Source organism: Oncorhynchus mykiss, chromosome 16, assembly GCF_013265735.2.
Source record: "Oncorhynchus mykiss isolate Arlee chromosome 16, USDA_OmykA_1.1, whole genome shotgun sequence".
NCBI classification, from domain to species: Eukaryota; Metazoa; Chordata; class Actinopteri; order Salmoniformes; family Salmonidae; genus Oncorhynchus; species Oncorhynchus mykiss.
In genome coordinates this window covers 23,047,583-23,109,065 of record NC_048580.1, presented here as the reverse complement: position 1 = coordinate 23,109,065, position 61,483 = coordinate 23,047,583, and the positions used below count along the sequence as shown (strand labels likewise).

Sequence of the window (61,483 nt, the reverse complement as noted above, 5' to 3'; positions counted from 1 at the left end):
TCATGCACACAGTAGATGTCCTAACCGACTTGCCAAAACTATAGTTTGTTAACAAGGAATGTGTGGAGTGGTTGAAAAACTAGTTTTAATGACTCCAACCTAAGTGTATGTAAACTTCCGACTTCAACTGTAAGTAGCCTTTGTCATTCTTCAGAGGTGGAACCTAAATGTGCATTTTATCTATAGGACAGGAAAATACATCGAAATAGTGGCGGCAACTTACTCTGGGGGCGTCCTTTAATTGATGAAGAATAACACAATTGATTTAATAGCGTCCACCTGTTTGCAAAAGTAGTGGGTCCCATGATTTAAGAATAACTTCCCCTGTTTAAGAATAACTTCCCCTTCCCCTGTAAGGTCCCTTAGTTGGACAGTGAGTTTCAAAGTTTCAAACAATGACTCAACCATAGAGCCACCAATGAGCTTTAAAAACATGTCAGGGATACATTTTTAGGCAGGCACATATCAGGGGAGGTTATAAAACAATTCTAAGACACGGAATATCCCTTTGAGTATGGTCAAGTATGGTAATTCATCCGTGGATGGTGCATCATATCAAACTGGCACTGTGAGTATCTGGCCTCCTTCCTATCTGAGCTGAAGGAAAGAACGGAAACTAATAAGGGATATCACTAGGAGGCCAAATATGAGTTTAAAACAGCCACAGCGTTAATTGGTTGAGCTGAGAGAGAGCAGTGCATGGATCCACAACATTGCATTCACTCCACATTACTAACCTAGTAATATTGGGGTAAGTTGAGCCAAAGGGGTAAGTTGAGCCAACCCTTGTTACTAGGAAACCGAACACACAATTAATAATTTGACCAAATATTTAGGATGAGGTCATCATTTCATGGAGCCTGTGAGAGGAAGAACCCACATGGAAGAAGTGTTAAGCAAGTTAGGTCCAAAACACAGATTTTCACCCAGTCAAATAGATGTTTGTGTTAGAGGTTTCATGATGTTTGTATCAACCAAAGTAGATCATTTAAAAAGTGTTCTATACATCAGTTGGGTTCGGTAAAAGCTTCAATATGAGGTCCTAAACCTATCATGAAAGTGCATCCTCCTAGCTGTGTGGAATAATATAGTCAAAACGTGAAGAGAATTCGGAGAAGGGGCCATAGGGCGGGCTGCCTTCTGAGAATTCGTAGGCAATCGAAGAAACCCCCACTTCCTTCCATTCTGCTAGTAAACCTGTAATCTCTGGGAAATAAAATTGATGACCTATGTGGAAGATTAAACTACCAACAGAACATTCAAAACTGTAATATCTTGTGCTTCACGGAGTCGTGGCTGAATGACGTCATTATCAACATACAGCTTGCTGGTTATACGCTGTATCGGCAGAATAGAACAGTCACGTCTGGTAAGACAAGGGGCGGCGGACTATGTATTTTTGTAAATAACAGCTGGTGCATGATATCTAAGGAAGTCTAGAAGGTTTTGCTCGCCTGAGGTAGGGTATCTCATGATAAGCTGTAGACCACACTATCTACCTAGAGAGTTTTCATCTGTATTTTTTGTAGCTGTCTACATACCACCACAGACTGATGCTGGCACTAAGACCGCACTGAATTAGCTGTATTCCGCCAGAAGCAAACAGGAAAACGTTCACCCAGAGGCGGTACTCCTAGTAGCCGAGGGGCTTTAATGCAGGGACACTTAAATCCGTCTTACCAAATTTCTATCAGCATGTTAATGTGCAACCAGAGGGAAAAACTCTGGACCACCTTTTCTCCATACACAGAAATGCATACAAAGCTCTCCCTCGCCCTCCATTTGGCAAATCTGATCATAATTCTATCCTCTTGATTCCTGCTTACAAGCTAAAATTTAAGCAGGAAGCACCAGTGATTCGATCAATAAAAAAGTGGTCAGATGAAGCAGGTGCTAAGCTACAGGACTGTTTTGCTAGCACAGACTGGAATATGTTCCGGGATTCCTCCGATAGCGTTGAGGAGTACACAACATCAGTCATTGGCGTCAGCAATAAGTGCATCGATGATGTCGTCCCCACAGTGACCGTACATACATACCACAACCAGAAGCCATGGATTACAGGCAACATCCGCACTGAGCTAAAGGCTAGCACTGCCATATTCAAGGAGTGGGACTCTAACCCTGAAGCTTATAAGAAATCCCGCTATGCCCTGCGACGAACCGTCAAACAGGCAAAGCATCAATACAGGACTAAGATCAAATCACACTACACCGGCTCTGACACTCGTCGGATGTGGCAGGGCTTGAAACCACTACAGACTACAAAGGGAAGCACAGCCGAGAGCTGCCCAGTGACGCGAGCCTACCAGACAAGCTAAACTACTTCTATGCTCGCTTCGAGGCAAATAACACTGAAATATGCATGAGAGCACCAGCTGTTCCAGAAGACTGTGTGATCACGCTCTCCGCAGCCGATGTGAGTAAGACCTTAAAACAGGTCAACATTCAAAAGGCTGTAGGGCCAGACGGATTACCAGGACATGTACTGCGTGCGAACATGCGCTGACCAACTGGCAAGTGTCTTCACTGACATTTTCAGCCTCTCCCTGTCCTAGTCTGTAATACCAACATGTTTTAAGCAGACCATCATAGTCCCTGTGCCCCAGAACACTAAAGTAATCTGCCTAAATGACTACCAACCCTTGGCAATCATGTCTGTAGCCATGAAGTGCTTTGAACGGCTGGTCATGGCTCACATCAACACCATTATCCCAGAAACCCTAGACCCCTAACAGGTCCACAGATGATGCAATCTCTATTGCACTCCACACTGCCCTTTCCCATCTGGACAAAAGGAACACCTATGTGAGAATGTTATTCATTGACTACAGCTCAGCGTTCAGCACAATAGTGCCCTCAAAGCTCATCAATAAGCTAAGGACCCTGGGACTAAACACCTCCCTCTGCACCTGGATCCTGGACATCCTGACGGGCCGCCCTCAGGGGGTAAGGGTAGGTAACAACACATCCGCCACGCTGATCCTCAACACAGGGGCCGCTCAAGGGTGCGTGCTCAGTCCCGTCCTGTATTCCCTGTTCAATCATGACTGCACGGCCAGGCACGACTCCAACACCATTATTAAGTTTGCCGATGACACCACAGCGGTAGGCCTGATCACCGACAATGACGAGACAGCCTAATGGGGGTGCCAGGACAACAACCTCTCCCTCAACGTCATCAAGACAAAAAAAGATGATTGTGGACTACAGGAAAAAGAGGACCGAGCACGCCCCCATTCTCATCGACGTGGCTGTAGTGGAACAGGTTGAGAGCTTCAAGTTCCTTGGTGTCCACATCACCAACAAACTAACATGGTCCAAACACACCAAGACAGTCGTGAAGAGGGCACGACAAAACCTATTCCCCCTCAGGAGACTGAAAAGATTCTCAAAAGGTTCTACAGCTGCACCATTGAGAGCATCACTGCCTGGTATGGCAGCTGCTCAGCAAAGCACTACAGAGGGTAGTGTAAGGCCCAGTACATCACTGGGGCCAAGCTTCCTGCCATCCAGGACCTCTATACCAGGCGGTGTCAAAGATTCCAGCCACCCTAGTCATAGACTGTTCTCTCTGCTACCGCACGGCAGCGGTACTGGAGCACCAAGTCTAGGTCCAAGAGACTTCTTAACAGCTACTACCCCCAAGCCGTTAGACTCCTGAACATCTAATCAAATGGCCACCCAGACAATTTGCATTGTGCCCCCCCACCTCCCTCTTTTACACCCCTGCTACTCTCTGTTGTTGTCATCTACCTACATGTACATATTACCTCAAATAACCGGTGCCCCCGCACATTGACTCTGTGCTGGTATCCCCCCTGTATATTAGTCTCGCTATTGTTATTTTACTGCTGCTCTTTAATTACTTGTTATTTTTATTTCTTATTCGTATTTTTTAAAACTGAATTGTTGGTTTGGGGCTCGTATGTAAGCATTTCACTGTAACGTTGTATTCGGCTCATGTGACTAATACAATTTGATTTGATACCAACGGTCAAGAATGGTGGCGGTAGTGTGATGGTTTGGGGATGCTTTGCTGCCTCAGGACCTGGAAAACTTGCCATCATTGAAGGAACTATGAATTCTGCTCTGTATCAGAGAATTCTAATGGAGAATGTCAGGCCAACTGTCCATGAGCTGAAGCTGAAGTGCAGCTGGGCCATGCAGCAAGACAGTGATCCAAAACACACAATCAAGTCTACATGTAAATGGTTAAAAAGCAACGCATTTGAAGTGGCGTAGTCAAAGTCCAGACATAATCCCAATTGATATGCTGTGGAAAGACATGTTCGAAAACCCACCAATGTCCCTGAGTTAAAGCAGTTCTGCATGGAAGACTGGGACAGAATTCCTCCATAGGGATGTGAGACTGATTAACAACCATGTGAAGTGTTGCAACCATGGTTGCAGTCATTGCAGCTAAAGGTGACACAACCAGTTGTTGAGTGTGAGGTGGCAATTACTTTTTCACACGGGGGCATTGGGTGTTGCATAAGTTTGTTAATTGAATACATGAAATAGTGTGAGTATTAACATTGTGTGTCATTTGTTCACTTAGGTTCCCTTCATATAATATTAGGTTTTGGTTGAAGATCTGAAAACATTCCGTGTCCGAAAAGAGCAGAAATAGAGAAAATCAGAAAGGGGGAAAATTCTTTTTCACAGCACTGCATGATAGAAGTGTAGTGTTACAAAAAGTACAAAGTGTTTGTTAAGTGTTAAGCCTGTGTTAAAATGATTCAAAAAGTAATTGTGATTATGTTGAACTGTGTTTGGGAAATAAAGATAGACGTGGTTTTAAAGGTGAGAGGGAATAGTTCACTCAGTACAGAAATGTGGAGGTGGCATTTTGCGTTTATTATTTTTGTTCAGTATATGTTAGAAATAAAACTATTTTTCCCTTGACAGAGTGATGCTGAATGTTAAACATTTCTTAATTTACCCCAATATCCCCTATGTCAGAGTAAGAAGAAGGAAGCCTGTTCAAAAAGAAGAAGAATCCAAATCAAACTTCCTGTTTGACTCAAGGACATTAAGTAATACTACAAGGCAGTGGGGCGGCAGGTTAAGAGCATTGGGCCAGTAACCGAAAGGTCGCTGGTTCAAATCCCTGAGCCGACTAGGTGAAAAATCTGTCGCTGTGTCCTTGAGCAAGGCACTTAACCCTAATTGCTCCTGTGAGTCGCTCTGGAAAACAGTGTCTGCAAATAAATAGCACGAATGTAACTTTTTGGCCTAAATTAAAAACGTAAGGTTTGGGAACCCATCTCGCAGGTCGCAATTGTAAATGAGAACTTGTTCTCAACTTGCCTACCTGGTTAAATAAAGGTGAAATAAAAATAATAAAAATAAAATAAAAAAATAAAAATCTCGGAGTGAAACCCATCACATGTATTGTGGTGGCAGCATCATGTTATGGTTATGCTTGTTGTCACTGCTAAGGACTGAGGAGTTTTCTCAGGACCAAAATAAATATGAAAGGGGCATTGACAAGGTACAAACTTAGAGGGAAACCTAACACTGGGATTGTTGTATTTTTCTGCAGGCTATTAAATTAATTTGAAGGTCAAAGACGCATCAAAATGGCTTTCGAAGAGGTGTTGCGTGTTCCTGCGTGGTTCAGTCTGAGTCCACTTGAGAGACAACACTTGAATATTGCTGTCCATCAATGTTCCCCAACCAAATTGAGCAATTTTGACAAAAACAATGGATTTATGTCGCCCCCAAAAGTTGAGCAAAGACGTTGGAATATTATTCAAAATTCTTCACAGCTGTAATTGCCACCAAAGGTGCTTCAGTATTCACCCTGGGGTGTGAAAACCATCGGAATCAAGACATCTTTGTTTTTTATTTACTTCAGAGTAGGTTCTGTAGAACAGTAAAAAAACATGTAATTGAATGTAGCAAAGGCATGTGAATACCTTCACTAGGCACTCTAACAGCAGGCATGCATGCACACACACACACACACACACACACACACACACACACACACACACACACACACAAAGACGGTTAAAGAAAATAAGACATGATATGATGCAATACCTAATCATCAACCTTAACCTGGGACTTAGTCTGGGTCAATACTGGACAATTTACATTTTACAGGTCTAGTTTAATTTAAATCTGAAATAGTGAGTAATTTAGAAAATACTCTATATTAGTGACTGAGCAAATATAAATATAAACTGGAGATAAGTCAGAGTTGTTGGATCCATATTGAATAGAATCTTTAAGATTAGAAACCTGTTTGAAAAGAACATCCTTAACGAAACGGTTACTGTACTCTTGGGTGATGTTGGTGTCATCCGCATTGATATCAAAATGATACTGTCCTAGAAATACCAAAATCATGAATTTAACGAATTCATGGAATTGACTCTCCCCATTGGTTCCATATATTCAATTAGAATTTAATGTAGGTAAACAATTTTAGGAAAGAATAACATGGTAGTAATGTCTGATGAAATTACAGCCATTGTTCAGCAATATATAAGAACCAAATGCACTTTACCTGTCAATGCAGATCAATAGTGATGCTCTCATGATGGACACACTTGACAGTGTCGAACTCTAACTCTGACTCAGTTTTCTTGTTTTCTCTATTTATTTTCCTCTCCCAAAATGCCCTGGAGAGTTATACAATGTGTTGTGCAAAGATATGGCCGCAACTGGGAAAATTCGACATCTTTTATGCAAAGTGTTGTGCAAAGCTATGGCCACAACTGGTCAAATTCGACATCTGTTTCCTTTTCACAAATTAAGGTATCGTGAGAAGAGTGTAGAGTGCAATGAAATGCTTAAACCTGAATTCCCACTTTGCATGTGGAAATATACGCTTTCCCCTCTTCTGGTGGATAATCTATTCGTTCAGCTGTACTTTCCTACTCAGTTTGACGTCGTCAAACATCCACTGACCTCTCAGTTTGGCTTTTATCTGAAAAGCAGAGACAGACATTTACTGAATATATTATATCGTAGGGTTCCATAATATACTCTTAGTACTAATTGTAATTTATCTCTATGACTGCATTATATAACTGAAATATGTTTATAAAGAAAAATAATGGAAGTGGACTTTAGGGTCCGTTGCTGCTGGGTCTCATTTGGATCCGGACCGGAGACCGCCAGTCGAGAAAGTCCAATATACAGACGGTGACATTCACCTGCTTCAAGATGGCCTCACTCACAGCAGGATCACTGAAGTTCATAGGCGAATCAGGGGTCAGCTCCAATCTCATCCATCTGTTTCTTCTCAATGGGAATCTTAGTGGTGGGGGGGAGGAGCTGTAACACTTTTTTGGTGCTGTGTCTACAGACAACACAGACGGGTACACCATCCTGCTATGGACTTGGAGAAAACAACAAACGTTTCAGGGGTTCCAAAGCTAATCTGCGTAATCTGTATCTTACCGTTGTTGCAATAAAAAAGGGATTTTATTATCAAATGGCCAATCATCCCACTGTCCTGTCCATTTGTCATAACCAGGACAGTTCTCATTCCCATTTTCCAACAACAAATGGATGTACCAAACACAGACCCCTCTTAACTGACTTTGCCTAGTTAAATAAAGGTTCAAATAAAAAATAAAAATGATGCTTCCCAATATCTGAAGGAGGAGTAACTCTGGTCTGACCACATCTAGATCTTACTGTCTTTATACAGTCCTATCCAACTCTCCACTGGGCTTGACCACAGTGTTCATTAGCCTTGGCATCTCCTCCATGCTATCTGTGGCCAGGTCAATGAAATTATTTTTACAGTAACTATGTGCTTTAGTCCAGTTCTTCTCCAGGTTCACCAGATAATACTGGCATTGAGCACAACCAGGGAGCATCGAGAAAGAACCCTGTAAAACACAGACATTTTGGAAAAGTATTTGGAACCATGTGGAAGTCTATGGACAAGGATTTTGGTGGAAATTAGCTTTGTGTTTGTGGTAAATTATCTTTATGGGAAAGCAATTGATGAATGTACTTAAGTTGTAATTGACAAGAACTTGAAATGAATCATTGATTGCCCTTCTCCTTGAACAATTATCCAACCTTTTTTTATCATATCCAAAATATATGACTAATCCTGTGAAAAAGCACCCTGATTCCATTAAACATTTAGTTGTAACAAGTGAAATAAACAACACAGTAATACAAATCAGTGCATGGTCATGTTTGATGGAAGTAAACATTACATGTAGCCAACTTGTTTTAAGAGGTAAAGTCCTCTGATAAATAACTTGGCATAAAAAGTCTAATTGGGACAGGGCCTTGTCACATACAGGAATGTTAAACTCGAACATAACCTACCTTTCGGTAGACCAACAAAAATATGATCTTGTGATGGACCCCTTTGTGTGATGTCAGCCTTTGTGTTGTGTATTATTTATCATCCTCTCATTGTTCTGTCACTCCATTTTTTTCTCTAGATGTATGCAAAACGTGCCAAGCTATGCCCACAAAACCAATTTGTTTATGAGTCATGCATTGTGTAGTGTTACATGCTGAGAGGAAGGACATTATGGGGTTTGTTTTGCATGCAAGGATGTTGCTCCTACCTAAACTCTTCTATGTTACATTTTAATTGTCTCCGGCAATGTTCCATCCCAAAAATGTAGGCACTGAGCAAAGTTCATGTCTGCTGAGTGTACATTTGAATGTTGTGAAAATTCTGTGCAACTTCCAGCGCTTCGTTTACTTTGAACACTGAGGCTTGTACCCACTTTATGTTACAGTTTTTACAGTGGCCAAGTATTTGATCATAATGTGGGCCTACCAGAGTGGCCTACCATAAAAAAACAATGCATCCCATAACATTTTAACATGGAAATAGCTGTTTTATCAGTCAGCCTACATTAGCAGCCAATGTGTGGTGTTCAATGTAGGCCTACATTCCATAAGACTTTTGAAAAAAACATGCAGGGCTTGACATTAACCTGTTTATCCACTTGTCCTTCAGACATGGTGACTGAACATTTTGTTGTGTTGTTCGATGCAAGAAACCATTTTACAAAACAAAATGCATTATTTCCATAGCATTATTACAGAGAATCAGACAAGTTATGCTACCCTCTGCCTATTGGCTACTTAGCTTATTCACGCCTGTCTCAAAATACAACACTGCCCCTTTAAGAAGAAAAAAAAGCTCTTTACCTGACTCACTTTTAAAAGATGTCTAGAAATGCACATATTATGCTTTCGTAGGCAGCAATCTCTTCCCTATTGCTGACTACAAACTATCTATAACTGGGTTAATAACTCACTACCTAGCAAAGGATCTGAAATAAATGTGCACACGTGGCTACATGCAGTTTTTACTTTGATCTGAAAACAAGCACATCTTCTCACGACCGCTCATGCTATAAACACAGTCCAGTTCCAAGTAAATGGCACAGATCCATATATGGCAATGGTCTATTTGCCGATTGGCCTACTGCAGCACTGATTGGTTATGCCACACCGGTCTGTGTAAAGTACGGGCTGAGTTGTACAGGCTGAGTCTTACATGTCAATTCAATAAAATCATACTCCGATGCGTTCTGCCTACAACAAAATCTCTTGCATAATTTGTTTTGTTTCGGTATGTTGCATTGAAAGTAACTAATATTACATTGATTCGTTCCGAATTGCCATAGTAAAGAGAAACGTTGAGAGTGTTAACATTTGAGGTTGGCTATATGATCACACCGGTAATAGGTCCATTGTTGTATTATTGAGAGAGCATACATTTCAATCATTTACTTCTTATTTTACTGGGCTGATGGTGCCTGCATCTGATGGTCAGTCTTAGCTGAGGGAGAGATCAGCAGACTGAGGGTCCGCCTCTCAACATCCCTCCTCTCGTCCTTTCCTCCACTGACACTGACCAAAAAGGGACACCGTCTTCCAGTTGATGGCGAAACTCGAGTCCCACCGCACTATTTCTGCCTCATGCACAAATTTGTGTTGTTACTTCTATGAACAGAGAAAGTGAAATATGCCTCGATATTAAAAAGGACCCAAGCTGCTAATAATAACAACAACGCAAGCCTATCGATACACTTTGCTACTCATTCATTACTGCTGCAGTGCGTGTTGTAGTGCTGAGCAGGGACGAACTGGGAGTAAAAAACGGCCCTGGACTTTAATCCGGACCGGCCCACCAGAACCGGCCCCTGAATAATCCACCACGGCCCCCTGCTAATGCACTGTTGAAGGAATGTAATTCCTCTGTTTTAATTCCCAATTAAAATTAAACACTCTGTCAATTCATAAGAATTTGTAAGACCCTTATTTTATAGGAATGGACAGAGCCCCGGTCTTAAAGTCAAGTAACAGCCTTTAATCAAGAGAGTACTCAGTACATACACATTTTACCACAGGTTATAAACTGAAAATGACGTCCTTAGTTCCAGCCCCAATCCGTGCCATATCCGTTCCAGTACAAAGGCTGTCTCTCCAGCCTTCCCACATCCGCCTCCCTACCAATTTAATATAATTTATGACTCAAGGCCTTTTCGAGTAGATAAGCATTCAAATAGCAGTCTGAAGATTTGCACCAAGGAACAGACAGTCATTGTTCTAACTTTTTCCCACGTTCACACACATTATTTTCTAGTACTGGGATCAAGAAAGGAAACTTATACATATACAGTAACATTTAGTATTCTGATTAGTACATGTACAGTAACATAATAGTATTCGGATTAGTCAGTCCTGATTGAAATGTATACATAATTAGTCATCATTGATAAAAATTCCCTTAACATGCACGCACGTACACACACGACCAGCCCCTAATACAACCAGCTAACTGCATCACAACCATTGATCACTATTGCAGTACTACTTTAACAAGGCTGCAGAACAAACACACAAACACTGCACATTATTATAAAACATATACAGAACACACACTGAATATGTCATGATTGAACTACCTCATATCACCTGAAGCCTAGAGTGGGGAAAAAAAAGATGATTAAATACCCACAATTCTCGCTGAGACACAGAACTGTCTAACTGCTGCTCAGGGTCAGCTGGCTGGCTTTGAGTCATGGGAGTACACCTTCTAAAAAAACAATGGTTGAACACCTCTCCGAAAATGTTGAGGCCTAGAGTAATAAAGAGATGCTACAATATCCACAATAATATCCACAGTACTGTGCGGCCGTCTTCATCAACCTGGCCAAGGCTTTCGACTCTTGTCAATCACCCTATTCTTATTGGCAGACTCAACGGCCTTGGTTTCTCTAATGACTGCCTCGCCTGGTTCACTAACTACTTCACAGATAGAGTTCAGTGTGTCAAATCGAAGGGCCTGTTGTCCGGACCTCTGGCAGTCTCTATGGGGGTGCTCTCTACAGGGTTTTCTCTGTATATATCAATGATGTCGCTCTTGCTGCTGGTGATTCTTTGATCCACCTCTACGCAGACGACACCATTCTGTATACATCTGGCCATTCTTTGGACACTGTGTTAACTAACCTCCAAACGAGCTTCAATGCCATACAAACTCCTTCCGTGGCCTCCAACTGCTCTTAATGCTAGTAAAACGAAATGCATGCTCTTAACCAATCACTCCCCGCACCCGCCTGCCCGACTAGCATCACTATTCTGGACGGCTTTGAATATGTGGACAACTACAAATACCTAGGTGTCTGGCTAGGCTGTAAACTCTCCTTCCAGACTAATCTCCAATCCAAAATTAAATCTAGAATCAGCTTCCTATTTCACAACAAAGCCTCCTTCACTCATGCTGCCAAACATACCCTCGTAAAACTGACTATCCTACCGATCCTTGACTTTGGCGATGTCATTTACAAAATAGCCTCCAACACTCTACTCAGCAAATTAGATGCTGTCTATCACAGTGCCATCTGTTTTGTCACCAAAGCCCCACCACTGCGACCTGTATGCTCTCGTTGGCTGGTCCTCGCTACATATTCGTCGCCAAACCCACTGGCTCCAGGTCATCTATAAGTCTTTGCTAGGTAAAGCTCACCATAGCAACACCCACACGTAGCACGCGCTCCAGCAGGTATATTTCACTGGTCATCCCCAAAGCCAACACCTAATTTTGGCCGCCTTTCCTTCCAGTTCTCTGCTGCCAATGACTGGAACGAATTGCAAAAATCACAGAAGTTGGAGACTTACTGTATATCTCCCTCACTAAGCATCAGCTATCAGAGCAGCTTACCGACCGCTGCAGCTGTAAATAGCCCATCCGACCAACTACCTACCTCATCCCCATATTTGCTTTTGTTTTCTGCTCTTTTGCACACTAGTATTTCTACTTGTACATCCTCATCTGCACATCTATCACTCCAGTGTTAATTGCTAAATTGTAACTACTTCGCAAATCTGGCCTATTTGTTGGATGTTATTTGTGTGGAAGGACCACCAGAGGGCAGGCTGGGCTCATGGATAGTAGCCCAACAAGGCATGGGAGACAAGGTAACCAGAGGCAATTAAGCACAGCTGACGGTACTAATGACATACTCTCCTTCCCCTATAAGAGAGAGAATGGAACCAGCAGAGATGGGGGAAAACTATCTCTGGAAGAGGGCCACCGAGTGAGAGGAGCTATCCAGGAAGAACCACTAAGACGGTGACAATCCCGTGACTTTTTGTGGTAGTTTAAAGATAATCCTATTATGTTCTTGTTTCATCTGGAGAAGAAGATGTATGTTTTTCCTTGGAAGATTTTCATTGATTATGTTGGAGTGTTTGTGTTGACCCAATGCCCTCAATAGAGAACTGTGTTCAATCAAGAAAACTTACTCCTGACTCGTTTATTCCACCTTCCCGCTTTAGAGTGACGCCCAAATACTTGGTCCGCTCACATTTGGTAGACGTTTCTAGGGTCCAGAAGGGCTAGGTCAGCATATAGAGTGCCATGAGACAGAAACCGCCTGTGGATACTATCTGTGACTGTAACCATAATGTGGACTTGAACTTTATAGGGCACTCTCTGTCAAAGCTTCATCTTGAGCCATCTCTCCAGACATTATTTCCTTCTTTCTTGCCCTTTTCTGTGGCAGAGTGGCTTCCACCTCCTCCAACTCTGTATCCTCATCCTGTTCATTGATGTTCTTATTTGCAAACTGAACAAATGTGTCTGTAATTGCCTTAATGGTGTCAACGTCTCTTGACGTGCCTTTCAGGGTTTCCTGTGTAGCCACAACCATTCGATGAGCAGACAGGATGTCCCTCCCACTTGTCTGCAAGTATTTGGACAGTGGTGACGTGTTCTCAAATATCAGAAGAAATATTTGCGCTGTCAGTATCGTCTCATACCGGAAAAGAGCCTCAGTAAATCCTCTTGCCTTCACCCGAACAGTTGTCTTCACGTTGGCCTGTCCTTGTATGGCTGATGGTGTGAGGAGCACTTCAACATAGAGACCCTGGTCTGGTTTTTCCAAAGGATCCAAAGACCTTCTTCAAAGCACTATCCTTAGCCCACCAGCGTGCTTCTCCGATTGAAGATAGGCGTCTGCGTTGCGTGTCCTGGCTCTTCTTCTCCCGCACATCCATCCTTTGGTAGGATTCACGGAGTAACACAGCAATGTCGTCAAGGAGAGCAAACAGTGACCCACTTGCCAAGACAATTTCAGTTGTGTCAAAACCAGATTAAGGACATGTGCATAGTACCAATAATGCACTTGATTGGGGGACTTTGAGGATAACAGAGTAGAGGAGCCCTTATATTCACCTCTTGGATAATGCTCTGAATTGTGTGAATGACGGTGTTGACAGTATTTTTTTGAGAGGAGTGTGATTAGAGAACCTCTGCCTCTTGCCCTAGACTGATGTAGGTTCTTGCTTTTCTCAATTGCATTCCACGAGATGTTTTTTTTCTTCTCACTTTTATTTAACCAGGTAGGCTAGTTGAGAACAAGTTCTCATTTACAATTGCGACCTGGCCAAGATAAAGCAAAGCAGTACGACACAAACAACAACGCAGAGTTACCCACGGAATAAACAAACATACGGTCAATAACACAATAGAAAAAAAGTCTATATACAGTGTGTGCAAATGAGGTATGTTTTTTTTCAAGCAGACGTCATACTTTCCCAGCAGTATTTATCATCTCCAAGAAATGACCGAGATCGATACTGGTGTCCTTTAACGTATACACAGCCTCAGACTGCATCCCCCTGTAACTGAGAGCCCCCTCTTTGCCAATGACTTTCACTCTGTCTACGACACGTTCCAGCACCTGCCTTCTCCTGCGTACCTGTTCTCTGTGGGCAGACACCTGACTTGCCACTGAGCAGACTTTGAATGTCTGCTTTGGAGGACCATAAAAAAAGTAGGTCTCAGCACTACTTCTGTGCAGGTTGCGCTTCACGTGCTCCTCTACCCTTTGGTGAACATTTTTTCCAATCCCGTCATTCCACTCCTAAAAATACGGCTGTCGGTGGGCTTCGCAAAATGCAATACAAATTGAACAGTGTAACGCATGGCTTTCTTCATTGTATGACAGACATTTCCGATTGGTGCCGCCTATTAAAAACCGAAAACCCTCTGTACCATTTCTACAAAGGGTGGAAACAAAAAAATGTTTTTAGGTCATCTTTTGAAATAGTCAAAAGTTGGTCTGGCATCCTGGCCTTCCCTGACTCTCTTCCACTGACACTGGACTGGACCTATCGTCAACCTAGATATGAATCAAATATATAAATTAACTACTGTAATAAAGGCCCAATTTTGAAAAACCGACAAAAACCAAGGCAACAGCCCATCTGTTTCATATCAAGTGAATGAATGACAACGTTTGACAAAGTTTTTTTGTATGGCTCCAAAGATTTTCTTTTGGATTCAGGTCTGGAGACTGGCTAGGCCACTCCAGGACCTTGAGATGCTTCTTACGGAGCCACTCCTTAGTTGCCCTGGCTGTGTGTTTCAGCCACGACCCATCTTCAATGCTCTTACTGAGGGAAAGAGGTTGTTGGCCAAGCTCGCGGTACATGGCCCCATCCATCCTCCCCTCAATACGGTGCAGTCTTCCTGTCCCCTTTGCAGAAAAGCATCCCCAAAGAATGATGTTTCCACCTCCATGCTTCACGCTTGGGATGGTATTCTTGGGGTTGTACTCATCCTTCTTCTTCCTCCAAACACGGCGAGTGGAGTTTAGACCAAAAAGCTCTATTTTTGTCTCATCAGACCACATGACCTTCTCCCATTCCTCCAGTCTCTGAGCTACTGCATGCCCACAGAGAAACGCAGCTTAGAGGGAATATTGGTCTCCAGTAGAGGTCGACCGATTAATCGGAATGGCCGATTAATTAGGGCCGATTTAAAGTTTTCATAACAATCGGTAATCAGCATTTTTGGACACCGATTGTGGCCGATTACATTGCACTCCATGAGGAGACTTCGTGGCAGGCTGACTACCTGTTACGCGAGTACAGCAAGACACCAAGGTAAGTTGCTAGCTAGCATTAAACTTATCTTATAAAAACAATCAATCTTAACATAATCACTAGTTAACTACACATGGTTGATGATATTACTAGTTTATCTAGCTTGTCCTGCGTTGCATATAATCATATAATGTTAATTACTCATCGAATCACAGCCTACTTCACCAAACGGGTGATGATTTAATGTGTGTACCTAACCATAAACATCAATGCCTTTCTTTAAAATCAATACACAAGTATATATTTTTATACCTGCATATTTAGTTAATATTGCCTGCTAACATGAATTTCTTTTAACTAGGGAAATTGATTCACATCTCTTGCGTTCCGTGCAAGCAGTCAGGGTATATGCAGCAGTTTGGTCCGTCTGGCTTGTTGCGAACTGTGTGAAGACCATTTATTCCTAACAAAGACCGTAATTAATTTGCCAGAATTGTACATAATGTAACAGCAATATTTAGACTTAGGGAAGCCACCCATTAGATAAAATATGGAACTGTTCCGTATTTCACTGAAAGAATAAACGTTTTGTTTTCAAAATGATCGTTTCCGGATTTAACCATATTAATGACCTAAGGCTCGTATTTCTGTGTGTTATTATGTTATAATTAAGTCTATGATTTGATATTTGAGCAATCTGACTGAGCGGTGGTAGGCAGCAGCAGGCTCATAAGCATTCATTCAAACAGCACTTTCGTGCGTTTGCCAGCAGCTCTTCGCTGTGCTTCAAGCATTGTGCTGTTTATGACTTCAAGCCTATCAACTCCCGAGGTTAGGCTGGTGTAACCGATGTGAAATGGCTAGCTAGTTAGCGGGGTGCGCGCTAATAGCGTTTCAATCGGTGATGTCACTCGCTCTGAGACCTTGAAGTAGTTGTTCCCCTTGCTCTGCAAGGGCCGTGGCTTTTGTGGATCGATGGGTAACAATGCTTCGAGGGTGGCTGTTGTCGATGTGTTCCTGGTTCGAGCCCAGGTAGGGGCGAGGAGAGGGATGGAAGCTATACTGTTACACTGTTTTTGTTTCACTGTCTACTCTCCTCTACCTTCTGTTTTCAGTTCCTCTTCTGTTTGTACCACCACCCTCCCTTTTCTCATCCTCCCTGCGATCGTCTTGCCTGACTGCTCACCCTGAATTTATTTCCGCTGCTCTGATTCAGAGGGGTTGGGTTAAATTTGCGGAGGACAAATTTAGGTTGAATGCATTCAGTTGTGCAACTGACTAGATATCCCCTTTCCCTCTACCAATCGCTACATACATCCAGTGTGAAACTGCCATCCTAGATGTCGATTGTGTGACTTCAAAATGAGGGGCATTGTAGAAAACATTGGAATTAGCGATTGAATGGTCTCTAATAAATCGAACCAATCAGAGTATCAAAGCTCTGGCCCAACCCATTGGTTTCTTGGACCGATCAGAACGGGCCAAATTTGTTTGCGTTCCACAAATCGTCGGGGAGGGAGGCGAATCCAGAATCATTGTGGAGAAGAACGTCAGTTGGCGGAGCAATGTGGATGGGAAGCCAGGCAAGTGGTCGTACCCTCTGTCTGTCTATCCCGCCACCTGTCCCGTTGTCTCTTGTTTCAGATGGGAGCGTTGATCCCTGTGACTCATTATCCTGCCTATCAGACCTCAGTTTGCACCCAAAATCCTCCAATAATCAAGCCAGTCCCCTCTGTCACACACACAAGCAGGCACACACTCACTCACTCACTCACTCACACACACAAACACACACAAACACACACACACACACACACACACACACACACACTCTCCCATGGACCCCCTATTCACTATATAAGCCCCAGTCAGTTCTGTGCTCTCCCGCTCTTCTCTCATCGCCAGGAAGCACCATTGTCTTTTCCATCTTTATTCTTGGGGCTGGTAAGACTTCTCACCGTTTTCATTGTTTTCAACATGCTGTGTTTGAATGTTGCTTGATGTCAGGCCATAGCAACTGTAGCTACAGCGACTCTGTCGCTAGAAGTACCTGAGAGTAAGTTATTCCCACAAGAACTGTATACGTCTGAGAAATTTGTCTGGTGTCGTGATTTAATATGTGGTGTTGATGCCGGCAATTGTTTTTTTGTGGTTGAGCGCTATGTCTTTCCTGAAGTTTCTTGGCATGGAAGTAGTTGGATGAGCTAAACAAAATATTGTAGGCCTATTTACGGAATGTTCCTTCAACCTCTAGTATCTGCCAGACTGGAAGCACTGTATGTGCATATGAACTTGTGTTTTCTATGTTTAACAGTTTGTTACATGTATGTGCACCTAAAACAAAGGCCCGGGATTTATTCATGGACGTGTTGCAACAATGTTTGAGCCCGACATCGGGAGCGTTTACCATTAATGCAATCTCATCGAACGTTGGGGAAATTGCCTATCAAAGGCACATTGCCAGTAATGGAGTGTGCAGCACTGCAACAACCCTCTGCATGAAACCTGGCATGGGTGTTTTACTGTAATGACATTCAAACCACTGTTGCTCTAAATTAGGGATGGGCAATTCCAGTCCTCGGGGGCCAGATTAGTGTCACACTTTTGCCCCAGCCCCAGCTAACACACCTGACTCCAATAATCAACTAATCATGATCTTCAGATTAGAATGCAATTAGTTTAATCAGCTGGGCTTGTTAGGGATGGGGAAAAAGTGGGACACCAGTCCGACCTCCGAGGACTGCAGTTGGCCATCCCTGCTCTACGTGATTATTCACCTGGCTCTGTCTGTCTGAATGTCTTTCCATCTATCTGTCAGTTTGTCTGTCTGTCAGTCTGTGTGTCTTTAACCGACTTAACACACTGAAATAACGAAGCAATGTGATGTGATCCTTCCCCAATCCTCTGTCTGTCGTTCGTTCCAGCACCATGTTTGTTCAGTCACACATACTGATCCATTGAGGTCAGGGCTAAATGCCAACTATAGAGGGATAGAAATGACTCAACCGGCTTGATTCCTTGATCTTCCAAGTTAATGCTCTCAAAGGAAGTTGGTCTAGGCAGCTCTCCAGTTGTTGACTGTGGGTAATCTGGGGATGGTGTCAAAAAATGGTCTCATTGTTCTGCTGTCTGGTCTGCATTGGTCTGGATGTTTATGAATCATTAAATCTGTATAGGCTAGGCCTATATGAATATTAATCTAATTTTGAATCTGACTACATACAGGATCTCCTACAGTATATAAAGTAGACTTTACATTCAAACCCATTGAAATAACAAATAACTGGGATATGAATTGGCTTCCAAATTGTGTTTAAAAGGGAGAAAATGCATGTGATATACAGTCAGGTCCTAAATTATTGGCACCCTTGATAAAAATTAGCGAAAAAGACTGTATACAACTTAACAATACAAAAACTGAGCTATATTGTATGCTCCAAAACATTACAAAATTATATTATTTTATACTAATACAATTTCTCAGAAAAATAGATTTTGTTTAACAAGTATTCATGTTTTGTTTCTCAAAAATATATTGGCACCCCTGTTTTCAATAACTTTTAATACCTTAACTTGCGAGGATAACAGCACTGAGCTTTTTCTAAATTGTTTTATGAGATGGCCAAAGAGCTCTATTTTCATGTCATATGACCAGAGCACTGGTTCCAATCTAAGTGGCAATGTCGTTTAGCAAACTTCAGGCGTTTACATTTATTGGATGACATGAAAATTTAGCTCTTTGGCCACGCACACCAGCGGTGGGTTTGGTGTCAATATGAGAATGCATATGCAGAAAAGAAACCCATACATACTCTAAAATATGGTTGGTGGGTCATTGATGGTCCTGGGGCCCTCTTTAAGGTTAACCGCATCATGAGCTTTACCCAGTACAAGGACACCATTTTAGCCCAAAAAACCTGGCTGAAACTTGGCCGCAAGTGGATCTTCCAGCAAGACAATAACCTCAAGAACACGTAAAAATCCACAAATACAGTGCCTTGCAAAAGTATTCATCTCCCTTGGCGTTTTTCCTATTTTGTTGCATTACAACCTGTAATTTAAATGGATTTTTATTTGGATTTCATGTAATAGACATACACAAAATAGTCCAAAGTGAAATGAAAAAACTAACTTGTTTCAAAGAATTATAAAAACTAAAAACCGAAAAGTGGTGTGTGTGTGTGTATGTATTCACCCCCTTTTCTCTGACTCCCCTAAATATGATCTGGTGCAACCAATTACCTTCAGAAGTCACATAATTAGTTAAATAAAGTCCACCTGTGTGCAATCTAAGTGTCACATGATCTGTCACATGATCTCAGTATATATACAGCTGTTCTGAAAGGCCCCAGAGTCTGCAACACCACTAAGCAAGGGGCACCACCAAGCATGCGGCAGCATGAAGACCAAGGAGCTCTCCAAACAGGTCAGGGACAAAGTTGTGGAGAAGTACAGATCAGGGTTGGGTTATAAAAAAATATCAGAAACTTTGAACATCCCACAGAGCACAATTAAATGCATTATTAAAAAATGGAAAGAATATGGCACCACAACAAACCTGACAACAGAGGGCTGCCCACCAAAACTCACGGACCAGGCAAGGAGGACATTAATCAGAGAGGCAACAAAAAGACCAAAGATAACCCTGAAGGAGCTGCAAAGCTCCACAGCGGAGATTGGAGTATCTGTCCATAGGACCACTTTAAGCCGTACACTCCACAGAGCTGGGCTTTATGGAAGTGGCCAGAAAGTGCCATTGCTTAAAGAATAAAACAAGGAAACATGTTTGGTGTTCACCAAAAGGCATGCAGGAGACTTCCCAAACACATGGAATCAGGTACTCTGGTCAGATGAGACTAAAATTGAGCTGTTTGGCCATCAAGGAAAACGCTATATCTGGCGCAAACACAACACCTCTCATCATCCCGAGAACACCATCCCCACAGTGAAGCATGGTGGTGGCAGCATCATGCTGTGGGGGAGTTTTTCATCAGCAGAGACTGGGAAACTGGTCAGAATTGAAGGAATGATGGATGGCACTAAATACAGGGAAATTCTTTAGGGAAACCTGTTTTAGTCTTCCAGAGAATAGTTAGGCACGCTCAAGTTTTCAGTTTTGTTGCCTTACATAAAACATATTTTGCATCTTCAAAGTGGTAGGCATGTTGTGTAAAATGTTTTAAAAAATGCCAAGGGGGGAGGAATACTTTCGAAAGCCACAGTAAATGGTTTATTGACCACAAAATTAACATTTTGCAATAGCCATCTCAGTCTCCGGACTTTAACCCCATTGAAATCCTGTGCTTTGAATTGAAGAGGGCAGTCTATAGGTGCAGATGAATGATCTCAAGGATCTGGAAAGATTTTGTATGGAGGATAAGATCCCTCCCAATGTGTCAAGTGTTATTGAAGTGTTGTGGTTGCAGGTTCACTTGGCACGTCTAAAGGCTTTTCTTTGGGGTGTTGCTATAGTCCACCAAGGGCTAACAGTCAGTATCTAAATAATGTGTGAAATGCTTTATAGTGTACAGTATGTGATGTAAACAGAGAGGTCTACTTTCTTGGGGAGCTGAATATTGACTGGTTTTCATCAAGCTGTCCGCTCAAGAGGAAGCTTCTCACTGTAACCAGTACCTGTAATCTGGTTCAGAGTATTAATCAACCTACCAGGGTGTTTACAAACACTACAGGAAAAAGGTAATCAACATGTATCGGTCACATTTTTACTAATACTGAAGAACTTTGTTCTAACGCTGTACCCATTGGAGGCAGTGATCACAATGTGGTGGCTATATACAGGAACGCCAAAGTTCCAAACGCTGGGCTTAAAATAGTATCATACAAAATATTTTGCTGTGACTCTTATGTGGATGGTGTTAAAAATATTTGTTGGTCTGATGTGATTAATAAGGAGCAGCCAGACACTGCACTAAAGAATCTGACTGTTAGAACTGTTAAGGCTCCATGGATTGATGAGGAATTTAAAAACTGTATGGCTGAAAGAGATGGCTAATAAGTCTGGTTGCATATCTGACTGGCTGACCTACTGCACATTGAGAAAAAGAAGAAGAAACTGTATTATGATGCCAAGATCAATGACATAAAGACTGATGTAAAAAAAACGTTGGAGTACTTTAAATGAAATTATGCGTAGAAAGACAAATTCAACTCCATCTTTCAACGAATCGGCTTATTCATCACAAAACCATTTGATGTTGCCAATTATTTTAATGATTATTTCATTGGCAAAGTGGGCAAACTTAGGCAGGAAATGCCAACAACGAACAGTGAGCCATCATATTCATGCATAAAAAAACTAATAATGAAAGAAAAGCATTGCAAGTTTGAACTGTGGGAGGGAGAGGTGTCAAAAGTATTGTTATCGATCAAATTATTGTTAATGACAAACCTCCTCGCATTGACAACTTAGATGGAAAGCTACTGAGGATGGTAGCTGACTCTATAGCCACTCCTATCTGTCATATCTTTAATCTGAGCCTGGAGGAAGGTCTTTGTCCTCAGGCCTGGAGGGAAGCCAAAGCAATTCCGCTACCCAAGAGTGGTAAAGTGGCCTTTACTGGCTCTAACAGCAGACCTATAAGCTTGCTGACAGCTCTTAGCAAACTGTTGGAAAAAATTGTGTTCGACTAAATGCAATGCTATTTCTCTGTAAACAAATTAACAACAGACTTTCAGCATGCTTATAGAGAAGGGCACTCAACATGTACTGCACTCACACAAATTACTGATGAATGGTTGAAAGAAATTAATAAGAAGAAGATTGTGGGAGCTGTACTGTTAGATTTCAGTGCAGCCTTTGATATTATTGATCATAACCTGTTGTTGAAAGAATGTATGTGTTATGGCTTTTCAACCTCAGCTCTGAGGTTGTCTATCTATCTATCTATCTATCTATCTATCTATCTATAGCTCAGTATTTGTAGAATTCATTTTATACTGTCTTTTTTGCTCATCTTTATCGAGGGTGTAAATAATTTTGTACCTGACTATCATAGCAATACAGGTCTTGTTTACATGGTGACTTTATGTGTTTAAGCTATCTCCACAATCCAGCCCGGTGCAAGGCGATAAAGTTATCATAATTGACTTGGCTAGTGTAAATCGTGGCATGGGGCCCATCCAAATCTCTCCATCTTGCCATCACTCTTGTAAATTAAATCAACTGAGTGGAAATTCAGCGGCTGATGCCCCTCTTATCCCGGGCAACTTGATACCGCCACACCCTCACCCTCTCTGTCCCCTTCTATTCCATTATTTACAGTGGTCTTTCCCTCATCTCGACCTTCGCAATAAAAAAACATAAAACAGTTAATTCAGTCACTTTACAGTGAGGTCGTGATCCTTTGCTTAGTTAAATGCTTAAGTTTCTCCTAATGGTCATCTGAGGCTTGTACGTTTTGTTTAATGTGTTTGTGGCACGCATCTCTCTCTCTCTCTCTCTCTCTCTCTCTGTCTCTGTCTCTGTCTCTGTCTCTCTCTCTCTCTCTCCAGAGTGACTATGTCTGATGTGGAGGAAGAGAATGAGTGAGTAATCGTCAACTATTCTAATTCAAAGAACTGTTAGTGATATTCTATAACTACATTTTAATACTCTGTTGTGCATATGTATTTAAAACTGATGATGCATCTTTTCTCTTTTTTTTTTTAAGGGATCAGCGGGAGGGTAAGGGCATTTTCTGTCACTTGTCTTGTTTCGTTGTCTCAATGTCACCCATTCCTCTCTTATCTGTTATTTTCTTCTCACCTACTCGCTCCACAGAGGACGAGGAGGAAGGAGGTGAGTCACGACTTTATGTCAACATGATCCTTGATATTACAGATCCTCCCAATATTATTACTCCATTTAGACCCCCCCGAAACATGACAGTGTTTGCCCTCAACCAATCTCTCTAGAAGGGACATCTGATTGTGACTCTGCTTCTTGCTGCTGGCCCTGCCCATGGGAGGGGTGAACATAATAATCCTCCTTGAATATGTTAAAACAAAGGGCCTGCTCATACACTTTACCACCATGTTGAATCCACTATCTGGAAACTCAGAGACATAGTATTTTGCTCTGTCTGTCAACCTCATATTCAGGGACAGCAAATAATAGCACCCGTCGATCGTGGAGGGTTAGTGAGTAATGAACTCAATGGTAGAGTTTCGTGAACATAAGTTATTTTTGTGTCCCCTGGATCCGTTCATGGCTGCCCCCTGTTTCTCCCTCTCCCCCGTCTCTCCCTCTCCCCCGTCTCTCCCTCTCTCCCTGGGCCTGGTGTTGATCCTGGTGAACAGAGCCAGAGCATTTAGAGTACAGAGAGTGCCAGGTATTGTGCACCAGTAGTGGTGCGTGGGTAAAATCCTCGGGGAAGCCAGGGGGGGATTTCTTTTTTTTTTTTACAACCTGCTGTATGTGTTGTGATCATTGTGTTGTTTGCTCTTTAACCTGTTAGTTCATATGCCTTTCCACCATGATATATTGGCCTAAGGCTGAGACAATGAGAAGACACGCCTTTTGTTTCATCACAAAATCGGAGAGCAAAATCTGTCCGGTGAAGTCCACAAAGCATATTGCATGTAACAAACAGTTACATGACCTACAGCATGGTCAAGAAAGTGAATGTTTATGACATTTTCAGAACCACGGAGAGTTACCGCAAGTCCAGTCTGTGTCACAACCGGCCGTGATTGGGAGTCCCATAGGGCAGCGTCGCCTGGGTTTGCCCGGTGTAGGCCGTCATTGTAAATAAGAATTTGTTCTTAACTGACTTGCCTAGTTAAAGGTTAAATAAAAATATATATTTTAAAAATTGCAAAGAAAACAGGCGCTGCCTCCACTATTCCAGCGCCCTTTCAACTTCCACATTTCAACATCATCTAATCACGTATGCTGCTTAGTCTAATACAATGACAACTAAAAGATACCAAAAACAATTTACTACAATCAATGTAAGCTAAATATGATGTGGCTGTCCATGTTATTGATTTGTGTGTGTGTGTGTGTGTGTGTGTCTGTGGTGTGTGTGTGTGATTGCAAGTAGAAAATCATGCTGACTCCCCCTACTTGTAGAGAAATGCCAATGCCATCCACCTCTTTCATGTTCTCTAAACAGGCTATGACTCTGTCATACAGTACATGCTTTTAGTTTTTGTTGTGCTAGGCTATCTGGCTAAAATGCTTGCTCGCTAGCCTAACTTCATTTCATGAGCAACGATGCGCCAGGCCAGCTAGTTATCATTAGTCTACTACATCCATCTAGATACATGTTGAACTGCCATCCTCTAAGGCCAGGGGCACAATGTATGAATTCATGGTTGGATCAGAATCGCCATTATAATCATTGGCCAGTATGGAGAATAAAGTAAAACCACAAGCTCAAATCCTTATCTCCATCCATGGCTAATTTAAGAAAGGGACGATTTGAGCTCGCTAGCCACCAGAGGACATAGACACAAAAAAGACGCAACAATTCTAGTTTTTTTCTGTCAATGTTTGGCATCAAACTGGTTTCCCTTGACTCCTTTTTTCTGGTGAGCCAGGACCATTCACAGCTGAGCTCACTCAGTTTAACTCATTGGCTGATTGGCTATTATTTGATACTTTTTTGCTCGCTGGCTTCCCTTGAATTCAATGCAACAATGTCATACTATTTTTGACCAGAGAGCATCAGATAGATGGGCTATACATACTGAAACAGAGGGGCGCTCTTATGTTCGCTCGTATGCTTTCACCGGTGCGAAACATCCCCTTGTGAATTGAAGAACATTTATGAAACACATTGAGACGAAAGATAAGTGATTTTGTATGGGGTTTTTATCTTGGTCAATTTTTTTGGCACCCATGACTACACGCCACAGTTGTGCACAAACATACCTGCCTGACTTCAAGTATCTTCTAACGCTGTCTGACTTTCCCTTTCTCCCCTCCTACCTATTTTGTAATAGTTTGTTCACCATTGTAAACATGTTAATTGTTGGTGTGTAATATCTGTTTCTCATTTATTTCTCATTTGAAAAAAACGAATTTGAAGGATGATATCCCCAGTCCCACTCAAACCAATTACCTACAAGGAAGTTGAAATCGACCATTGCAAACTATTAGTTGTGTTTTGGTTCGACATTGATTTTCTCTGTCGTTTCTTCCACTCCATGTACTAAGAAGAAGAGGAGCGTCCTAAATACAAGTATGTCTGTCTTCACAAGTCAACAGTTGCTGCGAAATTTGTGAATTAAGTCGTGTTCCTTTTTCTTTTGAGGATTTGCTCTGTCATGACACAGAACACTTGGGGCCGGTTTCCCAGACAGATTAGGCCTAGTGCTGGACAACAAAAATATTCTCAATGGAGAATCTTCATTGAAAGCACCTTTTAGTACAGGACTAGGTCTAATTTGTATCTGGTAAAACCGTCTATTGAAGTTTGATTTCATATTGTACCTGAATACAAAGCATATAATGAAATAGAACAATTTGAATTGAATGTATCTTTACAGTACAAAGTACAACATGCACAGTTGATCAAATCCAAATACTTTAGTAGCAATTTAAGTATATTTAGTAGTTTGGCATTTAGGTGGCCAGTGTGTTTAATCCTGATGTAACTCATTTACGTCATCTGGTTTTACAGGCCCATGGTCTCCCAGCTCGCTGCCCCCAAAAATCCTGAGGGGGATAGGGTGGACTTTGACGTGAGCCTACATGTGGGTTTTATCTCTGTGTTTTTGTTTTACTTTTCTGATCACACTTACGGACAGTTTCCCAGACCCAGATGAATCATAGTCCTGATCTAAAAAGCATTCTCCATAGTCTCCAATGAAAATGCTTATTAGTCCGGGAGTTAACTTAACCCGGGTTGTGGAAAATGGTGCCTTATATGTGTATATATAGACCATTTAATTGATTTACTACTTGTCTTCATTAGCTCTGGTTTGTGACAGGACATCCACAGGAAAAGAATGGAGAAGGATCTTCTGGAGCTGCAGACCCTGATCGACGTCCATTTTGACCAGAGGAAGAAAGAAGAGGAAGAGCTCATTGGACTCAAGGACAGGATTGTAGGTCAATCATCCCATCGCTCTCTCTCACTCTTTCTCTCTCCTATATCCTGTATGTTTTGTTTAATGTTTCATTTAATGTGCTTGTTGCAGGCATCTCTCTCTCTCTCTCTCTCTCTCTCTCTAGTGTATACAGTATATACATTGATTCTCCATGGACAAGTCTATGTCCGAGAATAATGTATGTGTTTAGGGAAAGGCTGATATGTGATTAGTGTAGTGGTATGCATAAATTAAGGAATTAATGGCTATTACGAGGCGAGTCTGCACTCGGTTTCTGTTCCAGGACAACCGCAGATCAGAGAGAGCGGAGCAGCAGCGTGTGCGAGCAGAAAAGGAACGGGACAGACAGTCGAGAATTGCGGTAGGCCTAAGCCGCAATACAGAGCAACTGCTTAAGCTAGCACTATCGAGGCACCTGTTGTAAATGTGCATTGGCAGTCAAAAACAATTAGTCACAGAAATCAATTGAATACATGTCGATATGATAAAACTAGTGTAAACAGATTAGACTTTTGTTACTCAGGAAGAGCGGCAGAGGAAAGAGGACGAGGAAGCCAAGAAAAGGGCGGATGACGAAGCCAAGAAGAAGAAAGTGCTCTCTAACATGGGGGCTCACTTTGGGGGTTTCTTGGCAAAGGTCAGAATGCTAATGATATTGCAGAGACAAAGTGGAATAGCTGTTAAGCATAATCTTTACCAATGCTTACACTTTGTTGGTTGTAAGCGTTTACAGTATACTGCAGGTGCTTTAGTTTGTGTGTGTGTGTGTGTATGTGTAAGAGGGAAAATGTGTGTGAAATACGTGTTAACTTAATTAACCCTCGTAGTGCTATTTTATTCACTGATCGAGTTCTGGGTGATGATGCCCCCCCAGGCAGAGCAGAGGAGAGGGAAGAGACAAACAGGGAGGGAGATCAAGAAGAAGACACTGGCGGAGAGGCGCAAACCCCTCGCTATTGACAACCTGAGAGAGGACGGCCTGAGGTCAGTGATATCCTTTTCGGACTACTGAGCCGAGCCAAGCTGAGCCGAGCTGGACTGCGCTGGCCTGGTTACGCATCTGCCATAGGTCCTGGACCGTGCTGTTTAAGATTAAAATACCATTTGTAAAGAAAATAACTGAGTTAGCCCAGTACAGTTCGGGTTAGAATGATAGTATGAAAAGGGAATTCATGCCCTCTTAGAGATTAGAATGTATTATTTGTTGTTGAAGCAGTGAAAGGGGATACTTAAAATCGGAGCCAGAGCCTTCTGCCATGCCTGCTCCCGCTCCCCCTCCATGGCACTCAAAGGCGCCAGGCTCCCCAGCATTATGCACTCCTGCCACCATCATTACGCACACCTGCCTTCCCCCGTTACGCGCATCAGCAATTATTGGACTCACCTGGACTCAATCACCTGTGTCATTACCTCCCCTATATCTGTCTGTTCCCAAGCTCTGTTCCCTGCTTCAGGATTAATGTTCGTATGTCGTTATGGTACCCGGTGCTGACGCTGGTCAATGTCTGTGCTATATTAAATGTTGACTCCCCGTACCTGCTTCTCATCTCCAGCGTTGGTTCTTACACCTACAAATGGAATAGTAGGCTTTAATGAACTTCACTTGCATTATCAAACTCCTTGTTCTCCTGAGTGAGCAGCGATTGAGAGTACAAGTCCTCTTTCTCTGACTCCTAATGCTCTGTGTCTTCTCAGGGAGAGAGCTAAAGAGATGTGGGAGTGGATTTACCAGCTTGAGTCAGACAAATTTGACCTGACTGAAAAGACGAGACGACAGAAATACGAGGTGAGAAGACTGCGATTGTACACCACAGTTATTTACGTTAACGTTTCAGTGTAGTTTTCCCCCCTGGAATGTCTGGTTTAGCCCTTAAAATATTTGGTATGTGCGTTGAAATGCCTTTTATATTATTTTTGCAGATAAACGTTCTTCTGAATAGAATTTCTCATGCCCAGAAATTGTAAGTGTATTTCTCCAATTCTGTCTGCCTTAGCACTGAATGATTATAGCACTGAATGATTATAGCACTGAATGATTATCGCACTGAATGATTATAGCACTGAATGATTATAGAACATACATTCAAATCAGCTGCCAATAAGAAAACAAAATATTTTAGCGTTCTTTGCAGGTTATATGACAATTTGCATGCTGTGCCAACTCCTCAAACTTTGAATGTGTCCTCTAATACCTGAAAGCAGAATAGGGTTAGAGGACAGGAAATGTAGGTTATGTAAGGATATATAATGCAGTACCAGTAAAGTTTGGGCACATCTACTCATTCAAAGGTTTCTTTATTTTGACCATTTTCAACATTGTCGAATAATAGTGAAGACATCAAAACTATGAAATAACACATATCGAATCATGTAGTGACTAAAAAAGTGTTAAACAAGTCTGTTTTTTGAGATTATTCAAAGTGGCCACCCTTTGCCTTGATGACAGCTTTGCACACTCTTGGCATTCTCTCAACCAGCTCCATGAGGTAGTCATCTGGAATGCAATTCAATTAACAGGTGTGCCTTGTGGAATTTCTTTCCTTAATGCTTTTGAGTCAATCAGTTGTGTTTTGACAAGATAGGGGTGGTGTATAGAAGTTGGCCCTATTTGGTAAAAGTCCATATTATAGCAAGAACAGCTCAAATAAGCAAAGAGAAACGACAGTCCATCATTACTTTAAGACATGAAGGTCAGTCAATGCGGAACATTTCAAGAACTTGGAAGGTTTCTTCAAGTGCAGTCGCAAAAACCATCAAGAGCTATGATGAAACTAGCTCTCATGAGGATCGCCACAGGAAAGGAAGACCCAGAGTTACCTCTGCTGCAGAGGATAAGTTCATTAGTCACCAGCCTCAGAAATTGCAGCTCAAGTAAATGCTTCAGAATTCAAGTAACAGACACATCTCAACATCAACTGTTCAGAGGAAACTGCGTGCATTAGGCCTTCATGGTGGAATTGCTGCAAAGAAACCACTACTAAAGGACACCGATAAGAGACATGCCTGGGCCAAGAAACATGAGCAATGGACATTATACCGGTGGAAATCTGTCCTTTGGTCTGAGTCCAAATTTGAGATTTATGGTTCCAACCGCCGTGTCTTTGTAAGATGCAGAGTAGGTGAACGGATGATCTCCTCATGTGTGGTTCCCACCGTGAAGCGTTGAGGTGTGATGGTGCTTTGCTGGTGACACTGTCAGTGATTTTATTTAGAATTCAAGGCACACTTAACCAGACTTGACCACAACATTCTGCAGCGATACGCCATCCCATCTGGTTGGCGGTTGGCGCATAGTGGAACTATCATTTGTTTTTTAACAGGACAATGACCCAACACACCTCCAGGCTGTGTAAGGGCTATTTGACCAAGAAGGAGTGATAGTGCTGCATCCGATGACCTGGCCTCCACAATCACCCGACCTCAACCCAATTGAGATGGTTTGGGATAAGTTGGATCGCAGGGTGAAGGAAAAGCAGCCAGCAAGTGCTCAGCATATGTGGGAACTCCTTCAAGACTGTTGGAAAAACATTCCAGGTGAAACTGCTTAAGATAATGTCAAGAGGGTGCAAAGCTGTCATCAAGGAAAAGGGTGGCTGCTTTTGTAGAATCTAAAATATATTTTGAATTGTTTATTAACACTTTTTTTTGGTTACTACATGATTCCATATGTAATTATATAGTTTTGATGTCTTCACTATTCTACAATGTAGAAAATAGTGCAAATAAAGAAACACTTGAATGAGTAGGTGTGTCCAAACCTTTGACTGGTAGTGTATGTGTACTACCGTTCAAAAGTTTGGGGTCACAAAGAAATGTCCTTATTTTGAAAGAAAAGCACATTTTTTTGTCCATTTAAAATAACATCAAATTGATCAGAAATAGTGTAGACATTGTGAATTTTGTAAATGACTATTGTAGCTGGAAATGGCAGATTTTTTTATGGAATATCTACATAGGTGTACAGAGGCCCATTATCAGCCCCCATCAATCCTGTGTTCCAATGGCACATTGTGTTAGCTAATCCAAGTTGATCATTTTAAAAGGCTAATTGATCATTAGAAAACCCTCTGCTTTTTTCACACCCAAGCTCCCTCTATCTCTGCAGTAAAAAGGTCCATGGTAAGGGAAAGGTTGGAGGTCGCTGGAAGTGAGCACACAGTGGAAGCAGTGAAGAAAGAAGACCATATATTCTGTTTCAGGAACGCTTTACAAACACAATGCCTCAACATTTTTCTCTTGAACCCATTGAGGTGACACGATTTACTGTGTGACATTAACTGAAACAGATTCTATGTATTACTGTACTCATTAAAACATGTCTATATTTAACAAAACAAGTTACCTTTACTTATTTAACACTAGAGGGAATTGGGTAGGCTACAAATGGGTACAACTCACCTACAGGTCCTTAGAATCATTCGTGAAGCAGACATGCTCTCATTTAATAGGCAATTAACAGAATTAAGATCAAAACAGATGGATCAACAGGCCTAAAATGTGATGGAACTCTCACAAAATGCTACCTTTGCTTTCAATCGGCTATGAACAGAATTGTCTCCTCTGTACATATTTTCCGTATACAGCTCTGCCCCTCCTGCAGTACCGAAGACCGACCTAATCAAACGGGTTAAAGTGTCGGAGTAAAGCGTAGAGTGTCTGCTGGAATAGAACACATTCACTCCTCCTGTAGCGCGAACGTGGCATAAACATCCCTCTTCTCCTCCTGTGAGGGCTCAAACCCCGCCTCTTTGGCGACATCCTCGACTTTCTCAGCAAACCCCACCTCCTGCTCCTTGGTAAGATCCAAGAGGTACCTGAGACATATGGAGAGGACACAGTCACTGAACAGCCTCAAACACAGGAATAATTGATAGGAAAAATTGTGACCTGTCAATAGCAGCAAATCACCCGTTGACAATTTTTAAGTGTATATTCTTATGTTAATTGCAATTAAAAGTATGATATGCAATTAAACAATTATTGTGTGGGTGAATGAATACAAACTGATTTGCAAACACAGTAAAATATAATGAGCATTGCACAATGAGTGAAATATAATAAGTAAATCTGTCTTGTCTAGATGTCCAGCCTGTTGCCATGGCAACAGTCACAAGTATGACAGAAACTCACTTGGCCAGCTCCACCACGAGGGCGGCTTTGGGTGCAGCAATCTGTCTCAGTGTCGGGCTCAAATGGTGCACCATACTTCACAGTGTAGAAGAGGAATGAGGAAGAGAGAGAGAGAGAGAGAGAGATACAGGCTATAAAACTCACTGGCAGCAGAACCGTGGAACCACAGTAACCCTCACTGCTCGAGTGAGGATCCCAAGAAGGGATTGCGTTTCACATAATACCCTGTTCCTCATTCCAGGTCATGGAGTTCACAACGGTAATAGGTTTTTATAAATACGCTTGTGTGATAATCGATGGTTTGAAATGAATAGGGAACGTTGCTGGAGTACCTGGCAGCACAGTAGATGCTGTTGAAAAAGTGGGAGTATTTCTGTTTCTCTGGCAGTTTGGAGAGAGAGTCCAGGGGCAGGAAAGTCACTGACACCCCATTCAGGTGCATGAGTTCTGAAATTGTTTTATTGTATAAGATAAAATAAATATACATAATACAATTCATTTTATCGGATAAAATACATAGTGTAATAGTGGGTGGTACAGTATTTAACTGTGTCAGGTATATGGTATAGTACTTTGAAGTCAACACCAACTTTATAGGCTATATACTATAGCTTAGGGCAGCAAGACATAGTATACAACAGTGTTATTCAAGGCAATGTTCAGCATTGGGAGTTTTACCGTTGATTTGTGATTTGTGATGAGCCTCTGGTTGTGACACTGGCTCCAGTGCTACAAGTGCTTTCCCCTCCTCACTGCATGCCTGAGTAGGGGGAGTGCCCCCTCTACAGGACAAAGACTTGAACAGCGCCTGCACGTTCACATACGAGATATCCTGGGCTGTCTGTCAGCGATGGAGAGAAGGTTGCATGAGAGGGAGGGGGAATACATTTGAAATCATATCTCTAGCTAGGTTTCCATTCATTTGTCGAAAGATTTTCAAGCCAAATATTCTAATATTCTATAGATATGCACATCTTACCGGCAAAGGTGTGTTTCCATCAAACTGTATTTTTGAGAATACAAAACGGTGTGTAATGTTGTAGTGCACATTTAACAACAATTTGCCACACCACTTTTAATTTACCCAATAAAAAAAACATACGTTTTTTTTGTGTGTCTCCATCCCATTTTTAACTCTTTCAATGGTTTTACCACAAAAAGTATTGCGATAAACAGCAAATTAGCCCACTCTGGTCTGGAGAGCACATGCATTCTAGCCAACGGCTCGTAGATACAGTGCATGATGAGATTACGGCTAACAGAACAATCCCACTGGGCACACACTGTTTGAATCAACATTGTTTCCACGTCAGTTCAACGAAATTACGTTGAACCAATGCGGTATACACGTTGAATTGACATCTGTGCCCAGTGGGATAATTCTCAATTGGCAGCCAAGCACTGATAATCAGGTCACCAGTAAACAAATTAGGACACTCGATATTTAATGGAAATGAGCATCAAGCTTTCAACTTGCACTGTCACCACCCTGTGAAGGTCATTATAACGTATTTCATTTGTAGACTTCTTTGCATGCTTTTCCCAGTCCTAGTGGCAGGACCACACAACATAGCATCAAGTGACTGCAGTTTACTTCGGCATGACGTTTATCAACAATTGCTTCAAAAAGCGTTTCCACTGCCATTTGTCGCCAAATTTATTTCCCGAAATTGTCAACATCGAAGAAAGTTTGCTGACAATTTTCTGATTCTATCAAGCCTGTCATGAGTTTTCTATCTGAAAGGTACTTTACGAATAAAAATGGTTAGATGAAAACTTGTTTTTTCATTTAAAAAAAACAAACATACAGCACCTGTCAAAAGTTTGTACACACCTACTCATTCAAGGCTTTTTCTTATTTTTTTTTTACCATTTTCTACATTGTAGAATAATAGTGAAGACATCAAAACTATGAAATAACACATATAGAATCATGTACTAACCTAATAAGTGTTAAAGAAATCAAAATAAATGTTATATTTGAGATTCTTCAAAGTAGCCACCCTTTGCCTTGATGAGAGCTTTGCACACTCTTGGCATTCTCTCAACCAGCTTCATGAGGAATGCTTTTCCAACAGTCTTGAAGGAGTTCCCACATATGCTAAGCACTTATTGGCTGCTTTCCTTCACTCTGTGGTCCAACTCATCCCAAAACATCTCAATTGGGTTGAGGTCGGGTGCTTGTGGAGGCCTGGTCATCTGATGCAGCACTCCATCAATCTCCTTCTTGGTCAAATAACCCTTACACAGCCTGGAGGTGTGTTGGGTCATTGTCCTGTTGAAAAACAATTGATAGTCCCAAAAAGCGCAAACCAGATGGGATGGCGTATCGCTGCAAAATGCTGTGGTAGCCATGCTGGTTAAGTGTGCCTTGAATTCCAAATTAATCACAGACAGTGTCACCATCAAAGCACCCCCACACCATCACACCTCCTCCTCCATGCTTCACGGTGGGAACCAAACATGGGGAGATCATCCGTTCACCTACTCTGTGTCTCACAAAGACTCGGCGGTTGAAACCAAAAATCTCCAATTTGGACTCATCAGACCAAAGGACAGATTTCCACCAGTCTAATGTCCATTGCTCATGTTTCTTGGCCCAAGCAAGTCTCTTTTTCTTATTGGTGTCCTTTAGTAGTGGTTTCATTGCAGCAATTTGACCATGAAGGCCTGATTCACGCAGTCTCCTCTGAACAGTTGATGTTGAGATGTGTCTGTCAACTGATTGCCTCAAACACATTAAGAAGAAAAGAAATTCCACAAATGAACTTTTAACAAGGCACACCTGTTCATTGAAATGCATTCCAGGTAACTACCTCATGAAGCTGGTTGAGAGAATGCCAAGAGTGTGCAAAGCTGTCATCAAGGCAAAGGGTGGCTACTTTGAAGAATCTCAAATATAAAATATATTTTGATTTGTTTAACACTTTTTTGGTTATTACATAATTCCATACGTGTTATTTCATAGTTTTGATGTCTTCACTATTATTCTACAATGCAGACAATAGTAAAAAATAAAGAAAAAGCCTGGAATGAGTAGGTGTGTCCAAACTTTTGACTGGTACTGTACATACATACAGGATAACAGGATAAAGACATAAAGCTTAATTATTTATGAGATATAATATTTGGATATACCTCAGGCATGATCTCCTCAATATCTTCCCTTTAACAATAAACACAATATTATTACAAGTTAATATAAAGAATTGCAATGTTTAGACAATGTTATTGCATGTTATTACCTTGACGTGTTGCCCATTCTGTTTCTGCAGCAGTTTCTCGTCATCTGTCTCGATGCCAAAGGAGAGGTAAGGACTGGACACAATGTCTCCCCAGTATCCCCTCAGTGCCATTTTGTCACCCCTCTACACACACACACACACACACACACACACACACACACACACACACACACACACACACACACACACACACACACACACACACACACACACACACACACACACACACACACACACACACACACACACACACACACACACACAGGAAGAAGAGGGTAATGATACACCACCATTCTTTACCCCAACATTGGCATTGACAAAATCGTCAAAATGATGGTTTTACCAAAGAAACAATAACTTACATGACTGAATACTCTCGTAGAGAGTAAGCTCTCGTTGGCCATTTGATAGATGCCCTCCCTCATCTCAAAGGCCACGCCCCGCTCCCTCCACAGTTTGTAGTGCTGTTTGTTGATGACGCCACACTGATGTGAGGAGAGAGCGGGAAAGGGAAAGAACATGAGGACTTCAATAGTCTGATTCACGACAATCAGTGTGGTGTCAAAAGCATCCCCTTGATTGTGCTACACTATGCCACATACCTAGCCTTGTCCCAAAATGTGCCAACTTCACTATCTTTGTCAGGCCATGTATGTGTAACAGTATAACTTTAGACCGTCCCCGCGCCCATACCCGGGCGCGAACCAAGGACCCTCTGCACACATCAACAACAGTCACCCACGAAGCATCGTTACCCATCGCTCCACAAAAGCCACGGCCCTTGCAGAGCAAGGGGAACTACTACTTCAAGGTCTCACTATTTAGCGTGCACCACCGCTAACTAAGCTAGCGTTTCACATCCGTTACATATTGGACCTGCAGGCTAACACTCGCATACCCCTTTCTGGTGTAGCTTCATGGTGAGGTCCCAGTCGAAGCAGCCCGCCCTGGAGTCATAGCGGGTGCCCAGGTGCTGCCGGACCCGGCCGTCCCAGGCCTTGGCTATTGATACATGGGCAGAACGTGCAGATGGGGGAGGGTGGATCCATTGTTTGAATATCCTGTCCAAATCGTCGCGCTCCTTGAACTGTTAAAGTTTAAAGGTAAAAGTGAAATGGGATTTATGGATGATGGATAATTGAATCATTGGAAACGGTGGAAGAACACTGGTTTACAAGCTCAGCGGTCATTTATCAACATAAGATTCCTCATATTCACTCTGTCCCCAAATTTATTGTGATGGTAGATTTTTCCAAGAATTGAAATATAAACTCTGACAGACAGGTAAGCAGAAAGACGGACAGTTTCTCACTCTGAGATGAGTGGTGTCCAGGCAGGGATTTGTGGGTGTTTCTAGTGTCTCAGTGACTGAGAGAGACAGTTCTGTCGCCACGTGTCTCAGTGTCTCCTCTGTCTGACTGCGGACCTCACTGTTACCAAACAACTCCAGGAAAACCTCAGTCTTTTCTGGAAATACAGACACAGTATAATAAGCACACAAAGTACGATAGGATTTAAAGCCTACTTTAACATACTACAAAGTCTGAATGTATTGCAACATGCATCAGAAAAGAATGTTGTTTTTGCATCCCATTAGTGGATATAAGGCTACTTAGATTTTTCTATTGCAGTTTCTATGGATAGTCTATGGATTATCGCTATAAGGACTAACCGTGAAGTCCCATGCTCTCCTGGGGTGTCAGAGCCAGAAAGAGGAGCAGCAGTTGTCGAGCCACCACGTCCATGCTATTCTCTATCACCCATATCTGCCAGGAAACAGAGACAGGTGATAGTTTATTTGGCATTTTTTACCAGAGTACGAAAAAGATAACCATAGACTTAATATTGGTGAAGCAAATTCAGTCCAACCACTGAAGACATGAAAGACTGAAATCCTTTGGTTTGGGCACTCAAGAGGCACTTGCCATTATGTCACGTTCATTATAAGGATCGGACCAAGGCGCAGCGTGGTATGCGTACATTCTTATTTATTTAAAGAATGAACACTGAACAAACTAACAAAATAACAAAGCGAAACGTGAAGCTATATAAACGAGTGCTGACAGGCAACTACACATAGACATACAAATACCCAAGATGACCCACCCTAGTCATTATCATGCTCCAACCAACACAGAGAAAAAACAGCTTACTAAAACAGCTTACATTAACATAGGGCAGCGACATTATGATGTTATTGTGTTACTAACAGGGACAGTCAGACATTAAGGTTACACATGGTATAACTCACATGAAGGGTATCTGTGTCCCTCAGGCCAGCAATGGTCTTGAGTATGTGTCTTGGGTCGCCACTGCCCACCAGTAAAACATTTACCTCACCCTCCTGCCTCTCTGAGCCTGAGCAAGAGAGAGATGAGAGATGAGAGAGAGAGAGAGAGAGAGAGAGAGAGAGAGAGAGAGAGACTTCACCATTAATATGACAAGGGGATTGATTTACATTGGGATTAAAATGCAGCAATCTGCAATATTGTGGCTTATTATTGTTGCAAACAGCTGGCAAGACACCATGGCATCCCTTACCCAAGCTCACTCACAGTCACTACCAATTCAACATCTGTTCCACATTGGTTCAAGGTAATTTCATTGAAATGACCCAGAAACAATGTTGATTCAACCAGTGTGTGCCCAATTGTTTTGGGTATGGGATTCATTTTGCACTGGTTAAAACAAAAATACAACATAACATCTCACTTTGCCAAATAAGAAGATAAGCTTTTGAAGATGTAGCACTAACGATAATACTTCATGTTATCTGATAATGCCGTTGACATAACATCTCCTGCAAGTATTTTTCTATATGTATTAGCTATATTGTGGTATTTCTATTTTTTTTAAAGAACGTAGGTAAGAACAAGGTCAAGGCAAGTCATCCTCACCTCTGCGCAGGAGGTCAAGCGCAGGACTGAATCCCCACCAGGTCACACAGCCCGCGCCCTCCATAGTGCGTCCAGTGCTCATTCTGAAGACGACATGTTGTAACGTTAAATCTTTTATTTCCACTGGGTAAATTGCAATGTATCATTTCCTTGTCGCGCATCAATATATAAACATGAATACACTTCCTCTGGTAGCTTGCAGTAATTTAGTTGATCAAGTTTCAACGAAGCTTATTCCAAATAAATATTAGCATGCTGTTAACAAGACAATTATAGCAATTAGTTAGTTAGATAGCTTACTAGCTAACTTAGCTAGCTAACGTTACAGTAACTTTCTCAAGATGTCAGAATGACTTGACTGGCAATGTTGTTACCATGCATACAAACTCTTGAGCGAAGATACATCATTTTCATCATGATGAATGGTGGAAAGGAAACACAAGTCAAATACAGTTATTTTGAATTCGGTGCTTCTTAAATTAGCTAGTGTCGTGACATTTGGATAAACTCACCTCTCTTGTCAGGGCACTTTCAAGCCAAACCTTTCTGTCTAGTTTATGTGTTGCTAAGCAACCCTTTTCAAATAAGGAAGAGTAGCGCCCTCTATGTCCCTCTTGTGTAACTGCAGCATTTTCCATAGTGGAGAGCAGATGCATGAGACGAAACCTAACACTTTTTTGAAATGATTATTTATTTTGTGTAGTTGAAGTCACTGAACAAAATCATTTCTAGGCAAAATAGGGAGCATTATTTAGCACATTGACATAGCATCTCACACTGAATTTTACTTGTTTACTAACATAAATATACTGCATCGATTTTACTGATTTTACTGAGTTACAGTTCATATAAGGAAATTACTAATTTTCAAATAAATTTATTAGGCCCTAATCTATGGATTTCACATGACTGGGCAGAGGCTCGCCTACTTGGGAGCCAGGCCCAGCCAATCAGAATGAGGCTTTCCCCACAAAAGGACTTAATTACAGACATAAATACTCCTCAGTTTCATCAGCTGTCCGGGTGGCTGGTCCCAGACTATCATGCAGGTGAAGAAACCGGATGTGGAGGTGCTGGGCTGGCGTGGTTACACGTGGTCTGTTACAGTTGGACTTCTCTAAAACTAAATTCTCTAAAACTATGTTGGAGGCGGTTTATGGTAGAGAAATGAACATTAAATAATCTGATAACAGCTCTGGTGGACATGTGTAACAAAACTGTACATTTTAGAGTGGTCGTTTATTGTCCACAGCACAAGGTACACCTGTGTAATGATCATGCTGTTTAATCAGTTTATTGATATGCCACACCTGTCAGGTGGATGGATTATCTTGGCAAAGGAGAAGTGCTCACTAACAGGGATGTAAACACATTTGCGCAAAATATTTGAGAGAAATGCATATGGAACATTTCTGGGATCTTTTATTTCAGCATATGAAACATGGGACCAACATTTTCCATGTTGTGTTTATATTTGGGTTCAGTATAGTTGAAGTATCTTACGACCATCAAGCAAAACATAATGCAATCTTAATTCTAACTATAACCACTGCCACTAATTATGTTTTTAATGTAGGCCTACATGACAGTTCACAAAATCAGAAGTAGTATATGTGTGCGGAACGGAAGGTTGTCAATGAGTCAAAAAACAATTGAATTCCTTCATCTGATTGTCTGTAGCCTATAAGGCCATATAACAAGGGTGCATATTTGACATATTTGTTTATAATATTGATTTTTTTACATCTAGGCCTACATTTAGAAACCAACAGAGGGGTGTTTTATAAAACAAAATAACATAGTATGGGCTATAATCAGTCCTGAACATTCAGACAAATCAAATGCAGGTAATTTTAAAAACATCCAATGGCGTCAGAGACACAAACACATGAACGCTCATGCTGCAATGCGTGCACATGCACACACACGTACAAACATACGCGTACAAACACACACCCACTTAACAAAAAAAAGTACGCCAAAAAGAGATGACAGAAAAACAGACAGAGGCAAACATACAAAGAGGTCTTAATAACACTGAAAGACATATCAAAATGTTTTGCTTTCCTCGTGGATAACATTAATGATCCAAGGATGTTGAGGGATCATTAACGAGGTGGGACCTTCAGAGCTGCATCCACCTCCTCCTCTGGGCAGAGGACATGCCATTGGGCAACTGGACGTCTGGGATTGGCCAACATTTCGGACCAATGTTTGAGACCAACTCCTGTGGCACCGTAACCCATGAAGGTCTTCCCGATTGCATCGTTGCTCCCAAGCTTGTCGTAGTCATACACTGTTATGACGACCTGCACTTTCTGAATAAGAAACACAGAAGATACATTGAAACACTTACTATACTTCCAGACTACTGACCGGGTACTCTGCAACTACATATGGATTGATAAGGCAAAGATGCAATACCTGAATCTGCTCGAAGGGAATCTCAAAGCTGAAGCTCTCATTGAAGTAAGGGTTGAGTGTGTTCTTCTTGACAGTTGTCTTCTTCTTCTTGATTCGTTTCCCATTGTGCTGCAGAACAATCTTCACAAATGGATCTGAGGGAAGGGGGGATGAGAAGGGAGCAAGCCAATTTGTCAATGTTTTTTGGTAGACTTTGATCAGACAAAGCTGCAGTAGACTCACGAGGGCCGATTTTTTACACATATGTCATTGGATGAATCTGCAATCGTGTGAACTGAAAACGTTGCTGATACATTTGCGAGGCCGCACAACCTTAGAGGGAATGAGAGAAGACCACTATTTGTTGAGAGATTTAAAATCACCTGATAAGCCACCAACATCCATCTTCTTTAGGTTCTTGGCCTCCATGATGTTGATAGTGAGTTTGCCAGCAGTAGGTACGTAGCGCAAGGAGATGCAGACATCACCCAGTTTCTCTGCCTTGCAAGTGCACACCGGAACAACATGGTGTTAAACCACCAGCCAGAATCGGATCAAATAAGGAGGAATCTATTACATTAGGTTGTGATCTATCCATCATGCAAATGTGAGGGTGACTGGATGGATGACCAACGGGTTAGTAATACCACATTACATCATACCTCTTCTTTTTCACTGTTCTCCAGGTCCCTCCAACATTGCATTGGTTGTCCCAGATCCACACTGTTCATGGGGATCTTTATCTCCCCAATCACATCATGCTTGGAGAAACGGTCAAAGTCGAAGACCTGCAACACCAGGATCTTCCCTCCCAACTCCGTGTACGGGATCTTGGAGGAAAGGCAGGGGCATCAGTCACAAGTGCATGTCTGGCCAACTGATGCTCCTCGATAGAGAGAGATTTATTAAAAAACAGCATTGGTTAGTGCAGTTCTTAATAGGTATATCAATGTTCGGCGGTTTTCCGGAATTGATCAAAAACAGTTCAATGTAAAATAATAATTATACAATTAAACTTAACATGCCAACATATAAATACATATAACTAACAATTCCAGACAAACAAATGAAAACATGCATTGACAGGAGACAAGTAAAAATGCATTCTTAATTCTGCATTTTTAAAGTTGTTCGGGGATACCTTGACGGACGGCAATCAGAGTACGAGAGACAAACTACGAAGGGGAGCACGGACATGGGCTCGACTTCTGCCCACGTGAACTCAGAGACCAACAAGTGATACATCATCAACAACCTGGAACACCAACCACAAGCTGCTACAGAGACAGAAAACAAACAAACAGACCCAGACATGAGACAAACAAACAAAACCACAAGGCCAAGACACCACGTAAACCTTGAAGATGAAGGTCTCGTTGAAAACCGGGCACAGGTTCTTGCGCTGGACCTTAGTTTCATGCTTCTTCTTTTTGTCTGGGAGCAGGTAGACTTTTACATAGGGGTCTGAGGTACCCCCCATATCCATGGCAGCTAGATCCTGAGCCTGGAGGATACCCACTATAAGCTTTGGAGAGAGAAGACCAAAAGGATGAGTCAGGATGATCAGGTGAAGATTAAATCGCCCAGAGGTTCAAGACATTTCTCCCAGAAAGTCTCAATTTCAGACATGGTTGATATTAAAACCTTATTGAACATATATAAAGTAACAGTCAAAAGTTTGGACACACCTACTCATTCCAGGGTTTTTCTTTATTTTTACTATTTTCTACATTGTAGAATAATAGTGAAGACATCAAAACTTTGAAATAACCTATGGAATCATGTAGTCACCAAAAAAAGTGTTAAACAAATCTAAATATATTTTATATTTGAGATTCTTCACATGTGGAGATCATCCGTTCACCAACTCTGCGTCTCACAAAGACACGGCGGTTGGAACAAAAAATATCAAATTTAGACTCATCAGACCAAAGGACAAATTTCCACTGGTCTAATGTCCATTGCTCGTGTTTCTTGGCCCAAGCAAATATCTTCTTCTTATTGATATCCTTTAGTAGTGGTTTCTTTGCAGCAATTCGACCATGAAGGCCTGATTCACGCAGTCTCCTCTGAACAGTTGATGGTGAGATGTGTCTGTTACTTGAACTCGGTGAAACATTTATTTGGGCTGCAATTTCTGAGGCCGGTAACTCTAATGAACTTATCCTCTGCAGAAGAGGTAACTCTGTGCCACGACTTCCGCTGAAGTCGGTCCCTCTCCTAGTTCGGGCGGCGTTTGGCGGTCAACGTCATTTTCCATTGGTTTTGTCTCGTCTTCCCTCACACCTGGTTTCAATTCCATCAATTACATGTTGTGTATTTAACCCTCTGTTAGTGCTTGTGTACGCTATGCTGGTGAATACCAGGTTTTGTTTGACCCACTCATTTATTGTTCTGTTTACGGTGGTTTTAGTGTTTATTAAACGACACTGTTGTAAATCAGTTTTCGCTCTCCTGCGCCTGACTTCTCTGCCGCCAGTACGCACACCGTTACACTCTGGGTCTTCCTTTCCTATGGTGGTCCTCATGAGAGCCAGTTTCATCATAGTGCTTGATAGTTTTCGCGACTGCACTTAAAGAAACTTTCAAAGTTCTTGACATTTTCCGCATTGACTGACCTTCATGTCTTAAAGTAATGATGGACTGTCGTTTCTCTTTGCTTATTTGAGTTTTTCTAGCCATAATATGGATTTGGTCTTTTACCAAATAGGGCTAGCTTCTATATACTACCCCCACCTTCTCACAGCACAACTGATTGGCTCAAACACATTAAGAAGGAATGAAATTCCACATATTAACTTTAAACAAGGTACACCTGTTAATTGAAATGCATTCCATGTGACTACCTCATGAAGCTGTCTTCAAGGCAAAGGGTGGCTACTTTGAAGAATCTCAAATGTAAAATATATTTTTATTTGTTTAACACTTTTTTGGTTACTACATGATTCCATATGTGTGAGAGACGCAGAGTTGGTAAACGGATGATCTCCACATGTGTGGTTCCCACCGTGAAGCATGGAGGAGGAGGAGGAGGTGAGATGGTGCTTTGCTGGTGACACTGTCTGTGATTTATATAGAATTCAAGGCACACTTAACCAGCATGGCTACCACAGCATTCTGCAGCGATACGCCATCCCATCTGGTTTGCGCTTAGTGGGACTAGTATTTATTTTTCAATAGGAAAATGACCCAAAACACACCTCCAGGCTGTGTAAGGGCTATTTGACCAAGTAGGAGAGTGATGGAGTGCGGCATCAGATGACCAGGCCTCCACAATCACCTGACCTCAACCCAATTGAGATGGTTTGGGAGGAGTTGGACTGCAGAGTGAAGGAAAAGCAGCCAACAAGTGCTCAGCATATGTGGGAACTCCTTCAAGACTGTTGGAAAAGCAATCCTCATGAAGCTGGTCGAGAGAATACTAAGAGTGTGAACTGCTGTCATCAAGGCAAAGTGTGGCTATTTTGAAGAATCTCAAATATAAAATATATTTTGATTTGTTTAACACTTTTTAGGTTATTACATGATTCCGTATGTTATTTCATAGTTTTAATGTCTTCACTATTATTCTACAATGTAAAAATGAAGAAAAACCCTGGAATAAGTAGGTGTGACCAAACTTTTGAGTGGTACTGTATATATAATCAGGGTTGGGTGGGTTACTTTCTAAATGTAATCCTTTACAGTTATTAGTTACCTGTCAAAAATTGTAATCAGTAACGTAACTTTTGGATTACCCAAAGTCTATCAGAATTCCAGTCATTCCAATATACATTATACCCCTTGATCTTCAAGAATAGGACTTATGGAAGTATAGGTTAGCCAAATTATGTTACCGGAGCATGACCCTAAAACTAAGGATTTATTAGCCAGCCCTACTCTGTTGTTTATGATTTTGTTGTCATGGAGGACAGATTGGGCTCATTGATTCAAGTTGAAAATGAAATGCTGTGCTCATGGAATGGCATGCTATTTACATGTGAAGAATGAATGCCACATGCTACATTTTCTATAGGTCTATTGTTTATCTTTTTGTTGATGACATTTTGATATCTTGATAATATGCAGCTGTTTAAAGGGCAAATCCACAGATGAAACAATACTGTCGCCCCGCCTCTGTTTTGGTAAAAAGCTGAGGGATGGGCCTGGAGAAATGTAACCACTCTCAGATTAATAGACAGGGCTCTGGATGCAAGGACGGATCATCCATGATATGAAAAGGATTGTTTTAACCATGTTATGAGGCTACACAGTGTTTGTTTACATTTACAATGTTTACAAACATTGGAATAAAACAAGTTCATATTTTGGGTTCTCATGGAGTGTGACAGCTAAACTAAGCTCATGAGGCATTTATAAGTTATATTCTTCAAGAATCAATGGATATATATATATACATATATATTTAATTTATAAGTCCAAAAATGGCTGTAGCAAATACAGATTGCCCATTTAAGTCTATCAGAAGTGTGCAAGTTTGAGCATGTGTCCATTAGGCCTATGGATGATTATTTTTTATCAGTATATATTCCATTGAGCAATAAAAGCATCACTTTTATTCCATAGGCTTGATTCGCACTATGCAGCTGTTGCAAGGTCACATTTTTCACTGGCTGTCCACTGGTTTCAAAAACAATGATTGATAGGCAGCTTAAACTTCTTGAATTCAACCATTATTGGGTTCAAATACACATTTACATTTGTGAACAGCAAGGCGAAAACAAAATTTAATTTGCGCCTTTTTTCAATGCTGATTGTGTCAAAGATTTCTTTTCCGCAAACATCCTTTCTGAATTTAAAAGTACTCCTCTAAGTAATCATCTAGTGTTTCAAAAGTATCTGTAATCTGATTACAATTTTTTGTCTGGTAACGTAACGGAGTAGTTACCGTTTTTTGTAATCCCTTAAATTGTAATCCCCACCCCCCTCCTCCATGTGTTCTGTGCACTGCTGCTACTCGCTGTTTATTATCTATGTATAGTCACTTCACCCCTACCTACATGTACAAATTATCCCAACTAACCTGTACCCCCGCACACTGACTCGGTACCGGTACCCCCTGTATATAGCCTCGTTATTGTTATTTTACTGTGTTACTTTGTATTTTTTTTAACTTTAGTTTATTTGGTAAATATTTTCTTAACAGTTCTTGAACTACAATGTTGGTTAAGGGCTTGTAAGTAAACATTTCACAGTAAGGTTTATACTTGTATTTGACGCATGTGACAAATAAAGTTTGATTTGATGTAAAAGATTACATGTAATCCGTTACTCCCCAACCCTGTATATAATATACACACACTACATGGCCAAAAGTATGAGGTCACCTGCTCATTGAACATCTCATTCCAAAATTATGGGCATTAATATGGAGTCCTTTGCTGCAATAGCAGCCTCCACTCTTCTGGGAAGGCTTTCCACTAGATGTTGGATCATTGCTGCAGGGACTTGCTTCCATTCAGCCACGAGAGCATTAGTGAGGTCGGGCACTGATGTTGGGCGATTAGGCCTGGCTCGCAGTCGCCGTTCCAATTCATCCAAAAGGTGTTTGATGGGGTTGAGGTCACGGATCTGCAGGCCAGTCAAGTTCTTCCACACCGATCTTGACAAACCATTTCTGTATGGTCCTCGCTTTGTGCACGGGGGCATTGTCATGCTGAAACAGGAAAAGGCCTTCCCCAAACTGTTGCCACAAAGTTTTAAGCACAGAATTGTCTAGAATGTCATTGTATGCTGTAGCGTTAAGATTTCCCTTCACTAGAACTAAGGGGCCTAGCCTGAACCGTGAAAAACATCCCCAAACCATTATTCATCCTCCACCAAGCTTTACAGTTGGCACTATGCATTCGGACAGGTAGCATTCTCCTGGCATCTGCCAAACCCAGATTCGTCCGTCAGACTGCCAGCTGATGAAGCGTGATTGATCACTCCAGAGAACACGTTTCCACTGCTCCAGAGTCCAATAGCGGTGAGCTTTACACCACTCCAGCCAACGTTTGGCATTGTGCATGGTGATCTTTTGCAGCTGATCGGCCATGGAAACCCAATTCATGAAGCCCCTGACAACAGTTATTGTGCTGACGTTGCTTCCAGAGGCCGTTTGGAACTCGGTAGTGAGTGTTGCAACCGAGAACAGACAATTTTTACGAGCTCGCGCATCAGCACTTGTCGGGTCCCATTCTGTGAGCTTGTGTGGCGTACCACTTCGTGGCTGTGCCGTTGTTGCTCCTAGACATTTCCACTTCACAATAACAGCACTTACAGTTGATCGGGGCAGCTCTAGCAGGGCAGAAATTTGACGAACTGACTTGTTGGAAAGGTGGCATCATATGACAGTACCACGTTGAAAGTCACTGAGCTCTTCAGTAAGGCCATTCTACAGCCAGTGTTTGTCTATGGAGATTGCATGGCTGTGTGCTCGATTTTATACACGTGTCAGCAAGTGTATAGGCTGAAATAGTCGATTCCACTAATTTGAAGGGATGTCCACCTACTTAACTAATGTCACACACCAGTTAGGTTAGTATTTTGCTGTTTTACATCTTTGCTAAGTGTATGTACTGATTGTAAGTTGCTCTGGAGAATAGCATCTGCTTCAGTAAATAACAGAATTGGAACAAAAGTGCTGTGCTGTCATATATAAGGCACTGTGTTTTGCTCAGTCATGAGACATAGCAAGACTATCCAGGAATGGGAATTCCACAAAAAATGTAAGTAATTGTCTGAGGATGGTGCTGGACCATCTGAGGTAAAAAGAAAAGGGGACTGTTTGATGGAAAAAGCTTTAAATAGAGGTTCAAATCCAGGCCATGTGACATGATTGCGCAAAACGCAGGGCGCTAGTCATACAGTATTAGTACAGGGGCCTCTTTTATCGTACCATACAACAAGAGGACTTGGCACTACCTGGGCATCTGTGAAGTTGTAGTCCAAGGAGAACTCCAGTTTCCCCAGCTTCTCCTGCTCCTTCTCCTCTCCTTCCCCTTCTTTCTTATCCCCTTCTTCCTGAATAATAGAGCACAGACACATATTTTCTGTTTTTGTTTGATACTGCATGTCACTGTCTATGTTCCTCACGTCCATGGGAAATGTGTGTGTTTCATCTCTTCCCCATCTTTCCCCCGTATCCATCTCACCTTATCGCCACCCTCTCCTCCCCCTTCGTTGTCTGCCTTCCTCCGGCGGCCAGCCTTCCTCTCCCTCACTTTCTTTGTTTTTTTCTTTTTCCCAAAGCATTTTTTGAAGAGGCAGAAGGTGCAGCATCCTACCAACACCAGCACCACCACGACGATGGCCCCAACTGCCCACATAGGGACTACAGAAGAAAGAGGCAATACAATTTTACACCTAATGACGTACTGTCTATCTTAACATATGACAAACTATACCAAGATACTTGAAACGGGGAGGGAAGCATAAAATATACCGGGACAAGTTGGAAGTCTATTCTTTCACCTCTAACGCGCTCGATGTTGACTAGTGGATCCCGTCTGAATAAAGGACGAGGTTTGTTACTGACAGCGAAAAACACATCTTAAAGGAAAACATAATTGCTATAGACTTTGATGGGGTTGTAATGTCACAATGTACACAGGAGAAGGGAGGCTGTACCAATATACAGTTGCGGTCAAATATTTGTGGCACCGTTGCACGATTCACTATTTCTTCTCAAATAAGTTGAAATTTAAAAATAAAATTTAAAAAACGTTGGTGTATTTGTTTGATTTACATCTACACAGGAACAACATCAAAACTGACATATTGACTTTTCTCAACGAGGTAAAAAAATAAAAAATGTCCTGGGCTAAATTATGAAAAATTCAAATTAATTTGATTGGAGGCAAGTCATTCTTGTTTACGGTGTAATTTATGTCACCTGTGGTAAGTTGTAGGTGCCTACAGGGTAACAATAGTCATTCAAGCAGTTTTGAAAGACTAAACAGAAATTTCTTCTCCATTGCACTCCATGATAAAGTGCAGAGGTGCCAATATATTTGTCCGCAACTGTAGGTATATTCAAAGTAAATACACATGGAGAATGAAAATGTTATTACTTCTTTGAATCATTCCTGTGAGAAAAGAGGAATGATATTATAAAAGGAAGATGATGAAGAGACATTGTGGATTCCGTGTTCCATTCCATAGTTCTAACATCTGTCATGGCTTATATGTACGGTCCTATAGCTCTTATTCTATTTTTGTCACCAACTCTCACTCAGTCCCTCCACCCCAAACAATCCACGAGAGATTTAAATTGCCACATCAGGATCAGGACCCAAGCAGATTTCAACCTTCCACGATAGCTACAGAGATGACATAAAAGTTAGGAAAACAGCATCTGTGTAGTCCTCAGTCTTGTCCAATTCCATCTGCATGCCAGGAACTACTTACGTGGCAGATGGCCAATCTCATTCATGAACTTGTTCTTCATGTGGTCATAGTTGTGGTGGCCGGGGTGGTGTGCTGGAGGGACGTGGGCAGCTGGCTCCTCTACTTGCTCTGGCTCTTTTTCATGTTCAGGTTCTGGTTCTGCCGGTTCCGCAGCCCGACGGGTCCGGAACTGCACACTGGCCATCCTCATTCCAGCTGATAAATAGCAGGTACAGGGCAAGGAAGCATAGGGTTAATTGGCCCCAAACAAATTCTTGTTGACCAGGCCATGTTGACACAGATAATGATGATTGATAGAATAAGATCATTCGTTGTCTCATGTGTTTATATGATCGTATGGATAGTTCTGAACATTCAGGTTTCTAGTTGCAGTGTGTGAATTCCAGTAGGCTAAACGTGTATGTTTTATCCAAAAGTGTGTGAGCGTCACCTCCTTCAGAGAGCACCGAACAATAAACCAGAAGCTCAACCAGGCTGACCTTAATCCCTCTTCCTCTCATCCCACCCCTCCCCATAACCCACCATGTCGCCCCCCCCTCTCACTCCCCTTCACTCCCTCTCTCGCCATATCTATCTATCCCTCTATCTATCTATCCCTCTATCGCTCTCTCTCTCTGCTGACACTTAACTGGATTACTACACTATTAATCCAAAATCCCAGACCCCCGATGCTTAACTAAGAGGTGGTTTACCCCCCTCCCATTCCCCGCCCTCCCAAGCCACAGTCCCAGCATCTCCTACCCTCTCTCTCATAACTGGCACTGGTTTCAGGAGTAGTGGGTCTATATCTAGTAATTTCAGAAGATAATGTCCAATGGAATGTACTGTGAAGGGAAAGCTCAATCACCAGCTTAACATAACATTTCCTTGGCTTGTCCATCCTCCTTCCTTACAATTCTGCCTATTTCTAGACCATCTTTAAAATGCAATAGATGCATCTAGCGCTTCACCATGAATACATATGAAAATGGAAATTTGAGGAAGATAAAAAAAAATATTAAGATTATACAGCTGTACAGCTAATGGTGATTGCTTCATGAAAGCACGCCTTCCTCCACCAAACTTTACAGTTGGCACTATGCATTAAGGCAGATAGCATTCTCCTGGCATCTGCCAAACCCAGATTCGTCCGTCGGATTGCACTTCGTCCGTCGGACTGCACTCGTTTCCATTGCTCCAAGGTCCAATGGCGGCGAGCTGTACACCTCTCTAGCCGACGCTTGGCATTGCGCATTGTGATCTAAGGCTTGTGTGCGGTTGCTTGGCTATGGAAACCCATTTTGTGAAGCTCCCGACGAACACTTCTGCTGACATTGCTTCCAGAAGCGGTTTGGAACTCAGTAGTGAGTGTTAGAAAATAAAATGTTATTTGTCACATGCGCCGAATACAACAGGTCTTACAGTGAAATGCTTACTTACAAGCCCTTAGCCAACAATGCAGTTTAAGAAAAACAAGTGTTAAGCAAAACATTTAAAATAAAAGTAACAAATAAAGCGAAATAAAGTAAAATAACAAAAGCGAGGCTATATACAGGGGGTACCGGTACAGTGTCAAATGTGCACTGGTTGGTCAAGGTAATTGAGGTAATATGTAGATGCAGGTTGAGTTAAAGTGACTATTCATAGATAATAAACAGAGAGTAGCAGCAGGGGGGGGCAATGCAAAAAGTCTGAGTAGCCATTTGATTAGCTGTCCAGGAGTCTTATGGCTGAGCAGTTGCCATACCAGTGATGCAACCAGTTCTCGATGGTGCAGATGTAGAACTTTTTGAGGAACTGAGGAGCCATGCCAAATCTATTCAGTCTCCTGAGGGGGAATAGGCTGTGTCATGCCCTCTTCACGACTGTCTTGGTGTGTTTGGACCATGATAGTTTGTTGGTGACACCTAGCAACTTGAAGCTCTCAACCTGCTCCACTACAGCCCGTCAATGAGAATGGGGGCGTGCTAGTCCACAATCATCTCCTTTGTCTTGATCACGCTGAGAGAGAGGTTGTTGTCCTGGCACCACACGGCCATGTCTCTAACCTCCACCCTATAGGCTATAGGTCTCATCGTTGTCGGTGATCAGTGTCATCGGCAAACTTAATAATGGTGTTGGAGTCGTGCCTGACCGTGCAGTCATGAGTGAACAGGGAGTACAGGAGGGGACTGAGCACGCATCCCTGAGGGCCCCCCATGTTGAGGATCAGCGTGGCGGATCTGTTGTTACCTGAAAAACTCCACGGTCCTTAACGATTACAAGCATACCCATAACATGATGCAGCCACCACTATGATTGAAAATATGGAGTGTTCAGTAATGTGCTGTAATGGATTTGCCACAAACATAACACGTTGTATTCAGGACAAAAATGTAATTGCTTTGCCACATTTTTTGCAGTATTACTTCAGCATTTTGTTGCAAACAGGATGCATATTTTGGAATATTTTTACTGTACAGGCCTTCTTTTCACTCTTTCAATTAAGTTAGTATTGTGGAGTAACTTGAATGTTGTTGATCCATCCTTAGTTTTTTCATATCACAGCCATTAAACTCTGTAACTGTTTTAAGGTCGCCAATGGACTCAAGTTGAAATCCCTGAGTGGTTGCCTTCCTTTCCTGTAACTGAGTTAGGAAGGAGGCCTGTATCTTTGCAGTGACTTGGCGTATTGATACACCATCTAAAGTGTAATGAATAACTTCACCATGCTTAAAACAATATTCAATGTCTGCTTTTTTTTTACCCACCCACTAATAGTTGCCTTTCTTTGAGAGGCATTTGAAACCTCCCTGGTCTTTGTGGTTGAATCGGTGTTTAAAATTCACTGAGGGACCTTACAGATAATTGTATGTATGGGGTACAGACATTAGGTAGTCATTCAAAAAATCATATTAGACACTATTATTTCACTCAGAGTGAGTCCATGCAACTTATTATATGAATTGTGAATCAAATATTTACTTCAGAAAGTATTTAGGCTTGCTCTAACAAAGGGGTTGAATACTTATTGACTCAAGACCTTTCAGATTTTCATTTGTAATTGATTTGTGAACATTTCTTAAAACCTAATTCCATTTACAAATTATGGGGTATTGTGTGTCGGCCAGTGACAAAATATCTCAATTTAATTATTTTTCAATTCAGGCTGTAACACAACAAAATGTGGAAAAAAGTCAAGGGGGTGTGAGTACTTTCTGAAGGCAATGTACCTCTTTATTTAGGTTGATGGTATGACGTTGAAACAATGACATTCATTCAAACAAAACATTTTACTATCTACATTGAAACAAGGTAAAAAATAAAATGTCTAATCAAATATGGAATTAATCTTCTTTTCAACCACCCCAATATATTATACACTGAGTGTACGAAACATTAGGAACACCTGCTCTGTCCATGACAGACTGACCAGATGAAGCCAGGTGAAAGCTATGATCCCTTATTGATGTCACTTGTTAAAATCACTTCAATCACTGTAGCTGAAGGGGCGGAGACAGGTTAAAGAAGGATTTTTAAGCCTTAAAATAAATATATATGTTTCTGCGTGGAATTTCCTACATCATTTTAAACAAATACATAGTTATGATTTTTATGTTGAAATTAGATTGATGAAACAACCTGTTAGTCATGTTAAGTCATTGTATTTAAGTTACATTTTTACCCAAATGTCAATGTTTACAACGCTGGTTGAAAAGAGATGAGAACAGTACTGATGACTTTTTACAAATCCATGTTGGTTCCACGTCACAAATGGCTATGAAACAACATTGATTCAATAAGTGTGTTCCCAGTGGGAAAAGCAATTCTCATCTATGCAACTGTTAACAATTCTTAGTGAGCTTCAAGAGATTTCAGATGATGATTATGAAATGAAATCGCATTGGGCTTACCTGTTAATATTTTCCCCTCTGTCTTTTATATCATCAATTTGGAATAAACCACTTTTGTGTCAAAATGGCCCTTGGGAACCCTCACACACCCATCGTTCCTTCCTTCGTGAATATTCCAGTGACTATTATGCCTGTCAGCTTGCCCCCTGCCCCCATCCCCCCTCCCTTCTAAGCTAAAGCGCTGTCAAATCACTAAAGCAGCCCTTGACGTTAATCTCGCTCTCCCCCACCCTCCCTATAGGGGTATGTCAACAACACATCTGTTGCTCTATCTCTTGGTTTAAATTGAAATTCCATAAGAGCAACAGTCGTAGCCTTTTATTTAACTTCCCTCACTTTGTAGGGAGATCAAACTCATTGATCAGTCTGTGGTTCTCGCCGTGAGAGTGGAAAAGTGCCTGTTCGATCATTAGATTGAAGTGGTGGTTTTGTTTATCCATCAAAGCTGAGATTGAAGTGCATCCCTCATCTCCCTCCACTAATCCTCAGGACATAGCTATCCTCTCAGTCAATCATCTATCTGGGGAGTACTTTCATTGAGAGTGGATAGTTCATCCATTTTAGAGTACAGAAAACACTCATTCAAAGGAATCTGACAATGAGTGAATATCGTAAAATAAGAAACCACACAAATGTTTATTTTCGCCCCCTCTGAATCTGGCATGTTGGAGCACCAATGGAAACAAATTGAAATGGGGAACATTCTAATTTAGGAGTTGGACTCAAAATGATTAATTCAATTTTTACGATCCATTAGATTTATATGATCATTAAAACAAATATTGTAAAAATGAATACATATTTCCAACTTCATCTGCTTCACTGTGGGCACTGGGAGAGATACTCATTCACCACCTAAGTCCCTCTCAGCTATTAATCTTAATAAACCCATGTCTTTGGTCATTATTTAAGCACATTCGTTTTTGGGGTCTTTGTTATGGGTGGGGTCCTACACCCGCAGAAGACCATTGCCTCCCTTTAGTAGTGACTGCATGGAAAATAACACATACAAATACTCCAATGGGTTTCTAATGTAGAGTGAGTCAGAGATCCTCATTTAGTAGAATTCAAATCAACATGATAATGCACTGAAAAATGAAATGGATTTTTCAAAACCCACACCTTCAAATAAACACTGTCAAGTTGGCCATTTGCCAACAAATTTCCCTGAGTTACAAGTTACTTGATTAGCTAAGACACTTACAGTAGAGGCTTTCATACCAAATTGGTTTGGTGGGGTTTTTCCAAACTCTGGTGCATTTACCTCCTTAGTTCGGTTCGTTTGGACTGGTGTGAACACTATCTGCACTCGGCAGCGCATTAAACAACGCTATGAGGATCGCTCAAAAAGGGTGGTTTGCTGAAAATAAACGCAGTTGACAGTGAGAGGACGTTTCTTTGTTTGCTGAGTTTGTTAGAATACTGTTCATTGACTACAGCTCAGCATTCAACACCATAGTGCCCACGAAGCTCATCACTAAGCTAAGGACACTGGGACTAAACACCCCCCTCTGCAACTGGATCCTGGACTTCGACGGGCCGCCCCCAGGTGGTAAGGGTAGGTAACAACACGTCTGCCACGCTGATCCTTAACACTGGGGTCCCTCAGGGGTGTGTAATTAGTCCCCTCCTGTACTCGCTGTTCACCCACGATTGCATGGCCAAACACGATTCCAACACCATTATTACGTTTGTTGACGACACAACAGTGGTAGGCCTGATCACCAACAATGATGAGAGCCTATAGAGAGGAGGTCAGAGAACTGGCAGTGTGGTGCCAGGACAACAAATTCTCCCTCAATGTGAGCAAGACAAAGGAGCTGATCGTGGACTACAGGAAAAGGCGGGCCGAACAGGCCCCCATTAACATCGACGGGGCTGTAGTGGAGCGGGTCGAGAGTTTCAAGTTCCTTGGTGTCCACATCACCAACAAACTATCATGGTCCAAACACACCAAGACAGTCGTGAAGAGGGCACAACAAAATATTTTCCCCCTCAGTAGACTGAAAAGATTTGGCATGGGTCCTGTTGATCCTCAAAAAGTTCTACAGATGCACCATCGAGAGGCACTACAGAGGGTAGTGCGTACAGCCCAGTACATCACTGGGGCCAAGCTTCCTGCTATCCAGGACCTATATAATAGGCGGTGTCAGAGGAAAGCCCATAAAATTGTCAGAGACTCCAGTCACCCAAGTCATAGACAGTCTTCTATGCTACCGCACGGCAAGTGGTATCGGAGCGCCAAGTCTAGGACCAAAAGGCTCCTTAACAGCTTCTACCGCCAAGCCATAAGGCTGCTGAACAATTATTCAAATGGCCACCAGACTATTTACATTGACACACCCCAATCCCCCATTTGTTTTGTACACTGCTGCTACTCGCTATTTATTATCTATGCATAGTCACTTCACCCTTACCTACATGTACAAATTACCTCAACTAACCTGTACCCCCTTCCCACTGACAAATTATTTTTTACTTTAGTTTATTTGGTAAATATTTTCTTAACTCTTCTTGAAGTGCACTGTTGGTTAAGGGCTTGTAAGTAAGCATTTCACAGTAAGGTCTACTGTACACTTGTATTCGGCGCATGTGACAAATAAAGTTTGATTTGATACACGTAACATTAGCTAGTGAGCCAGCCAGCTAATGTTAGCTAGCTAGTTAACAGTATGCTTTAACTTGGAGTATTTTGTTTAGACATGTAGCTACAGTAGCTAACTAGCTAAACAATGAACCATAATCCCAATCCATAGAGTATTAGCAATACAAACCAATTGTCATAGCTTTCTGACAAAATTTGAAACCTATAATATCTAAAAATGTAGCTAGACTCTTACCCGTATACATAGATGAACGCTTCACAGCAGACTGCAACCCCTTTCATTAAATAAGACGTCCTGTGTCGTTTCCGTTTTGTTTGTACAGCTTGCTTGGCTCATTGTGTCTAGTCACTCTAGTCACTAGTCTAGTCACTCCATAAGAATCATCAGATCTTTTGCCCTCTCTGTCACTGATGCCATGGTTGCCTTTAGTTTGAAGATGTAATCCGGAGAAACACTTTTGCAGTTCTCAATGATATCTTTCAAAATAGCCTGCAGTGGAAATGATTATCTACCGAGCAGTTCATGTTATGGCAGACCAATCCAAACCAAGCATGTCCAGCCCATTCAGTATCTCAGCCAATCATGGCTAGCGGGAAGATTTCTGTCTTTTCCTGTGGCTAAACCAACTAGGCTCGTAATTTAACAATTGTATTCATATTTACAGTTGGCATCCAAGTTTGTTATTAAGGCACATGAAAGTTCACATGTTCCAGAAGGCATTTAGATTTTTTTTTTTTAATGTTCAAATGCCTCTCCTGTGAAGTAGTGCTGTGTGACATATACCTACTTTCCTGAAGCGAGTCACAATGAATCAAATGGTCACCCAGACTATAAACTCAGCAAAAAAAGAAAAGTCCTCTCACTGTCAACTGCGTTTATTTTCAGCAAACTTAACGTGTAAATATTTGTGTGAACATAAGGTTCAACATTTGAGACATAAACTGAACAAGTTCCACAGACATGTGACTAACATAAATGGAATGATGTGTCCCTGAACAAAAGGGGGGTCAAAATCCAAAGTAACAGTCAGTATCTGGTGTGGCCACCAGCTGCATTCAGTACTGCAGTGCATCTCCTCCTCATGGACTGCACCAGATTTGCGAGTTCTTGCTGTGAGTTGTTATCCCACTCTTCCACCAAGGCACCTGCAAGTTCCCGGACATTTCAGGGGGGAATGGCCCTAGCCCTCACCCTCCGATCCAACAGGTCCCAGATGTGCTCAATGGGATTGAGATCCGGGCTCTTCGCTGGCATTTGTAGAACACTGACACTGCTGTCTTGCAGGAAATCACACACAGAACGAGCAGTATGGCTTGTGACATTGTCATGCTGGAGGGTCATGTCAGGATGAGCCTGCAGGAAGGGTACCACATGAGGGAGGAGGATGTCTTCCCTGTAACGCACAGCGTTGAGATTGTCTGCAATGACAACAAGCTCAATCCAATGATGCTGTGACACACCACCCCAGACCATGACGGACCCTCCACCTCCAAAAAGATTCCCGCTCCAGAGTACAGGCCTCAGTGTAACGCTCATTCCTTTGACGGTAAACGTGAATCCGACCATCACTGCTGGTGAGACAAAACAGCGACTCGTCAGTGAAGAGCACTTTCTGCCAGTCCTGTCTGGTCCAGCGACGATGGGTTTGTGCCCATACAACAGGCCTGCAAGCCCTCAGTACATTCTCTCTCAGCCTATTGCGGACAGTCTGAGCACTGATGGAGGGATTGTGCGTCCCTGGTGTAACTCGGGCAGTTGTTGTTGCCACCCTGTACCTGTCCCGCAGGTGTAATGTTCGGATGTACTGATCCTGTGCAGGTGTTGTTACACGTGGTCTGCCACTGCGAGGACGATCAGCTGTCCGTCCTGTCTCCCTGTCTTAAGCATCTCACAGTATGGACATTGCAATGTATTGCCCTGGCCACATCTGCAGTCCTCATGCTTCCTTGCAGCATGCCTAAGGCACGTTGACGCAGATGAGGGACCCTGGGCATCTTTATTTTGGTGCTATTCAGAGTCAGTAGAAAGTGTCCTAAGTTTTCATAACTGTGACCTTAATTGCCTACCATCTGTAAGCTGTTAGTGTCTTAACGACCGTTCCACAGGCGCATGTTCATTAATTGTTTATGGTTCATTGAACAAGCATGGGAAACAGTGTTTTAAACCCTTTACAATGAGGATCTGTGAAGTTATTTTGATTTTTACAAATTATCTTTGAAAGACAGGGTCCTGAAAACGGGACATTTCTTTTTTTGCTAAGTTTACTGAGGGAAATATGAGAGGTAAAGTGAGGTAAAGCAACAGTACACCCATCATAACTACTTTTAATGAAAACAAACAATCGGCAGTTTTATAACCGAAAATTTACAAATATTTGCGTAAAATACTGTGCCGAAAATACGACAGATGAGTTGCTCCCTCACAACAACGGACATACAGGGGGAACATAAACAGAGGTGCACAAGACAAGTACGGGGAGGGTCATTGCCACTTTCAAGACAACTCGGAAACTGACATTTCCGACTTAAACTCGTAGAAAAATGAGCTCAGTTCCCCACTTGGAAAATATCAGAATTGACCAATAGTAAGCTCTACGCAAAAAACATATGTACATTTTAACTCAAGCGTTGTCTTGAAAGCACCATATGGCTTTCATGACAATACGCAATGCAAGTGACACATTCTTACGTCATATTTCTGTGTTTACATCCCTGGTCTCTTGAATGGGTTTCAAGATGATTTCAAATTCATGAAAATGCGGTCATATAAGATATACACAATTATATTTCTGCCAGATGCATTTTATTAAGTTTTTGCCATTCAAAGCCTACAAAAGTTAAACTACAAGGCTACTTGCACTGTATTACACTGGCATACATCATTTATTTTATTTTATTGAACCTTTAGTTAACTAGGCAAGTCAGTTAAGAACAAATTCTTATATTAAGGCCTAAGAGGGTTTTATAAATAAGCATCAACCAGTGGGTCTTGCGACTGGCATACAGAGATGACCAGTTTACAGAAGAGTATAGAGTGCAGTGATGTGTCCTATAAGTAGCATTGGTGGCAAATCTGATGGCCGAATGGTAAAGAACATCTAGCCGCTCGAGATCACCCTTACCTGCCGATCTATAAAGTATGTCTCCGTCATCTAGCATGGGTAGGATGGTCATCTGAAACAGGGTTAGTTTGGCAGCTGGGGTGAAAGAGGGGCAATTACGATAGAGGAAACCAAGTCTAGATTTAACTTTAGCCTGCAGCTTTTATATATGCTGAGAGAAGGACAGTGTACCATCTAGCCATACTACCAAGTACTTGTATGAGGTGACTACCTCAAGCTCTAAACCCTCAGAGGTAGTAATAACACCTGTGGGAAGAGTGGCATTCTTCTTACCAAACCACATTACCTTTGTTTTGGAGGTGTTCAGAACAAGGTTAAGGGCAGAGAAAGCTTGTTGGACACGAAGAAAGCTTTGTTGTAGAGCATTTAACACAAAATCCGGGGAGGGGCCAGCTGAGTACAAGACTGTATCATCTGCATATAAATGGATGAGAGCGCTTCCTACTGCCTGAGCTATGTTATTGATGTAAATTGAGAAGAGCGCGGGGCCTAGAATCGTGCCTTGGGGTACACCCATGGTGACAGGCAGTGGCTGAGACAGCAGATGTTCTGACATTATACACGGCACTCTTTGAAAGAGGTAGTTAGCAAACCAGGCCAAAGACCCCTCAGAGACACCAATACTCCTTACGCCGGCCCACAAGAATGGAATGGTCTACCGTATCAAAAGCTTTGGCCAAGTCAATAAAAATAGCAGAACAACATTGCTAAGAATCAAGGGCAATGGTGACATCATTGAGGACCTTTAAGGTTATAGTGGTAAAGGTAGAGATACTCTGAATTGATCGGCTATGAAAAGCAAACTGACATTTACTCGTGAGGTGCTGACCTGTTGCACCCTCGACAACCACTATGATTATTATTATTTGACCTTGCTGGTCATCTATGAACATTTGAACATCTTGGCCATGTTCTGTTATAATCTCCACCCGGCACAGCCAGAAGAGGACTGGCCACCACTCATAGCCTGATTCCTCTCTAGGTTTCTTCTTAGCCACTGTGCTTTTACACCTGCATTGCTTGCTGTTTGGGGTTTTAGGCTGGGTTTCTGTACAGCACTTTGTGACATCAGCTGATGTAAGAAGGGCTTTATAAATACATTTGATTGATTGATAGTGACACATCCATAACCTGAGCGGAAACCAGATTGCATACCAGAGAGAATATTATAGACATCAAGAAAGCAAGTCAGTTGATTATTGACAAGTTTTTCCAACAATTTTGATAAACAGGGCAAAATAGATATAGGCCTATAACAGATAGGATCAGCTTGATCTCCCCCTTTAAATAAAGGATGAACTATGGCTGCCTTCCAAGCAATGGGAACCTCCCCAGAGAGAAGAGACAGGCTTGGCGATTATAGGGGCAGCAACCTTAAGCCTTGTGTTGTCTAAAAGGTATGTTTAACAGCAGACAAAACCCCCCAAATTGTATATTTTTTTACTTGAAATTTGATGACTTTTCCTTTTTACCACCAGGGTACAAAGAATGTCTTAGGGCGATTTTTGACCCGGGAGTTATAAAATAATTTTATGCAATCACACACAATGAGAAATTGAGATTTTGTGCTACTGATTGAACTCAGACAAAACTAAAACTTTATTGTGTATGTGCAGCTACGTTTGGAAGATGCAAGTCTATACAGGGAAGCCGACCAGTGGAGTCCCGGAGAAGAACCAAGGGATGCGGGTTGTGATTGATGTGACAGATGGACTGAGGGGGCACAATGTCACGTGTGACAATTTCTTCACCTCTTATGAACTCAGCCAGCAGCTCCTGAAGAGGAAGATCATCATGGTTAGCACAGTTATAAAGAACAAGCCTGAGCTCCCCCCTGCACTCCTCGCAACAAGGGGGAGAGGCCTTCTCATCAAAGTTTGCCTTCACCCTCACTCTAGTTTCTTACCTCCCAAAGAGGAACAATAATCTGGTCCTCCTGAGAGCACTGCACAAAACGGCTGATGCTGAGTGATCATGACCATGAGGACAGGAAGCCAGCCATCATCCTGGATGATGACCACAACAAAGGAGGCGTGGATAACCTGGACAAGGTGATTGGAACTTACAGCTGCAGGAGGATGACTGCCCGCTGGCCCCTGGTCATCTTCCCTAACATCATTGAAGTGTTCACTTACAATGCCTTCGTGATATGGAACAAGATCAACCCTACCTGGATGCCTGATAGGCAGAACAAGAGGAGGGTGTTCCCGAAGCAGCTGGGAATGCAGCATGGTGCATTGTTCAGAAACATACAGTACTAGTTGTCATTGGGAAGGCAGAAAGCAATCACTTTTGCATGTGAAAACACAGATTCCTACGTCACTTTTGTTTTGGGACGACTTCGCTGTCAGCCAGAACGGGTACCTGGCTCACGCCAGGATACAATCAACGCTAACTCGGTTCGCCCGGGGCATTAATAGAATCCCCTCACTGCCTATGCATTTGACGATTATAGGGGCAGCAACGTTTGACTTGTTTGTCCACCAGACCTTTCGCGCATTTGGGCAGAATTGTCTGGGAACGAGATTAATGCATGGGTGGAATTTAAGGTAATCTTCTTGTCAAAAATTGTGCAGAATAAATCAAATCAAATCAAATTAAATTTTATTTGTCACATACACATGGTTAGCAGATGTTAGTGCGAGTGTAGCGAAATGCTTGTGCTTCTAGTTCCGACAATGCAGTAATAACAAGTAATCTAACTAACAATTCCAAAACTACTGTCTTGTACACAGTGTAAGGGGATAAAGAATATGTACATAAGGATATATGAATGAGTGATGGTACAGAGCAGCATAGGCAAGATACAGTAGATGGTATCGAGTACAGTATGTACAAATGAGATGAGTATGTAAACAAAGTGGCATAGTATAGTATAAAGTGGCTAGTGATACATGTATTACATAAGGATACCGTCGATGATATAGAGTACAGTATATACGTATGCATATGAGATGAATAATGTAGGGTAAGTAACATTTATATAAGGTAGCATTGTTTAAAGTGGCTAGTGATATATTTACGTCATTTCCCATCAATTCCCATTATTAAAGTGGCTGGAGTTGAGTCAGTGTCAGTGTGTTGGCAGCAGCCACTCAGTGTTAGTGGTGGCTGTTTAACAGTCTGATGGCCTTGAGATAGAAGCTGTTTTTCAGTCTCTCGGTCCCAGCTTTGATGCACCTGTACTGACCTCGCCTTCTGGATGATAGCGGGGTGAACAGGCAGTGGCTCGGGTGGTTGATGTCCTTGATGATCTTTATGGCCTTCCTGTGACATCGGGTGGTGTAGGTGTCCTGGAGGGCAGGTAGTTTGCCCCCGGTGATGCGTTGTGCAGACCTCACTACCCTCTGGAGAGCCTTACGGTTGAGGGCGGTGCAGTTGCCATACCAGGCGGTAATATAGCCCGCCAGGA

The 61,483-nt window shown here is 42.0% G+C and overlaps 3 protein-coding genes across 7 annotated transcripts; 1 reads left to right on the top strand and 2 right to left on the bottom strand.

Annotated features, from left to right (window-relative positions):
- Positions 1–22,865: 22,865 nt before the first annotated feature.
- On the top strand, positions 22,866–30,735 carry LOC110491657 (troponin T, slow skeletal muscle). Of its 3 annotated transcripts, none has more exons than XM_036946545.1 (12): positions 22,866–22,893; positions 23,019–23,032; positions 23,129–23,146; positions 25,511–25,535; positions 25,977–26,049; positions 26,287–26,403; positions 26,690–26,767; positions 26,930–27,043; positions 27,281–27,390; positions 28,102–28,192; positions 28,327–28,367; positions 30,512–30,735. In XM_036946545.1, the coding sequence occupies exons 1-12, from the start codon at positions 22,868–22,870 to the stop codon at positions 30,555–30,557; spliced, it is 753 nt and encodes a 250-aa protein (XP_036802440.1). In that variant the 5' UTR covers positions 22,866–22,867; the 3' UTR covers positions 30,558–30,735. The 3 variants fall into 3 exon arrangements, with proteins under 3 accessions (XP_036802440.1, XP_036802437.1, XP_036802439.1); XM_036946542.1 differs by having other exon boundaries at positions 27,257–27,390; XM_036946544.1 differs by lacking the exon at positions 23,129–23,146 and having other exon boundaries at positions 25,514–25,535; positions 27,257–27,390; positions 30,494–30,735.
- Positions 30,580–38,275, bottom strand: LOC110491656 (dynein assembly factor 3, axonemal). Of its 2 annotated transcripts, none has more exons than XM_021565265.2 (12): positions 38,191–38,275; positions 37,679–37,761; positions 37,033–37,139; positions 36,454–36,547; positions 36,094–36,248; positions 35,680–35,868; positions 35,144–35,266; positions 34,782–34,904; positions 32,215–32,377; positions 31,869–31,983; positions 31,537–31,611; positions 30,580–31,220 (listed from the first exon to the last, which is right to left on the bottom strand). In XM_021565265.2, the coding sequence occupies exons 2-12, from the start codon at positions 37,758–37,760 to the stop codon at positions 31,082–31,084; spliced, it is 1,365 nt and encodes a 454-aa protein (XP_021420940.2). In that variant the 5' UTR covers position 37,761; positions 38,191–38,275; the 3' UTR covers positions 30,580–31,081. The 2 variants fall into 2 exon arrangements, with proteins under 2 accessions (XP_021420940.2, XP_021420941.2); XM_021565266.2 differs by lacking the exon at positions 38,191–38,275 and adding an exon at positions 38,053–38,181.
- A 791-nt stretch (positions 38,276–39,066) lies between these two features.
- syt5b (synaptotagmin Vb) lies at positions 39,067–55,209 on the bottom strand. 2 transcript variants are annotated; one of them, XM_036946541.1, is made up of 9 exons: positions 55,185–55,209; positions 48,473–48,667; positions 47,218–47,396; positions 46,988–47,086; positions 41,439–41,606; positions 40,744–40,911; positions 40,465–40,582; positions 40,103–40,236; positions 39,067–39,996 (listed from the first exon to the last, which is right to left on the bottom strand). In XM_036946541.1, exons 1-9 carry the CDS (start codon positions 55,192–55,194, stop codon positions 39,787–39,789), a joined length of 1,281 nt encoding a protein of 426 aa, XP_036802436.1. In that variant the 5' UTR covers positions 55,195–55,209; the 3' UTR covers positions 39,067–39,786. The 2 variants fall into 2 exon arrangements, with proteins under 2 accessions (XP_036802436.1, XP_021420939.1); XM_021565264.2 differs by lacking the exon at positions 55,185–55,209 and adding an exon at positions 52,345–52,465.
- Positions 55,210–61,483: the final 6,274 nt, after the last annotated feature.

What these genes read in the sequence shown, in the direction of transcription:
- LOC110491657 (XM_036946542.1), top strand. Translation starts at nt 22,868, where the DNA reads ATGTCTGATGTGGAGGAAGAGAATGA. An exon ending in ACAGACAGTCGAGAATTGCG is followed by an intron (nt 26,768 to 26,929) that starts GTAGGCCTAAGC and finishes TTTGTTACTCAG; the next exon opens with GAAGAGCGGCAGAGGAAAGA. An exon ending in CGAGACGACAGAAATACGAG is followed by an intron (nt 28,193 to 28,326) that starts GTGAGAAGACTG and finishes TTATTTTTGCAG; the next exon opens with ATAAACGTTCTTCTGAATAG.
- syt5b (XM_036946541.1), bottom strand. An exon ending in GAGGAGAGGGTGGCGATAAG is followed by an intron (nt 47,087 to 47,217) that starts GTGAGATGGATA and finishes TCTATTATTCAG; the next exon opens with GAAGAAGGGGATAAGAAAGA. An exon ending in GGATGTTGGTGGCTTATCAG is followed by an intron (nt 40,237 to 40,464) that starts GTGATTTTAAAT and finishes CCCTTCCCTCAG; the next exon opens with ATCCATTTGTGAAGATTGTT.
- LOC110491656 (XM_021565265.2), bottom strand. Translation starts at nt 37,760, where the DNA reads ATGAGCACTGGACGCACTATGGAGGGCGCGGGCTGTGTGACCTGGTGG. An exon ending in GGAGAGCATGGGACTTCACG is followed by an intron (nt 36,249 to 36,453) that starts GTTAGTCCTTAT and finishes CTGTATTTCCAG; the next exon opens with AAAAGACTGAGGTTTTCCTG. An exon ending in CTACGAGAGTATTCAGTCAT is followed by an intron (nt 34,905 to 35,143) that starts GTAAGTTATTGT and finishes GTGTGTGTGTAG; the next exon opens with AGGGGTGACAAAATGGCACT.